Below are 70971 nucleotides of genomic sequence, written 5' to 3' on the forward strand. Positions count from 1 at the left end.
AATTTCACTTCTCAGCATCTACCCCTAAAACACAAAAACATCAACTCAAAAAGATATATAACATCATCTATGTTCATTGCACTGTTAAGCACTATAACCACAATATGAAAACAACCCAAATATCCAGTGACAGGTGACTGGGTAAAAAGATACTGTGGTATGGAATAAGAAAAGTTGGAATTTTGTTGTTGCTAAGATTGGTGGATCTAGACAGGATCCTGTTACACAAAATTAGTAGAGAGGTGAATATCAGATGATCTCATTCATGGGTGATATACAGAAAAACAAAAAACAAGGGAATAGATATTATCAAATGATGACAACCCCTTGGTCTTGAATTACAAAACTGAGATAGCCAAAACTTGGTCTGAGAAGAGAAGGGGAGGAAAGAGATACTACAGCTTACAGGAGGGAAGTGCGGCGGGTCTCAGGCACTTTGGTGGTGGTGAAGCTTCAGTAAACTTATATATCTAAACAATAAGCATTCTCATTATTGTAACCACGCTACTTAAAAACAAATTATAGGGGCTGGAGCGATAGTACAGCGGCTAGGGCGTTTGCCTTGCACGCTGCCGACCCAGGTTCAATTCCCAGCATCCCATATGGTCCCCTGAGCACCGCCAGGAGTCATTCCTAGGTGCAAAGCCAGGAGTAACCTCTGTGCATCACCAGGTGTGACCCCAAAAGCCAAAAAAATTATAAATAAATCAAATACAGTCAACTGGGTTTGATCCCCTGCATCCATATGGTTCTCTGGGCACTTCCAGTAGAAATTTCTGAACGCAGAGCCAGGAGTAATCCCTGAGCATTGCTGGGTGTGACCCAAAAAAGGTGGAAGGAAGGGAAGAAGGAAGGAAGGAAGGAAGGAAGGAAGGAAGGAAGGAAGGATACAAAGATAATACAAATAATACAAGGGGAGAAAGAGAATAAATATGCCTCTTAAAGAGCTGTATTCAATTTTGAACCATGCAACAAAGGACATCCTAAATCCCAAATCTCCTCCCAGTCCAGTAAATTAAATGACCTTCCTTGTTTACAGTGGCATATGGTATAGACAACTGTGAATAAGATTGGGATGAAGAATGATATTGGGCCATTCCCCAAAGCTTCCTCTTGTAGAATACCCCAACTGGTGCTGCCGAGTTTGGTGAAAGAAAACCCTGAAGACACTCGAAGCAAATCACCAACCTCAATGTTAGTTTTTTAATAACACAAACTCTCTGATACTTTTCCATTGAGAATTTGGATCTGTTTCCCCTGCCCTTGAACACAGGTGGGTCTATGAGTGCTTTGTTTTAAAGCATGCAGTACAGATGGCTTTCTGTAACTTCTGAGATGAGGTGGGAAGGGGTATGCAGCTTCAGTCTTTTTTGCTGAAACTCCCTTCCCCTAAGAAGTCAAGAAATTCATTCCTTGCAATGCTGGAACAAAACCAGGTCCCAGAGAGAAGTCAGGCAAAGGCACTCTCACGCATCAGCACATCTGACTTTCAGTTCTTCTCTCTCTCTCTCTCTCTCTCTCTCTCTCTCTCTCTCTCTCCCTCTGAAAAGTGACATTCTTTATTTTTATTTATATTAGATATGAAGCACAAAATATGTTTGTCAACAAATAACTTTTAAATAACATTCAATATGATTAACTTGAAAATAAAAGGTATATTATAATACAGACTACATTCTAGATGTGAAATCTGTTTTTGTGAACTAATGTTTGAGATTTTCTTATTGGAACTTTAAATATCCTATAATTATATATTATCAGAGATCTTACGTCTAAACTATTAGCTAAGAGAGGACTTTTTTCTCATTAAACTTTGTTTTTAATGGGTCTCAATATTCTGTGATAAAAAAATTTTTAAAAATTCTGAAAAATTTTTGGTCAAGTTGTTTCCATTAAAAAGTACTGATTTTAAAAACTAATAACTTAAACTGCCAAACACACACACACAAAAAAAAAAAAACAAATTGTCCACAAAATATTTTCCTTTCCTTTGGAAGGTTTTTATGATGCATTGTTATCATTAAACAGTCTTTTACTTTTAAACTTAAATGGCCAATTGAGACAAACAGTTCTGAGACCATTCTTCCACCACTGATGAAGACTGGAGTGGCAGGTAAAAAGTAAAAGTAAAGGCCCTCCCGTTGATCGTTGATTTGCTCGAGCGGGCCCAGTAACGTCTCCATTGGAGACTTTGTTGTTACTGTGTCTGGCATGGCAGGTATTGGGGATAATATTCATTTAGCCTTCTAAGCCTTCTAGGCAGACTTGGTAACCTTGCCAGCTCCAGCTGCCTTCTTGAAGACAGGACTTCCTATGTAGAAAAAAGTGGCAATTGTTGACGTAATTCTAGGATACAAATTGATTAGGTAATAAAGTTGCAATATTAAAATCAATAAATCTAGAAAATAAATTTATGCAAACGTTATTATATCTGATTTCAGGGTTGGTAAGTCCTTGTCTAATAATTTATTAAGTTTTCTGTTGCTTCGGCAGGTGTAGGTGGGAATGCAGTCTAGACACTTACTTCCTGTTCTATGGTCTGGGCCAGAGTCGACAAAGTGGCAGATGTGGGAGGTGGATGAGCCTGCTGGGGTTTCCGGACTACGGAGTGTGGGGGAGAAGCACATATTCTTTTCACAGGATAGTTGGGGCAATATGACACACCCCAACTGGAAAAAAAATACCACCAGGGTTCTCACCCCAGGCACCAGGTACCTGAAATTATTCAGCGACTGATCGTGTCTCTGCAGAGAATATTCACGAGGTGGTGGAGTTGAGCCCTTGGCATAGCTGTAGTGGTGGGGAGCAGGTGCTGCTGCCAGAACCTTGGATTGGCAGGTGTTTGGCCCGCCTGCCTCCTAGGGGCTAAGCTTTGGTGTTCTTAAAGCAAGCGTTATAATGTTCCAGCTATGGGCAGGGGTGGAAGGATGTGGAGCAGCCCCTTGCTGAATCTGATTTGGGTAACCACTACCAGTCCCAGCCCCACTGGAGAGTGAAAAAGCTTCAGTGCCCTGGGCTCACCTTGAAGAAAGCCACCTGTGAGGAAAGAAGGGTAAAGGAGAGGGGGGTGAGCATCCCCAGCATGACTGCCCAATGCTCTATGGGCACAGCCTGGTTCTCCTGATGAAAGATCAACCCCAATACCTATGCTTCTCACACTCTCATTTCCCCTTCCCAGTTCCTTCACACTCTCATTTCCCCTTCCCGGTCACATCAGGATCCCTCCCCCTTCCCTGCAGCCTCATCAGCTCTCACACCCTCATTTCCCCTTCCCAGTTCCTTCACACTCTCATTTCCCCTTCCCGGTCACATCAGGATCCCTCCCCCTTCCCTGCAGTCTCATCAGCTCTCACACCACCTACCCTGGTATCTCCTGACTGCCCAGTTCCCCCTGCCTGTCCCTTCCCCTGTCCCTCTCACTTGAGTGATCAGCAAGGGGTGATATTTATGTAACTCAAATTCTGTTTCCTGGGGTATCTCAATAATCCAAAACTCTTTCGGATTTGATCAAGACTTTGCTTGCAAGAGAAAATACTCTTCGTGTCTGCCACTTCATGTGGTCCTACAAATTCTACTTCCCCATTATTCTTGATTTCTCTAGGGATGAGTTTTTTTTGGAGGGGTTAGGGTGGAGGATTAAAACTGGGGCCTCATACTCAAGAGACCTCTCCTTCTGGACTATATTCCCAGCTCTCTCCATCCTTTAAATAAGGCACGTCCCTCTTTAATTTCTCAGCAGGAATAATGAGCGAGAGTTGGCGTATATTCTTTTCACAGGATACTTGGGGTTAAATATGACACACGGCCTTGCTATGTGGAATCCACATTTCTCACTTGTGAATATCATCTCTTTTGCAAAGCAGCAACAGGAATTGGGTCGAGGAAGAAGTCAATGGTGGCTTATACCCTTTCCAAGTCTCTGTTATGTTTTGGTTTTTTTGTTGTTGTTGTTGTTTTGTTTTGTTTTGTTTTGGCCCCGTCCGGTTTAAATAGTAAAAATTCACAGATTTTTCCGGGCTCACCCCAGAGCAGCGAATACAATTTTTTCCTCGTTAAGTATCTCTAGTTACCCAAGCACACAAATTGCTTTCTCATTCCTAATTCCCAGCTCCTCGCTTATGTAACGGACCAGTGGGACGCCTTGGGCGGCAGATCCCCCCCGCCCCCCTTTAAGAATGATATGTATAGTCTATGAGCAACGAATGACAGGTAGCGATGACCGCGCGATCAGCTGATTCAAGGGTTTCGCCCGAATTCCAGCTCGTTTTTTCCGGTGACTCAGGTGCCCTGCCCGAGCGCAGTCCACCCTCCGGCCCCGGAGCGGGGCCCGGGTCGCTGCGCGCCGCCGCGTGGGTGCGAGGCCGCGCGCTGATTGGCCCCCACGCCGGCCGGACCCGCCCCCGACCGCAGCCCCGCCCCGCGCGCCGCGGGCGCTCACCCCAGTCGCTGACAGCGCAGCAGCGTGGGGAGCACCGCGTCCCGGAGCGCAGGTAAACATCGAGGCAGCCCCGAGACTCCCCGTGGGGACGTGGGGGGAGCCGGGGCGCCGCGACGCGCGGGGACGCACGGTAGGGGGGGCCCGGGGTGCTTCTCCCCGGCGCGGGGTGCGGGGGGGGGGGTTCGGTCCCCGGGGGCTCGTGCGTTTAGTGGGGGATGCCGCCCCGCACGGCCTGTGTCGGCTGGGAGAACGCCCGGGGTCGGCGCTGGGGCGGGGACCGCCGCTCGGGTCCCGGGGAGGGTCGTCGGGAGCACCCCGCAGTCTGTTCGCTCGCCCCCCCCACCGCCCCGGTAAACAGGCGCGCGCGTGCCCACCGCGGCCTTAGCGGGGGCGCGGGGCGCGTCTGCGACGGGGCTGGAGGGGCCCACCAAGAAGGGGCGCCCGGGCGCGGCGGGGGTCCCGGCTCTCCAGCAGACCAGCGGCCCCTGGGGACAGGCCTGCGCCCCCCGGGGCCCAGCCCGCCTCTCCCAGTGCTCAGGGCAGCCGGCTGTGCGGGGAGGAGGTCCGCGGGGCGAGCGATCGCCACGGCCCCCGGGCCTTGGCCGGCGGAGGAGAGATCACGGGGCTCTAGGGGGTGCGGGGGAGGGGAGAGAGGGGGCCTCCGGGGAGGCTGCCCCGCCCGCCGGCCCCGCGCGCGCCCCGGAGGCCCCAGGGGAGGCCGCCGCCGCCCGCGCCACCCACAGCCCCCGGGGGTACCGCGCGCCCCGGGGGCGGCGGGGGCGTCCAGGCGCAGAGACGTCCCCGCGGGCTGCTGGTGGGGCGGACCCGCAGACTTCCCAGTTTCTTTTCCTTACCTGTCCCTGGCCGGGGGAGCAACTCAGCTCCAAGGAGGAGTGGGAAGGGAGGATTCCGGGGGCATCTTCCGTTTTTTGGACCACCAACAATGGATTAGAAATGCATTTTTTTTTTTACTGTTCTTGTTGGTTGTTCTTTTACATAGTATTTTGTTTGAATTACACTGATCGAGGGAAGTTGACGCTGTGGTCGGTCGTGGGACGGGTTTTGAAATATTCTGTGCCTAAATTTCAGTCATCAGTGACTTTGTCAATCACGGTTCTTTGAATTTCACAGTTTTTTTTTTTTTAAGTAGAATGAAATTGATGGCCTACCCCCCGTCATATCCAGCACTGCCCCGCTTGAAAGGCTCTGTACCTGGTTTTCGGTTTCCTCACCTGCGGGTTTATACCCGACCCAGAGCTTGCTTGCGGTTTCACGCGAGGTGCGGGGCTAGCTTCCCGGTTGCGTGGTTTTCTTGTTCTTTTCTTGCACTTTGAGCTGTCGGGTTTAATGGGAAGTTTCCCACGTGCTCAACCTTTGAGGGGGGTTCCAGAAAAGGCCAGGTGGAGTAGGGTGAAAGACCTTTACAGATCAAATTGAGAGGGGCGGGGGGACACGCACAAAATTGAATTTTAAAAATTCAGACCTCTGAAAAATGAACCTCACTCTCATATTTGTAGAAGAAAGCAAATCATGGACGAGAATGAACCATTTGTGTTTACCTACACAATGAGCAACTCCTAACAATGAAAAAGAACTCAGCAGAAAGGGAAAGAAAGCAAATGGAATTTGTTTATTATTTGTCTCTGACACCAATTTTTCACACTTGTGAAAGAAAAACATCAAGATTATCATAATAGAGGAAGGACTCGTGAAATTATGATGAATCATTAACTTAATAAAATGCCAAGGAGAGCAAGTTTGGATTCCTTTTTTTTTTTTAAGTTTAGATTCTTATTTTACATCTTGTTAAAGTGACCTGCTTTGTGACTCAGTATTGAGGACAGGCCTCACTTGTGTGCGGCCCTGGGTTTGAGCCTTGGCAATTGAAAGAGGAAAAGAATTCAATGAACAAAAGCAACATTTATAGTCCCAGCAACCCCTGTGGGAAGGGGACAGAGCTTTGGGGTTAGAAATAGCTCTGCAACTATTTCTAAATTGGACCTTTCCCCTGATTTGCTAGTCTTCCTTTTGTCCCTTAAAATACAGGAAATACCTATTTCCACAGTGCCGTCTACACCACTGGCCCTTGACATGGATATATACTTTGTTCTTTTCCTGCTTGTACCATTCTGGGGACATTATGCCTCAATCCCAGCTCTTTGTAAAGCCGTACTGCTGATGCATTTGGAAATTCAAAGCTGTGACCCAGAAACCTCACTCCTAGGAATTTACCTGCTACCAAAGAAGCGAGAAAGAGAGATGGAGACCGAGAGCCATATGCAGGCACATATTCAGGGCAGAATGATCTAAAATTAGAATCAACTGGGAAACAACCTAAATGAATAACAGCGGGCACTAGCAAGGAAAACCATGGCATAGCATGACAGAAGCATTATGTAACCATTCCAAGTTATTTGGTGGCCTATGCTATAAACTGACAGGTCGAAATTAAGGTTATCAGATTGTATCTCCATATAACACAATGCATAGATTAAAAACCTGAAAGGAAATGCTTAACAGTGAAAGTTTTCATGCAATGTGTAGGTGGTATAATGTCCTTAAGTAGAGAGAGAGTAAGAGGGAAACTGTCTGCCATAGAGGCTGAAGGAGGGGTGAAAGAGGGCTGGGTAGGGGTGGGTAGGGATACTAGGGGCATTGGTGGTGGAAAATGTACACTGGTGGAGGGATGGATGTTTGATCATCATATGAACCGAAACTCAAACATGAAAGCTTTGTAAGTGTAACTCACGGTGATTCAGTTAAAAAAAAAAAAGTGTAGGTGGTTTTGATCTTGGGTCATACGTTTTCCTAAACATTCTTTAAACTGTTTACAGGGCTCTACTTTTTTTATTTTTTTTTCCCCAATCAATGGGCCCTCCATATTAGGGACTTGAAAGGGAAATTTTCATGTCGAGTCTGCTTTGTCAGCCAAACTTATTTTTCCCAAATATTTTTTTCTTGAATGGGTTTCTTTAAGGGTTTAGCTATTTATATAGTAGATTTTTGTCCTTTTAAGAACCGTTAATTTATTAATTCTCGTGTTGTCTTTCTATTTTATTGCTGCTATTAAGAATTCCTGAATCAGTTTGAAAGCAAAGCCGTTTCTGCCAAGCCAGAGCAGTCTCCCTTTACCGAGGCACAAATCCAGCTTAGCTAAGCCGCCACAGACGTAAGTACCCAGTAGAATTTCTGATCTTGTGGTTGATGCTTCAAAGTCACCAACTGCCACAGTAAGTCGGAGGCTCTCTGGAGGGGTGGTGGTCACAAGCCTTTGCTCTGGGGGCCCTTAGGTCTTGGCATGTCACTCACACCGCATGCGTCGTCCTTTCTTGTATAACACCAGCTGGGTTTTGCAGCAAAAAGACCACAGCTCTTCCTCTCCTCGGGCTAAATTATGTAAGGGAGGAACCATTTTAAAATATGTACAAAAACAACATACAAGCTGTTTCTGCCCCCAGCTTAACCCTGAAAGGGACAGTCCACCAACTGACTGAAGATGCCTGCCCAGGGAAGGGTTTTCTAAACTGAAGTTTTCATTTACCTGTTCCCATCCTCCCTTGGGGGATCTTATTTCCCCTTTGAAGGCTGTGAACTGCTACATATTTAAACATTCGGAATGTGCTGGTGTCTAATCCTTTGAGCATGGTAAGGTAATCCTGTGTGTGTGTGTGTGTGTGTGTGTGTGTGTGTGTGTGTGTGGTGTGTTGGGGGGGGCTCACATCCAGCGATGCTCAGGAATTACCCTTGGCAGTGCTGGGGGGACAATAGGGGATGCGAGGGATGAAACCCGTGTCCGCTGCCTGCAAGGCAAGCGCACTACCCACTGTACTCTCCAGCCCCACCACAGTAATCCTTGAGTGAGTGAATAGTCCCAGTAGCAGTTATAAACAGGAGAATTTTTTTTTTTGTTTTCATTTTTTTCATCCTGGTGTTCTCCTGTTCTTCTTGTGATTATTGCAGTCGTGTGTTTACTGCCAGGGACGTGCAGGCTTTGGGGAAAGTGCTGTTGGTGCTGTGGAGCGCTGCACCTGACGTGTTCTGCAGCTGGGCTTGGGCACAGTTCCTCTGGAAGCTGGTAGGCACACTCAGGAGAGATTGTGCCAATTCAGTCAGCTTAATCAATGGCTGAACAAATAGCAGTACTCCTACGTCATTTTAAAAAAAATAAAAAAAATAAAGAGATTGTGGGGGTGGTTCCGACACAGCAGTAACGGGGATGCGGCCATAAGGGAAGGCTATCCGCAGTGTGCTGCTATGTTTACATGGCGTGGCCTGCTGGTTCCTTCACTACGCTGCTGTCTGGAAAGAACCCCATGCTCACCTTCCAGAAACGGGCTGCAGAGACACCCAGCGAGTGCGTGCCTCGGGGAAAATGGAGCTCACAGACGAGCTTGTGCAGGGTGCCTGGTAAAGGTAAAGGTAAAGGCCCTCCCGTTGATCGTCGATTTGCTCGAGCGGGCCCAGTAACGTCTCCATTGGAGACTTTTGTTGTTACTGTGTCTGGCATATCGAATACTCTCGGTAGCTTGCCGGGCTCTCCGAGAGGGGCGGAGGAATCGAACTCGGGTCGGCCATGTTGGCCGCGTGTAAGGCGAACGCCCTACCCGCTGTGCTATCGCTCCAGCCCTAGGGTGCCTGCAAGCCCTCAATTTGTTAAAAGAATCCTAAGAGAATCCTCAGGGTCTGCCCAGGGCACTCAAACAAAGCGCACCCACCTGTAAAGGTTCTTCTTTAGACGCTCCCAAGCTGTTCTCCTTGGATAGTGTATAGAAGTGTTGCTCTTTTTTTTCTTTTTTTTTTTTTTGGATGGGAGCTCAAGGGGGTTGAATGGCCAGGAGATCATTCCTGGTGGGACTATGGGGGACCCTCCCTATGTGGTACTAGGGATGAAGCCTGGGTCAGCAGCAAGCAAGGCCAGAAAGCAAGTGCCCTGGTCATGTGCTATCCCTCTGGCAATGTTGCTCTTAAGAAGTCCTCCAGTGAGCCAGGAGAGTGGCTCAGAGGAATATCATGTACCTGGTGTATGTGAGCCCTGGGTTATATCCACAAAAATATTATTTCATATTAATAAGTTAAGTAACAACTTTCCAAGTAATACAACCAAATGGCTTAGAGGCCCTTTGCCCTATTAGTTCAGGGGTAGACATGAAAACCAGGAGACCCATGAAAACCACCACCCCAAAATGTTCTTGCAAAATTTTGCATAGTTTGTATCAGATTCTATAAGGGGTAATAACTTCAAAAAGATTGCAGATGATGAGTTCTGCTTAACTCAAGCAAAGGCAAGAAATGTCTTTTAGGAGGTGGAGAAGGACAAGGAAGCTATGTGATGACACTCCCCCAACCCCCTATGACTGGTGATCAAGTTCCTGACAGCTTGGACTCCCAGAATTCATGTATCAATGGGAATAGTTTGGATGGGGTCATCTGTGGATGTTTCCTCCTCTCTACTAGAATAATGCTCTGACCTTCTGCTCATGCATTCAAGCACACGATCTTATTTATTATAACTTTACAGCAGTCCAATAAATGACAGGTCAAATATACCCTGGAATGTCTTTTGAAATTTCTTTTTTGTTGTTGTTTTATTTTGCTTTTGTTTGTTTTTTAAGTTTCTTAAATCACCTTAATTTTTAGGATCATTTCATCATGTTCTTTAAAAATCTTCTTTGAATTATGATTGTAATTCTTTTGACTTTATGAATTTTGGCAGGGGTGGATCATTCAGCATTGATTTTCTCAAAATTGTGTACCTCTTTCTCTTTTTTCTAGTCATCCCTTTCTCCGCAACATTTAACAGTTTTTCTATTTTAGGTTAAATGCTAGATATTTGGGGGTTGGTTTTTTGTTTGTTTCCCTGTTTGAGTAGATTTTTTTTTCCACACCAGATTATCTAAATAATTAAAATTGATTTAGAAACTCATTGGTTTTTTTCATATTATCAATTTAGAAAACAGCCACTCTACTGAGTTTATTTATTTATTCGAAAACTTTTTGAAGGATGATTTTTCTGGCTTTTCCAGGTTGAAAACAAGACCTGACTATTACTTCTAGAACAACCTAAAATGACAGTGATGGCTTACATTCTTGTCTTGTTCACTATATTAATGGGACACCTCGGGCTGGAGAGCTAGTACAGCAAGGTTAGTAGTTAAGGAGTTAAGGTACTTGGCTTACATGCACCTGACCCAGGGTCAATCCCTGGCACCCCTTATCATTCCCCGAACTTCTCCAGCAGTGATTCCTGAGTACAGAGCCAGGAGTAAGTCTTGAGCACCCACCAGCTGTGCCCTCCCTCCCCCTCCACACACACACACACACACACACACACACACACACACACACACACACACACACGGAGATACCTTTCCTTTTTTATTCAAGAGAGGATGGGAAGGATCAGGGAGGTGGCTCAGTGTAGAGCATTATTTTTTGCCTTGCTTGTGTGAAGCCCCTGGTTCCCCACACCTGGGGGGGGGGGTGCTGTCAGGAGAAAGATGTGATAGCAATCTTTTGTGATTGTGATAGCACTGTAGCACTGATCTCCCATTGTTCATCAATTTGCTCAAGTGGGCCCAGTAATGTCTCCATTGTGAGACTTGTTGTTACTGGGTTTAGCTTATCAAATACGCCCTGGGGAGCTTTCCAGGCTTTGCGTGCGGGCGAGATACTCTCAGTAGCTTGCCGGGCTCTCTGAGAGGGGCGGTGGAATTGAACCCTGGTCAGCTGGGCCGGCTGCGTGCAAAGCAAATGCCCTACCACTGTGCTATCGCTCCGGCACATAAAACATAGCAGTCTTTTATCATTTGTGATAGCAATTCTAGTGCTTTAAAAATGAGGAAAGGATGTCTGTTTAATTAAAAAACTTGCCAACCTCTGCCAGGAAGCCTTTTTTTTTATCCCCCTTAATGGTGTTCCTCATTTTTCTTTGCTTCTTTGTCTATTGTTTTGGGACCACACCCAGAGGTGCTTAGCACTTACTCCTGGCTCTGAGCTCAGCAATTACTCCTGGTAGACCCATGGGCACCAGCCTGCTGCACCGTCTCTCTATCCCCATAGAATTCCTGATTTTGAACCATCTTTTTATTTCTTAGCACGTGTTCTTCTTTTACTAACCCACTAGTATTTCCTGTTGGATGTGGGTACCTGAGTTTTGTTGGGTGGCTTCCTTGACCCACACATGAGGATGCCCGAATGTTGCTCTGTTAATGTCCAGATTTATTTGTTTGTTTGACATGTGGGACCCTCCCTGCAATTCTCAGCCAACCCTGCCACTGATTACTGTGAGGGTTTTAAGATGCTGTAGCGGTTCACTCAGTCCCGCAATGCTGTCCATGACCCGGCCACCCTGGCAGTGCTCAAAGTCTCCAGGGCTGCACCCAGCAATACTCGGTAACCATGTGGTGCCAGGGCTTGAACCAGGCTTGGCCACATGCCAGGCATGCGTACTGACTGCTCTGCTCTCTCTCCAGCCCCATACTTGCTTTTTAGGTTTGTTTGCTTTTCAGTTTGGGGTTTTCCGGTTTTGTTTTGTTTTGTTTTTATTTGCTTTCTTTTTGAGGCCACAATTGGAGATTCTCAAGGCTGCTCCCAGCACAACACTCAAGAATCACTCTTTGACAGTGCTTGGGGGACACCAGAAGGGGTGATGAGGATGAAACCCAGTCAGCTCCCTGCCAGGCAAGAGCCTCGCCTCCTGTACTGCCTCTCCAGCCCACTCTTAATTGTTTCATCCTGCAAGATTCCAACCCCCCGGGATAATGGTGGCAGCCCCCACACCATTTTCTTTCAGTCATTTCCTAACTACCATTTGTTCTCCTTGCTTCCTTAAATTTTCCTCTTTACACAAAAGTCAGGAAGAGCTCTGTTTAAAATAAATAAAGCAGGAGGACAGACCAGAGTGGTAGTACAGCAGGTAGCGTGCTTGCCTTGCACATGGCTGGCCTAGGTTCAATCCCCAGCACCCCACAGGGTCCCCTCAGCCCTGCCAGGCGTGGTCTCTGAGCAGAGCGCCAAGAGTAAGCCCTGAGCACCGCCAGTGTGGGCCAAAAACAAAAACAAAAAGGCAGTTTTTTATAAAGTGATTCCCCTATGATCGTGTTCAGAGTGAAATGAAAGCATTCTCTCTGCATGAGCACGCTGCTCTGCCCACTCCAGCCTCATCCTGCCGCTCTTATCTGGCTGCAGACACTCACTCCTGCAGGAGCCCCACCCCGCGCAGCTAAAGATGCACAGCCAGGGCACCTTAGAGACTCAGTTGGGGGTTAAAGGAAGTTGGGGGTTAAAGGAAGCACCATGGGACTGGAGCCATAGCGATAGCACAGCGGATAGGGCGTTTTCCTTGCATGCGGCCAACCTGGGTTCGATTCCCAGCATCCCATTTGGTCCCCCAAGCACTTCCAGGAGTGATTCCGGAGTGCAGAGCCAGGAGTAACCCTTGAGCATCACTGGGTGTGACCCAAAAAGCAAAATAAAATAAAAATAAAGGAAGCACCATGCTGTCTTCTAACTTTTACAGTATCCCATACCATTCTGATCACTCTTTTCTCTGTTTTTTAATGATTTGAGTATTCTGCACATCCTAGTAAATGCCATTAATATTTGCTGGATGAATTTAAAGGTGCACTTGTGTGATTTATATTTTTAATAGGCAGTCTCTGAGAGAACAATTTTTCATTCAGAGGACAAAATAATGTATCCGAAGTTGTTCACCCTGCTAGTGGTTGCTCTTTTTTTCTGGAATTATTCTGCCTTTCTCATTCCGAGTGAGGTCCAGTGAGTTCTGCTTTATATGTGTATGACATTTTCAAATAGATTCTATTTTTTTTCCTATTGTGATTGCAATGTTTTACTGGGAAATTTCTGTTGAATTTAAGAATTGTGTGTCAGGGCAACAGCTATAGTACACTCTCCTATCCCTCTGACCCCTGGTTTTGTTCTTTAGCGGGGGACCAATCTGTTGTCATTTTGTTTTGCCTCATTTTATTTGATTCTTAATTTTTTTCCCATTTTTTATGCTTTCATTGTAATTATCCATTTTTTTCTGCAGTGCCAGGAATTGAACCCCAGGCCTCAGTGGGGGGTCATGCACTCTACCCCTAAGCCACATCCCCAGCCCTTGAGAAGTCTCAGCTTTCATGCCATGAAATTCTTCCATTAATTGCGTCGTGGTCTGGACGTTTTGTTTGAAAAGTCCATCTCTCACTGGGTCAGGGACTTTGGCCGCTGAGGGCGTTCCTTGAACCACCCCATGTTTCAATGGGGAGACATTCCCATGTGTGCTCCGTCCCACTCTTTCCCTGCAGTCACCTTTCACCTTTTGTGCTCAGTTCTTTAATCCTAGTGTGGAGCTCAGGATCCAGATTTATTTTCTCCAGTTTCCCAGAAATGTCTGCTACAGACCTTACTCCTTGCTCATTGCACCACCATTGACTGTCTGACCACACTACAGGCCAGTGCGAATGTGTGGACGTGTGAATTTCTTCCTGAACTTGCCCTCCCCAGCTCTGTTCTGTTGCTCCACCCCAGGGCGTTGCCTCTGGTCTTTGTTGCTCTGCCTTTGCACCTTGCTTTCAGGTCTAATGTGGTAGATTCCACTTTTCTTTTTCAAGGTTGAGTTTCCTGCCTATGACTGTCTTCTCCTCTTGTGACTTTACTCAGCTCCTCAAATAATCTAGCTGGAGCTTGGATTGGCGTGGGATTCTTTGGGGATATTGTGATTCTTTGGGAATATTGACTACCAGGTTGGCCTGATCAAGATAATAGGATCCATTTTTATGTTTTAGAAATAGTCTTCTAGGTTCTTTTTCTTAATTTTTTCATCTTCTGTATAACCAGAGTTTTAAAAACTGTTCTCTCTCGTCTTATTCTTAATTTTCTGGCCAATTTTTGGCCACCTTGCTTATAGAGATAACTTATTTTTTTGTTTAGTTTTGGGTCACACCAGCTGGCTCGACATTCATAGATCACTCCTAGCAGGTTCAGGGGACTAGATGGGGTGCTGAGAATCGAACTCTGTTCACCAGGTGCACGGCAAGCATTGCACCCGCTGTACTATAGCTATTGCCCTGACACACTATTTTATTTTGTATTGTTTTTGTTTTTGGTCCACATCTGGTGGTGCTCAGGGCTTACTCCTGGCTCTGTGCTCAGGGATCACACCTGGCAGTGCTCAGTGGACCATATGTCATCTGCATACAAGACAAATGCCCTATGCATTGTATTATCACTCTGGCTTTAATGTACTATTTTTTTTAGAAATAAACTTTTTTTTCTCTAGTGAGTTTCTGTTTGTGTACAGAAGTGTGTCAGTCTTTGTAAGTCTGTTTCATTTCTCACCACCCTTTCGGCTGCCTCACTGGGGCTCCTGAAATTGCAGTTGATTCTGCTGGATTGTCTCTGTACCTGAGCACATTCTGAACAGAGCGGGGTCTCTTGGCTAGAAGTTTCTTGCCCCGATTACTCCTTGGTGTTAGCAGAGGATGTTGGACAGAACCTCCAGGCCTGTGAGGGGGTGCCCTTGCCTTACCTCTGGTCTCCGAGGGTATCTGTCAAGTATGTCTGCTGCTTTGTTAACATAATTTATCAAGTCAAGGACATTTCCTCTTGTTCCTGGTCAGCTGAGTATTTTAGTTAGTGATAAATAGGTATTGACCTTTAGCAAATACTGATTGGCTCAAAACGTACCAAAGCTCAGGACCAGAATCTGACCACAGAGATTAATGGGGAGACCAGCTGGACAGCCGGACCCCGTTCCCAGCAGTTTGTATGACCACCTGGAGTGGAACTCTGTCCCTCCTCCTTTCTGAATTTGGCCCTCTGGTGTGTAGACTAAAAGTGCCCTCGTTTTGCTCCGAACAGAGATTTGCCAAGGTCTCACCTGACTTTTGAGTCCCTCTCGCCCTTAAAAATGGCACTTTGTTTTCTAAAGCAGCTGTTATTTTTAAGACTTTCAATTTTACAGTGTTCTCAGCTAATTTTTTAATTACCTCAAAAAATTTATTTCTTATTTAGGAGACTATGCATTTTAACAGGGGGAAAGAAGTTTTCTAGACTGCATCCACCACCCTAGTGCCAATAACTCTCCAGTAGCTGACTTTAAAGTGGCCTCGGCTTAATAGTCTCTGATGACCCATAATCCCGTTTTCTTAAGGGTCCCGGTCAACAACACATGCCCTGATGTACAGATTATGCCTTGTTGCCGTTGGTCTTTGTTGCTCTGCCTTTGCACCCGGAATCGAGAGAGACCCAGTCCACGGTCTCTCTCGACTCCAGACTCTGCTCCTGCTGCCTTTTATCTAGCTTGATAAAGGCCTTCCCAAAGTCAAACCCACCTGCAGCTCCTCCACACGTGGTCCACCTCCGTGTTCTGTCCCCTCCGTTCGCCCACTCCAGGAGCTACTTTCTAACTTCCGTGATCCCTTCCTTGCCTGTTGGGCCAAGATCATCATCTCCTCCCATGATCACTCAGGAGCCTTCTAGTAGCTTCTCCACACATGCGCGCGCGCGCGCGCGCGCACACACACACACACACACACACACACACGACACAAGTGCAACCCCCAGCACAGTGTTCCAGTGTCCTTTCTAAAAGAGAATTCGCAGGGGGAAACACCCCGTTCCGACCCCTGAGCCCCCAGCTTGAGTCCCCACCACCAACCATGCCTTGGAGTTAGCCTTTTTTTTTTTTTTTGATTTTCTTTTTTTTTTTTTTTTTTTTTTATATATATATTTTTTTTATTAGTGAAAAACCATGAGGTACAGTTATAGGCTTACAAATTTTGTGCTTGGGTTTCAGTTATACAATGATCAAGTCCCCATACCTCCACCAGTGCCCGTCATCCATCCCCATGGGTCCCAGCATCCCCCCCCCTCATCCCCCCCCCCCCCCCGTCCCATCCTGCCTCTGTGGCAGGGTATTCCCCCTTGTTCTCTCTCTCTTCTTTTGGGTACTGTGTTTTGCAAGAGAGGCTTTGAGTGGCAATCATGTTTGGTCTATCGACTACTTTTAGCATGCTTCTCCCACCCTGGGAGGGCCCTCACAACACCCTTCATTTGGTAATCTCTTCTCTATCTGAGCTTCCTTTTCACCTAGAGCCTGTGGCTGGCCTTCCATTCATGGGGCAAAATTCCTGGTACTAATCTCAGCCATTCCTGTGTGTCACTCTCACTTTTTGTTGCTTTATGTTCCCCAGATGAATGCAATCTTTCTGTGTCTATCCCGCTCTTTCTGACTCATTTCGCTTAACATGATACTTTCCATGTAGTACCACTTGTATGTAAATTTCATAACTTCATCTTTTCTAACAGCTACATAGTACTCCATTGTGTAAATGTACCAAAGTTTCTTTAACCTTGGAGTTAGCCTTGCCCATTCCTCCTAACGTCCCACTGGCAGCGGTCTGAGAGGAGGGGGCACCTCAGCACGCCCTGCTGCAAAGGCCCTTCAGTACCTGCTGCCCACCCTTCGCAGCTGCTCATCACAACCCCGCCTCCCTGAAGCCCACATGCCCCGACACTGCCATGGTTCTGTCGCTCTACCGAGCTCTGCTCTGAGTGTTCTGGGGTACCCCCCACTTCCTGCCCCCAACTCCCCAAGGCTCAAGCCCCCTCGGTGCCTCCTTTAGGTTGGGCTTCCCGTGGCTGTTCACGTGTCTCTGGAGCCTTAGAGCCGTAGCGCTCACACCCTTGAAACAAGGTGTGTTCGACCGCTGGACTCCACCTCTTCTGCCCTCCTTGGCCATCTCTGGTCACTCTGCACCCAGCTAGCCTCAGCCAGGGTGTCTAGCATGGGGCGTCCATGTCTCTGTCCCTGCACTCAAGGTGCTAGAGAGCTGGCCACTGCACAAAATGTGTGTTTTTGGAAAGTCACAAGTACAGTTCACTTTAGAAGTCCATTGTACCTATTTCATTTTTAGGTTATTTCTTTCCAGGATGGCGGGGGGGGGGGGGGGACGGAGGCGGAGGGCACACTCCCAGCAGTGCTGGGGTGAGCGTGCAGTGTCAGGGATTAAGCCCAGGGCTCTCACATGCAAAGCGTGCCCTCCAGCCCTCTGAGCCCCCTCCCCAGCCCTAGCTTGTTTATTTCCTATGCTCCATGATCTGAGCTTGCACCCTGGTCCCTTCATCCCATATTCATTTTGCATGTCTGTCCGTCAGGCAGCAGGCTGTGAGCCAGCAAAACTCCTGCCCCAGAGGCACTTAGCCTGTCCTGGTGTGAGCAGTTCATCAGAGGCAGAGGAGTCAGTGCCCTGGAGGAACCTGGGAGAGCAGAGTGAGGGGAGTGGAGACGGAACTGTTTCACCTAGAAGGGCATGAACAATACCCCCGAGGTGGTAGTCGAGCAGAATGGAGCCCTCTGAGTAGTAGCAGGGAGAAGAGTTTCCCAGTGCGGGGCCCCGAGATAGGAAAGCATTTGTGGAGGGAGCCGGGGATGCCAGCAGGCAGACCCAGATCAAGGTGGTGGGGGTGGGCCGCGCCAGCACTGTTGGGTCTCTGGGGTGCCCCCGGGTGCAAGGGAAGTGGCACAGTGTGGCTTCATGGGCACAGAGGCATGGCCCAGGCCAGTTGGGGAGCCGGACAGCCACAGGGCAAGTGTCCACAAGGAGCACGTTGCGGGAAAGTGTGAGCAGCTGCGGGCTGTGGGGCTTGTCTTCAGGACAGGGCTGGGGTGACACCCTGAGAAGGAGACAAGTTTGAGAGTCGCTCCAGGGAGGTCACGCTCTTCGGCCTAGCGCAGTGGGTAGGAGAGATAACAGGCATCATCGTCCTGCCACTGGCAGGGCCTGGCCGACGGAAGCCCGTGTTCTGTTCCCCCAGGTGCCTTTGATCTCTGCCCCGGGAACCCAGCCCTCAGGATAGAGGAGATCTCTCACCTGAAGGAAGGTTGGCACAAAGCATTGTAAATTACCCAGATGAGTTTGTGTCTTCAAATCTGTTCAGCCCCTTTGTGTTGGATGGGGTTTTGTATCGAAACACCAGAAAGTAAGTCGCTCAGAGGCCACGGAATGCTGAACTCTGGTTGCAGAGCTTGTGACCACAGGCCCCCCGTGTGGTCTTCAGAGAAGGCACTTACGATGAGAGGCGGCCTGGTGCAACCCCTGTATGTCTCCTTTCTCCAAGAAAAAAGTTGTTGAGAGGTCCCAGAAGACTTCTCGGGGTTCCTGGGCTCGGGGTGTGTGAAGGCTCCCCTTTACAGAAGCCCATTGTTGCCTGCACTGTGCCAGGCGCTGCTCTGGCCTCTAGAGCTCACGGGCGACAAAGAGACTAGTTCCCTGTTTACAGCCAGATCCGATGGGCAGAGAAGACATGAGGCAGCAGTTTTCAGGGCTCTGTAATTACGGCAGCGCCCTGGTGGGGGGTCTTTCTAACTGGGAATTAGACTCTCAAACCACCCAGAGGCCACTCCAGGGTGCTTATGACTGTACACACAGCAACCAGGGACTGGTCAGCAGCAAGGGGGTTGGATGCATGTTGGGTAAAGGCGCTGGGGGAGAAACCCCAGCCCCACAGGAGGCAACAGCCTTTCCCACAGATGCACACAGCTCCCATCACTGCTCTAAAGAGGCTCAGAATCCTAGCTGACCCAGCCGCTACTTAGAGTTTCTCCCAAGCCAGAAGCAATTTTTCAGTCCAAGGTGGTTTTTACTGTGGCCAGCTTTGCTGACGTTCCACCTTTATCAAGTTCCCTGGAAACAGAAGTAATCTTAAGGTTTGATTTGTCTTTGAAGGTGAAAGAAGGTCTGGGTTTTTTTTTAACCCTCCTTTTTTATGTGTGGGGGTGGGATGGAGGTGGGCTACACCCAGTGGTACTTGGCTATTCCTTGTTATGTGCTCAGGAGTGACCCCTGGCAGTGCTCAGGGGACCAAGTGTGGTGCCAGGGATCCAACCTGGGTTGATTGCATGCAAGGCAAGCACCTAACCTCCTGTGCTCTCTCTCCAGCCTCTGTCTTTCTTCTTGTTGGAGTTTGTCTTTTTTTTAAATTTTATTTTAGTCACTGAAATTATAAAGGTATTCATAATTGGGCTTTGGCATATAATGTTTCAATACTGATTCCTTCACCAGTGTCCACTCCCCTTTCCAGATGCTCCCCCTACCCCTATTTTTTACCTCCCACCGAGCAGTCTACTTCCATGAGAGGCACTTTATACACACATACATACCTTCCCCCTGTGGTTACAGTACTTTGCTGAGAGGGTTTTACACACAAAACTTGACACCTTTCAGCACCACCTCCTCCTCCCCAGTGGACGCTTCCCTCTACCATAAGCGTCGCCTCCTCCCTGTCCAAAAATCTCAGCCCCCTCAAATGTCATGTTCCTCCTGAAGGCCAGTTCTCACGTGCTTTATTTCCGTGGTCTTTGGGTATTCATTATTCCCTCATTATGTTTCTTTGTATCCTGCACATGAGAGAGATCATTCAGTGTCGGTCTCTCTTCCTCTCCCCAATACTCAGCCTGACACTCTCCAGGTCCCTCTCTGAGCAGCAAATTGCATGGCTTCATCTTTTCTTATGGCCACGTAATATCACACTGTGTAGAGGTACCCCAGTTTCTTTATCCAGACATCTATTCTTAGACACTTGGGTTGTTTCCAGATTTTGGCTGTTGTCAATATTGCTACAGGAACATCGGGATGCAAATTCCGCCCCTGTTTTGTTTTGTTTTGTTTTATTTCACAGAGAAGAAACATCGGGCATGGGTAGGCATGCGGACGACTGCAGGCCAGGACTGCAGCTGTGCGTTCGCCCACTGGGCAGTAGGCATTGGGTCAGTTCACCACTCACGTACACCCTCTTCCCTTTGCAGCTCCGTCGTCATGGTGAAGGGCCACCTAGGATGCTGGCTCCTGGTCCTCTTCATGGCCGCCTGGAGTGATGTGGGCCTGTGCAAGAAGCGGCCGAAACCCGGCGGAAACTGGAACACTGGGGGGAGTCGGTACCCGGGCCAGGGCGGTCACGGGGGCAACCGCTACCCACCCCAGGGAGGCGGAGGCTGGGGTCAGCCCCATGGGGGCGGAGGCTGGGGTCAGCCCCATGCCGGTGGAGGCTGGGGTCAGCCCCACGGCGGAGGCTGGGGTCAGCCCCACGGTGGAGGCTGGGGCCAAGGTTCCCACAACCAGTGGAATAAGCCCAGTAAGCCCAAGACCAACATGAAGCACGTGGCCGGGGCGGCGGCGGCTGGGGCGGTCGTGGGGGGCCTGGGTGGCTACATGCTGGGAAGCGCCATGAGCCGGCCCCTCATGCACTTCGGCAACGACTACGAGGACCGGTACTACCGCGAGAACATGTACCGCTACCCCAACCAGGTGTACTACAAGCCGGTCGACCAGTACAGCAACCAGAACAACTTCGTGCACGACTGCGTGAACATGACCGTTAAGCAGCATACGGTCACCACCACCAGCAAGGGCGAGAACTTCACTGAGACCGACGTCAAGATCATGGAGCGCGTGGTGGAGCAGATGTGCATCACCCAGTACCGCGAGGCCGCCCAGGCCTCCTACATGCAGGGGTACAATGCGGCGGCCCTCTTCTCTTCCCCGCCCTTCCTCCTGCTCATCTCCTTCCTCATCTTCCTGATTGTGGGATGAGGATGGCCCTCCTGCCCGCACCGACTTCAGCTTTTCTTCTCGCCAGGTTGGGGAGGGGGGGTCTACCTGCGGCCCTTGTAGTGATGGTGTCTCATTCTTGCTTCTCTCTTTGTCACCCGTAGGCTAATATCCTGGGGCCCCCAGTGGAGACTGGAAAAGGTAGAGTAGACCAGAAGGCCAGTTGTTCAAGCCCGCCATTGGCTCTAGTCATTGTCACACTGCGCCTGACTGGGCTGGGAAGGGTGTCACTGCAAAATCGGTCGACCTAGGTCTAGGCTGATCTATATATACGTATACATAAATATATATATAAAATTTTGTTCTTTGTCTAGTGCAATGGATTGAGGTTTAAACCATTCTCAGAACAGTGGTTGAGTCCCTTTGCCTAAATCTCTCCAGCTCCTTCCCCAGCTAGAGCCTCACACACTTAACCCCCCACCTTAGCAGTCATTCCAGAACCCTTTGGAGACATTTTCTCATGCATTTGAAGAGAAGCGAATGGCGTTTCCCTGTTCAAGCCACAGTTTCCGCCAAAGTTGGAAGGAGGCCACATGATACTCACTCAGAAACTCAGTTTACCTTAGCTTGGTGGCACCAGGCTGTCCTGGGACTACCGGAGAGGGGAGGGGGGGGGGTGTCTGCAGAGAACTGCGGCGGCGTCTTGCAGCTTCTCTGCAGACTTCGCAGCAGCCACTGTATCAAGGGCCATGCGTCCTGCAACCCAGACCTGTGGTCAGAGAATATTTCACAGGGAATAAACATAGCTCTGTATAATCTGGAAGCTTCCGGCAACCTACAACCCCACGTTTGGGAGTAGTGTCTGGAAGGCTAGCTCCTGTTTGGGATCTGTAAAAATCCCTCCATGTGGCATTCCTTTCTGGAGTCCTCTGAGTGATAGAACTTCAAGGAGTAAACATTCAAAAATTAAACCACCAGCTGGATACCAGGAGCAGCTTTCCTGCGTTCATTTTCCTGGAAGCAGGGGCTGTGTGGATGGGGTTCAGGAGAGGCTTAGCTGAGCTTAACTCAGGAGGCAGCAGCTATGGAAACACCATCACCAAAGGAGAATTCTGTCCTAAAGGGAATGATTGATGCACAAAGAAAAGCACGGCTTGCGTTTCTCCATGGACAGTGTCATGATTGGCAAGAGTCAGATTTGAATTTGGGGTCAGGCCTCATCCTTCAGTTCTGTAATCGACCTTGGAATCAACCAATAGAGAGTCCATCTCCTGTCCTCACTCCCCCCCAGAAAAGAGCATAGGTTGGAGATGACCGAAATAGGTTCCATTCTGAGTAAGAAAAGAAATTTCGTTCAGTTAGGCACAGTTATTTTCTGGATCATTCAATAGTGTCACCTAGCAGATACCTATTCCTCTTCTGCAATGTTAATTGGCTTCTACTGTGTGGGTATTCTCTGTAAAATATACATACATGTATATATACGTACATATTTGCCTCTGACAAATTTAGAAGTGTTGGTTCGCGCAGTCAACATCTGACATAGCTGCCGCATTACCTGTTTTTGTAAGGTACTAATATTTAATGGGAGAATTCTGTTCTGTCCTTAGGCTTACAACGTGCACTGAATAATTTTGTATAAGGAGCCAAAGTGGTCTTGGAACTACGCATGTACTTTATATTTTCTATATTTGTAACTTTGCATGTCCTGGTCTCATTGTATACACATTTCTAGATGTTTAATATCTGACTAAAATTAAATAGGCGCTAAGGTGAGCATCTCCTGTGGCATTTACGGTCGTGTTTGCTCCTGTGCGCCTCAAGTCGGCCGACTCATGGGGGAGTCGTTCAGGCAAAGTGGCATGTCCCCTGGTCAGCCGTCTGTGATGGTCCTTGTGTCCTGCATCCACTCCTGGTCCTTCCCTTGGCCCAACAACCATATACCAGCTGCTGCTCTTTGGTAGACCCACTGGTATCTGAGCAAGCCTGGGGGAAGGCCCTGCCTTGCAGAGGAAGATGGGCCTGGCTCTTATTTCCTTGATTCAAATGCAGCCATCTCTCGGGTGCCTGCTCAGCCTCTCGCCCTCCCCAGCAAAGCTGTCAGAGCCATGGGCAGTGCACATAGCTCCTTTTGAACAGAAATTGAACCCACAGGCTGCTTTGATCCATCCCAGCCCTGCAACACTTTCTGCACCTGCTTCCGGCCTTCTTGCCCAGTGTGAGCACCAGCGGCCTGGACTCAGGTTTGCCTGCACAGAGGGTTTTTGTTCTCATTTCATTTGGGGGGCCTCAGCAGGGGATCCTCAGGGATTCCTCCTGACTTGGGAGACCATGTGGTGCTGGGGATGGAGCCTGGACATCCTGTCTGCGGAACCTGTGTTTAGAACCATCTCCCAGGTCCAGTAGAGGTGCTCAGTTCCTGTAACTTGCTAGCAAACTGCACCAGGGGATGGACGACGATTGAAATCACCAAAATCTTTGTCCCTGTCAATACCTTGGTTGATACTGACACCCCGCCATAATCAAAGGATCAACCTATGCTGTAAATGGAAAGAAAAGTTGCTGTGATACTCCATCTTTCACAAAACTTCTGCAAATGACACAGTTAAACGTAAGATTTAGAAAGGAACTTTGGGGCTGGAGTGATAGTACAGTGGCAGGGCACCTTGCATAAGGCCAGCCCAGGTTTGATCTCCACACTGCACAGGGTCCCCTGAACCCACCAGGAGTGATTCCTGAATATAGAGCAAGAAGTAAGCTCTGAGCACCACCTGGTGTGACCAGAAACCAAAATGAAAAAGAAGGAAAAGAAAGGAAAGAGTCTCAGAGTGAATTCTTACCATAAAAATTATCTTTTCTCACCACATTCCCTTTTTGGCCATTTTTTCTAATGGTTTAAAACTAACTACATTATCCACAATCATACTTCCAAAAATAGTTCCCTGGATATCAGAGGTGCTTGGAGAGCCAGCATGAATACTCTGGTCTCAATGTTTTCTTCTTGCTCTGTTATGAGTTACCAATAAAAGCAAATATGTATTCATACATACACTACTTGGGGGGGTCTCCCAGGATACCCTAGGGGTATTCCTAACAATTCTCAGTTAACTGGGAGGCCAGATGGTTGAATTCAGGATGTGGCACTGTTCAGACTCTGGGGTCCTTGACAACACAGGACCGTCTGATAATGGTCAAGGGCCACCAAGGCTAACCAGAGATGCTTGGGGACCTCCACGGTGCACCTGGCAGTGTTCAGGGGGCCGTGCGCTGCCTGGGTTATGGGGTCCCACACATAAAATACTTCCCTCTCAACCCTTATGTCTCCCTGTACCCCACCCACCATGCAGACTCTTTGGGACAAAACAGCCTAAACCTCATTGAGTCTAAGCTCTGGAGAGGATTCTTCCAGAGGCCTGTCAAGGCTCCTTTTGTGGCCCCTCCTTTCCCAGTGACATGCCTCCTGCCTTTGGAGGGAAACTGGGGGATCTGCACTGGCTGGCACCCCTGCAGATGCCTTAATCCCAACCCTAACCAGAGCTTCCTGCAGATTCGGGGTCTGGCCCAGCTGGTGGGCCTGAGTCTGTCCCCTGGGCTCTATCCCCCCTCTCCCAAAGGAGCCCTGAGGCTGACATAGCCTGACCCCCAACAGCCCTGCCTGTGCCCATGCCTGCCCATCTCCAGGGTCCTTCCACTCTCCTGGGTACAGCTGCCCCTCCCCAGAGCCTTCCCCAGAGACAGTGCTTACCCGGAATGCATAGACTTGCAGACCTGCCCACAGACGCAGCGTGAGCACAAGACACACTCAAACTCCAAAAGGATGTTGTCTCAGTTTGCGAACCACTCCCTGAGCGTGCACACACACGCACATGCACACACGCGCACACAAACACAAACATACACAAACACAAGCACACACATGCACAAACACACATACACAAACACCAAGGCCCCTGAGACCCCCACTGGAGGCCTTATCCCACCTGACTTGCCGGCCCCACTCTCTCCCCAAGGTCTAAGTCCAGAGTGCCGGCTTGGCTCCCCCAAAAACTGCATTCCTCCTGGTTGCCCCATGTGCCAGGCGAAGCCACTGGTGTGGTGGTTACATGTGCCAATGAACTGCTTCCAGGAAGACGGGAAAGGCAGGGACAAGTCCAGTCCTGAAAGGCTCAAAGCTCTTGGGTAAATAAGAACCCAGGAGGTTTCCCTGGAACGAAGAGCAAGCTGAGCGCCCGGGGGCAGGAGGCCATGAAACTTCGAGGAGGTGGTTAATGCCACCACAGTGGGGAAAATGGAGCTCAACTGAGACCTGCCCACCTGCCTCACCCCCTCAAGAGATGCTGCTCCATCTGGGGTGGTACCCAGCCTGAGAAATGCACTTCTTCAGCACAGAGGGACCCACGGACCACCGCAGGGTCTTGCCAAAGAGCTTTGAGCTGCTGAGTCTGAGGTGGGCTTAGAGCTTTCCACCCTTGTGCCAGGTCCCAGAGTTGTGTCCCAGCTGGTGGAGCACCACACACAGGGGCGCGAGGGCCTCAAGGCCCAGACCTTCTCTCCTGAGGCTGGTCCAAGAGCATGCAGCATGGAGAAGGCGAGCTGCCCTCTGTCTCTCTTCACCTCTGAGTTCTGATGGTATTTGTGGGGGACCCCTCCAGCCTGGCCCAGGCAGCGGAACCAAACTGAACAGGCAGCCTCAGGCCGGCTTGGGGCTGACCTCAGAGCCCAGCACTGACTGTGGCTGCTCCTAGTAATGCCCTCAGAGCCCTCTGAAGGGATCTTAGGGCCCCTGACAGCATCTTTAGCCCTGCCCCCGCTATCCTTAAACCTTCAATAACCTGGCTGTAGGCAGTGCCCTGCATTTGTAGGAGGTGAGAAAAGAGTGACCTCTATTCTCCAAGATGAAGTGACCCTATTCCCCAAATGCCCAGGAGAGGGGTACAGACTTATTTGCTGTCTCGACTGAGAATTAGAAATCAGTCCCCAAACAAGTCAACAGCAGCCCTGCCAGACCTGAAGCGAGCACCTCCCCCACTCCATGAGGCTTTGCTGCTTCCTATGAAACAGTTTCTGGGTCCAGCCTGTTCTGATGCTCAGACAGGGCAAGAGTCAGACCACTGAGCCCCACTGAGGTCTGTGCAACCCGCCACCACTCTGTCACCTCTGGCTTACCCCCATGGCCCTGAGACTCAGGCACTGAGGCCTGACCTTCACTGTGTGCTACAGAGTCACCTCTAACCCCCCACTCAGAGCCTCTCTCCTCCTCTTCCTCGACCACTTTCCCAGATGAGGATGTGGGCGCTCTCTGCCACATGCCTCTCACCATCCCAGCCAACTTCTCAGACCTCAGGCTTCTATTCTTCCTGACCCTCCACCTCAATGGCCCATACCCCTGCTCCACACCCAATGTCTGACAGGCAGTCAATGGGTGGGCTTTGTGGGGAAGGGGTCCAAAGCAAGACATCCTAGAGACATGGGCCCGGGTGTCTGCATCCATGAGCATGAAGCCCCCCAGGAGCTGAGGGGAGCAGTGGGGGGAGGGGAGGGGGAAGACGAGGCAGGCAGGGGCCAGAGACATCTTCCTCCCAGGCCTGCAGAGACCAGAGACAGCTCTGGCGGCAGCTGCCAGGAGAAGGGACAGGCTTGGCAGTGGAGTGGTGGTTTATCTGCCAGTGTCCCCGAGTCCTGGAGGTGTTTCTGAGTTTTCAGGCAAGCCTGGGCTGCTCTGTGGGGGCTGTGTCAGCGGTTTGGGGTGCCTTCAGGTGAGTAGCCAGTTGGCTTTCACGCCACTGCCTTCAGCCAAGACTCCACCAGGGCAGCGTCTTCTTCCCGGGTCCCACGTGCAGCTTTAAGCAGGCTGGGGGATGGGGTGGAGGGGAGAGGGACAACAGGAAGGCATTTGCCTTGCACACAGCCCGCCAGCTTCAATCCCAGACATCTGCTGTCCCCTGAATATCATCTGGAGTGATCCTAGAGCTCAGAGTCAGGAGTATGCCCTGAGCAACATCGGATAAGGTCTAAAACACCCCCGAATACTAAATAAATAAACACATTGAGGCCTCCAAATTCCTTTTCAATAAGATTCTCAAAGGTGATTGGTACCACAGAAATTTCTTATCATGTGTTCAAATTTGTAGAATCCTCCTATGAAATGATAGCAGGTTTTTTTTGTTTGTTTGTTTGTATTTTGCTTCTACCAAAAACAGCATTAGCAGTCCTAAGATTCTCGAACCGCTGGTGGCTCATCAATGCGATTTAAAATTTGCAGAGAATCAAAATCACATTCCTTCCTTCCTCCCTTTCTCTGCCCTCCCATCCTTCCTTTATTCCTCCTTCCTTCTGATCTTTTCTTTCTGTCTTCCTTTCTTTTATTTTTTTTCTTCCTGTCTTTCTTTTTTTCCTTTTTGGGTCACACCCAGCAATGCTCAGGGGTTACCCCTGATTCTGCACTCAGAAATTACTCCTGAGGGGTACTATATGGGATGTCAGAGATTGTACCCAGATCAATCGCATGCAAAGCAAATGCCCTACCCACTGTACTATAGCTCCAGCCCCTCCTGTGTTTCTTTCTTTCTTTCTTTCTTTCTTTCTTTCTTTCTTTCTTTCCTTCTTTCTTTTTTGCTTTTGACCTCACCTTCCAGTCCTCAATGACAAGGCCTAACTTGGTGCTTGGGAACAATGTGATGCCAAACTCAGGCTTCCCACATGCCAAGTGTGCATGAACTCTCTCCCTATTCCTAACCATCATTTTTTAAAATTACAGTATTTAGTGCATAGAAGCACTAAATACTGCACTGCAACTCTAAATGACATCTTAGAAGAACTGTTCATTACATGGCTAAAATGCATAGTATCAGTCTAGGTGAAAATCAGAGTATGACCCTAAAAGGGAAGTGCATGAATTTTTTTATGAAACAGAGGAGTAAACTATAGAAATTAAAAAATATATAAACAGAAGCATACAGGTCTTGGGTATGAACATCTGCCTTTTGTTAGCTACATCTCTGCCAACACTTGAAGCTTTCCTAATTTCATAACGAATGTGCAAGATGAGGTCTCGTTGTGAAAAGGGGTGAAATTCAAGGCATGTTGCATAACATCCAAGATGTGTTGCTTAATGAACAGGATAGAAAAAGCCACCCACCTTGTAACTGGTTTCTTCAACCAATCATTGGAGACTGAACTCCAAAGAGAAGTGTGGGCCAGAGAGATAGCAGAAGGGCTAAGGAATTAGTTGTCTTGCCTGCGACCAACCCCCTTTCAATCTTTGGCACCATATATGGTCCCTCAAGCACCACCAGAAGTGATCCCTGAACAGAGAGCCAAGAGTAATCCTGGACCTCGGAGTCAGGAGTATGCCCTAAGCAACATGGATGTAGCCTAAAAGTTTCATTTAAGTGTTACAAGTTAAGTAGGTAAAGGGATATATCTGATAACTTTTCAGCATCTGTATTGCAAACCATAATGCCAGAGAGAGAGAGAGAGAGAGAGAGAGAGAGAGGAAAAGTCCCTGCCATTGCGGCAATTGAGGGCGGGGAGGGAAACTGGGGACGTTTGTGGTGGAAAAAAATGTATACTGGTGAAGGGAAGGGTGTTGACAACTTTGTAACCATGTATCTCACTGTGATTCATTTAAAAAGTAACTAATTTAAATTTAAAAAATAAGAAGTAGTCTAGATTCTCATTTGCTTCTATAAATGTCTTTGCTTTGGTGCTCAGTTAAAGGACAGAGAATAGGGACCAGAGACATAGAACAGCAGGTAAGGCACTTGCCTTCTCATGGCTGGTCTGAGTTTGATCCCGTACTCCACATATGCCCTGAGCACCGCCAGGAGTGGTCTTTGAGTGCAGATCCAGGAGTAAGTCCTGAGCATCATTGGGCCTTACAGTATGGCCCCAATCCTGCCTTCCCCAAATAAACTGTCTAGTTATAGAGCCTGGGGGTTCCAGACAGACACTAGGGTACAAGACCCTGACTGTGGACTCGGTCACATCTGTGTCAAGAAAACTTTTCTGTCAAGAAGCTGGAAAGATAGCCCAAAGCCTGCTCATTCAGAAGGGCCAACTTGGATCCTAAGCACTTACGTAGCCCCTAAGTACAGTAGATTGTGACCCCAAAGCTAAAATCAAAACATTTCTGTAAAGAGATGTGGGACCATCCCAAAAGATCAGACAGCTGGACGTCTGTCTTAAAAAGTACAGAGACTTCGTTAGGGAAAGAAATTCTCAGTCAGCATGCAGGGGTCCCTGAGACCATTCTTTGTAACAGCTTGACCACGGGCACACAGTTCAATGTCAGCATTTGGTGATGCAGTGATGCCTGGGCCGAGGAGTGCTGAGAATCACCAAGTAATGCTTAGGGGTCCCAGAAGTGCTGGGGACTCAAGCCAGTTCCTCAAGCCTATAAGACATACATCTCTCACCCCTTAGCTATCGTCCCAGCCTGGTATAAATGTTTTGAGGTCAGTTTGCTAAACAAGATTTTTATTTTGTTGGGGCTAGAGAGATAGCACGAGGCGTTTGCCTTGCACGTGGCCAACCGGGGATCGATTCCCAGCATCCCATATGGTCCCCTGAGCACAGCCAGGAGTAACTCCTGAGTGCAGAGCCAGGAGTAAACCCTGTGCATCGCCAGGTGTGACCCAAAAAGCAAAAAAAAAAAAGATTTTTATTTTGTTTTGAGGTGCCAGCGATCAGACCCAGGGCTTCACCCATGCAAGAATAGTGCTTGACTGCAGAGTTATGTTCCCAGATAAATAATGAATATCTTTTAATAAGAAAAAGAATAAAAATATGTTAAAGTTAACAGGGGCGCTAGAGAGAAGGCTCAAAGGGCTGAGCGCAGGCCTGGCACACAGGAGGTCTGGGCTCCATACCCTGCAACGCATGTCCCTCAAGCACTGCCTGGAGCAGAGCTGGGAGTAACCCCTAAGCATCATCAGGTGACCCCAAACCCCAAAACATTAACAACAGTCCTGGCTGGGCAGTGGGTAACAAGCTGCCTATTATTGTCCTCTGTATTATTTTCCTATTTTTCAAAAATGTTACCAAATATTGCTTTCTTATAAAGGTAAAGGTAAAGGCCCTCCCGTTGATCGTCGATTTGCTCGAGCGGGCCCAGTAACGTCTCCATTGGAGACTTTGTTGTTATTGTGTCTGGCATATCGAATACTCTCGGTAGCTTGCCGGGCTCTCCGAGAGGGGCGGAGGAATCGAACTCGGGTCGGCCATTGCTTTCTTATAAAACATTTAATAGGGAAAGATAAGAGACTTTTGTCTTCAGTTCTTCTCAGGGCACGCTCTGGTCTGGTCAGTGTCTGTAGCATTTTCCCAGACCCAAGGACTGACTGGGGCTGGGGAGGGGGGGGGCATGGGGGAGGATGTTGGGAGGATCACGGACAGGGCTCACGCCTTGTCTTTGCCATATAGGGCCATATCTGATCTTCCTAAGAGCCCCATTTAGGAGCCTGACTCACAGAGACATTTGTCCCTTATCCAAGGTCACACAGATAGCGGCTGCCCGAAGCACACTGTGGAGACTGTCCTTTGGTCTATGAACCTATTGGAAGGGTTTGGCGCGGAGCTCTTATTCCTGGGGGTCTGTGCCTAAACTCCTGCTCATGCCAGGGCTCAGCCAGCTTCAGGGTACTCCATGGACTCCAAACAGCACCGCAACAAAGGGTCAGCAACCCTGAAAATGAGCTTAGCCGAAAGGGCTGCCTACCCTGGACAAGCCCTGCCTAGCTTGCTGGCTCCCCTCCACCTCCACCCCAACCTCCACCTGATTCCAGAAGGATCTTCCCAGAGGCTGCTCACAGCTGATGGGCCCTCTCTGAAGACCCTGCACCTCAGGGCCTGAGGGCACCGGCATCTCCTGCAGGGTCCCCCTGGGCTTGTGGGGCTTGAGGGCCTTTTCCCCACATCTGTCCTGGCCAAACTGTCCCTTTCCTGCTTTCTGCTCTCAAAACAAACTGCAGCACAGGCCCTGCCTTGGTGCTGAGAGATAGGACATTGGGGGGCGGGGCTGGAGAGGGGGCTGGAGAGGCCGTACAAGGACACAGCACTCGCCTTGCGGGACTCTCTAGCACAGATGCAGGAATAGCCCCTGAGCACGGTTGGGTGTGGAGCCCAAACAAAGCAAACAAGATATTTCTTGAGGTAAAGCGGCCGTTCTCCACCTCCCTCCTTAGTCCCCCCTACACCGGTAATCATTTTTTAATTTCTTTTGTCTTAATTGAATCACCATGAGAGACACAGTTATAAAGTAGTTCATGACTGGGTTTCAGTCATACAATGTTCCAACACCGTCCCTCACCAGTGTACATTTCCTACCACCAGTGACCCCATCTTCCCTCCCACCTCCCCTCACCATCTCTATAGTGGGCACTTGCTCTCTGTCTCTGTCTCTGTGTCTGTCTATCAGTCTGTCTGTCTGCCTGTCTCTCTCTCTCTCTCTCTCTCTCTCTCTCTCTCTCTCTCTCTCCTCTTTTGTGCATTATGGTGTGCAATACAGGTACGGAAAGGTTATCAGGTATATCCCGGTGCTTATTTTCAACACTCAGTTCTTTGACCAGAGTGATCATTTTCAACTATCATTGTCATACAGGTCCCTTCCTATCCAGTGATTTGTAATCCTGTTCCTACCTTCCAACCTTAACTCTTTTCTGGCACTTTACCTGGTTTTGCCGAACTCATGTCATGTGTGGCCCCTTGGGATATCCTGGGGCCTTCCCTACCCAGAGGCCATACAAGTGCCCAGTTGAGAAACATTGCCATCCACAACCCAGTCACCTCAGAAAATCTAATGGAGCCTCATTCACATTGCCTGACCAGCTTAGACCACCAATGCCAGCTTGTTCAGGGCCTCACAGAGAGGCCACAAATACAAGAGAAATTTAGGCTCTTGGTTCTGGAGGCTGAGGAGAAGGCTGCTGAGACTGAGGGTCTGGCGGCTGAAGGTAGCCACTTAAGAGACCAGAACTGATTGGAGAGAAAAAAAAAAAAAAAGGTTGATTCCGGTGTCAGTAACCTGAGGAAAGGGTGGGTTTGCTGGCCCCAAACCATCAGACTCTCAGGCAGAGACTGGGGTTGATAAGGGCTGTGTAGAACACAAAAGCAGAAAGGGTGGTGGGCTGGCGGGGGGAGAAGAGTCATCACACAGCATCCTGCTGAGGCCAGTGTTTGACAAAGTCACTTATTCACGCCGAGTTGTTCTTAGGAAACCTCCAGGTAAAAACACAGAGCAGCACCGCCTGAGGCGATCTCTGAGAGGAACCCAGAGACCATTGGTTCTTTTCCTCTCCTGTGTGACTGGCTCTTTGTTTAACATACCACACAGTTTAGAGAGGCATGTCTTAACAGCAGCAGAAGGGCAGAGCAAGGGCTGGAAGAGCTAAGAATTGTGTGGAGAACGTGCCCGAGTCCCTAGGGCCCACTCACTCACAAACAAGTTGAGTGCTTCTGAGGTGTCTCTCCTGGGCCTGCTTGGTGGCCATCTTCTTCCTGTGTCTTCATCTGGTCTTCACCCTCTGTGGCCCTGTCCTAATCTCTTTCTAGGACACTGCCAATACTGAATTAAGACCCAACCCCACCCCCGGCAGCCTCATTTTAACTTAGTTACCTCTTTAAAAATCCCTCTCTCCAAATATAGTCATTCTAAGTACAGGGCACTCATTTGGCCTACGAATTTTATAGTTACCCACTTCCGCCTCTAATGCCCATCTTTCTGGAAAAGTCACAGCAGTGACTAAATGTCATTCTCAGCACTTGTTGAAAGGGCTTCCCAATATCATGGGATGGGAGTTGGAGAGAGACACATTCACACACCTCCCCTAGGCTTCTCCTAATAAAAATGCCGTGACCTGGACCCCCTCAGCAGACCACTCCACTGCCCACCACTCGTCTTGGTGCTGTGGGCGCCTGCCTCCTTGAGCCCTAAACACAACTTCTGCCATCCAGTTACCATGACACCCCCGCCCCCACCCCCACCCCGGGCTGGCACAAGCGAGGAGTTGCATGATCAACTAAATGTGTTTAGTTTGGCTCGTATTGCAGAAGATCTAACGCTCTTGGGCAGATAATATTCCTCCCACACACAAATACACAGAAAACACACCTGGCTCTGAGGTAGGCTGATGATGAGTTAATTAACATAAAACTGAGCGTGAGCCATAATTCAGTGGATGCCACGGAGAAACTGGCAAGGCGCTCTTCCCTCACGCTGCCAAATTCCAAAGGCCTGGCGCGCCCATTGCCCATTCATGGCAGCTGCCCACATAAGGAATGTGTCCGCTCAGGTTCTTTATGACCCCAGCTCACCTGCCCAACAGCTCACCTCCAAGGGTTCTGAGCCCTCACAGACCTCTCATGGGCCATTCTGGACTCACAGACCAGGAAACCAGCAGGAAGGAGCCAGAATTCTTTTCTTCACCTGGCCTTGTTTTCCCCCATTAGCCCTGAATGTCTCTTCATCTTCTGTCATTCCAGCATTCTGAGGTATTTTCCTTTCAACCACCATGAAGACCTTCTTCCTTCTAGGAGCTGCCTGACTCCCACTGTGTTTACTGCTTCCTGGGGTCACACAGATATTGAGACCATTGTTTTAGGCCTGGAGCGATAGCACAGCAGTAGGGTGTTTGCCTTGCACGCAGCCAACATGGCCGACCCGAGTTCGATTCCTCCGCCCCTCTCGGAGAGCCCGGCAAGCTACCGAGAGTATCTCGCCCGCACGGCAGAGCCTGGCAAGCTCCCCGTGACCTATTCGATATGCCAGACACAGTAACCACAAAGTCTCCAATGGAGACGTTACTGGGCCCGCTCGAGCAAATCGATGATCAACGGGAGGGCCTTTACCTTTACCTTTACCTGTTTTAGGCCAAATCAACTCACAAGGCAGATTACTGCCTCCAGTGAGGACCATCAGGCAGGATTAATGTTTCCTCCAGAAATACCTCAGGCCCTTCATAGAGGGGGGAGAATAAACAAGTACAAGAGAGAATATACAAGTACCAAATCTATCAAGCCCAGCTTCCTCTCCGTAAAATCTGTTGGATACCACTTTTAGTGTTGAGAATTTGAACAGCAAAATTTTGTTGTTGTTGTTGTTGTTGCTACTCCATAAAGAGACCCATGGTGATCATGTAGCACATCTGATCTCCACACATGGAGCTGCCGCGTTCCCCAGAACCTGCCAGAAGGTGAACCCAGTGAGTGAACTGTCTGGCTGTCTGGCTCAGTTATGGGGAATCCTGCCAAGTTATGGGAAATGCCTACAGAGAGCCACCATCTTTCTTTTGATAGAATCAGCAGAAGAGTAACCAGACACCACAAACATCTTATTCAACATCTCCTTTGCTATCTAGTAAACCTGTAATATCAACTGTGATATTTGTGCTCTTTAGGATAAAGGGCAATATTATTCAGTCATAAAAAAGATTGAATGGCCCGCGTCCCTCAGCTGCTGCTATGCTGACTCACTCACGGGCCCTGATCTACAAATACCCGAAGTAATCTCCGAGAAGATGCACACCAAGCAGCTAAAATTCATGGAAAGGCTGGTCCCTGGGTCTGAAAACTCCAGGGAGCCCTCAGGAGGCTGGTGGGGGCTGAGTGCCTGCCTAGCTGAAATCCCCAGTAGCCACCCCACACCTCACTGCTGCAGCCATGCCAAGGGCTCAATTCCACTGCTTCATGAATATTCTCTTCAGAGACTCCAAACTTCAAATAATTTTGGGTGCCAAACACAGTACCAAGTCTCACAATGTTACTGGGCCCGCTCTAGCAAATTGATGAACAACAGGAGGACAGTGACAGTGACAGTGACCCAGTGTCCAGGGTGAGAACTCTGGTGTCTTCTTGGGGGGTGGGGTGGGCAGCCTCTCCCCAATCACCCACACTTCCGGTAAGCCCAGTGGCCACACCCACCTCCCACAACTGCCACCATCTTGACTCATTGGCCCAGACCATAGATACTGAAGTCACTGGACACCTCCTAATTCCTCAATACTGAAGTTCCAGGAGCACACTGAATCACAGAGCAAAATAACACAGAAGCCAGCTAAAGCCAACCAACAAAAGCAACACTGCAGAAGGCTCAACTAGCAACAAACAGCTTAGGAAATTCATAGACAAGGACTTAATAACCCCATAATCAGGTCTAACAATTTTCACATGAAAATCTGATTTTTTAAGACATTGATTTGAATATTGGAGCTTTGTTATCTAACCAATTTCATCTCCAGAATTATATCAACGGTTGTGGCTTTTGTCTACATTAAAATAAATTCTTTAAACTTTTGAATAATAAAATATAGTTTTTCTGTTCCAGCTAAAAGATTTAAAATCCATTGTTTGCTTTTCCCTTTCTCTGTTACAGCGAAGGAAATGATGACCACTTATGTTCATTAACTAAAACCTGAGAAAACTAATTAAGTTTCCAGTCTCTTACCGTTATCTGGCAATGCAGACAAGCTCCAAACAACTCGACAGGCACTTCTGAAAATGCAGCCTTGTTTTATTGTATATTGTGGGAAGAGGACTGTTGGCTCTCTGACCGCAACTGAACTTCCAAGTTCCCTTTTATAAACTTGGATAATGAAGCAGACAGACCACAGTTACTACTGAGCACTAATGCAGTAGGAATGAAATGAAAACAAACAAACAAAAAGTTTGAATGAATGTCTGATTTGTGCTATAATGCAGATGAGCTTTTAAAATATGAAGCCAAACACTAAAGGATAAATATTATATTGTTCTATTTATATGAGGTATCCAGAATAACAACAGTCCATAGAAACAGAAAATAGCACCAAAGCTTTCTCTTTTTTTAATACAAAAATGATCTATTAACATAGAAGTTAATGAGAGAGATGAGGAAGGTTAGGCATTTGATTAAGATTTACTCTGACCTAGGAAGCGATAGCACAGCGGGTAGGGTGTTCGCCTTACAAGCGGCCAACTATGGCCGACCCGAGTTCGATTCCTCCGCCCCTCTCGGAGAGCCCGGCAAGCTACCGAGAGTATTCGATATGCCAAACACAGTAACAACAAAGTCTCCAATGGAGACGTTACTGGGCCCGCTCGAGCAAATCGACGATCAACGGGAGGGCCTTTACCTTTAGGAAGATTTCTGTCCTCCTGGTTTTCTCTTAGATCTTCCAGAAAGCAGATGTTCTGCACAAAAACACCAATAGCCTTGGGTTTGCCATGTTTATAAACATTTGGCCCAAAGCCTTCTATAGCCGTGGAATCAAAGCTCAACGAAAGTGGGGAAATGTAATGACATTCTTTTTTTTTACATGTGCTATGTAGTTTATTTATTTTTTTTTAGAATTACAAATTTTTGTGCTTGGGTTTCAGTTATACAATGATCAAGTACCCATCCCTCCACCAGAGCCCATCCTCCCCCATCACGGGTCCTAGCATCCCTCCCACCCCCCATCCTCCCTGTCCCACCCTGCGCTGTGGCAGGGCATTCCCCCTTGTTCTCTCTCTCTTCTTTTGGGTACTGTGTTTTGCAAGAGAGGCATGTAATGACATTCTTGGCCTTTATAAAGGTGAGCATAGGGATTGGAGAGAGAGTACAGCAGACAAGATGTTTGTCTTGCACACAGCCAACAAGGGTTTGACCCCGGGTGCTCCATATATCTTCTTTGTCCCACCCTAAGCACTGTCAGGAGTGATCCTTGAGTGCAGAGGCAGGAGTAAACCCTGAACACTGCTGACGAAGAGAAAAATAATAAATAAATGTAAAAAAAATAATCAGAGGGGCCAGAAATATAATTACTGGTACAAACATTCCTTATGTGTGTGAGGCTCTGGAAGAAGAAAATTAAGAACATGAGATGAGTGAACACAACATTATTTAATCAGAACGTCAAGTTTAAAGGCTGCTTGACTCTCCTGTGATATGTTGACCAAGAAGATCTGGTGCTATCAAGAGTTGACAGAGGAGCCAGAGAGACAGAATTGCAGGTAGGACATTTGCCTTTCATACAACAGACCTGGGTTCCATCTCTGTATCCCATATGGTCCCCCTGAGCTCTCCAGGAGGGATCTCTGAGTGCAGAACCAGAAGTAACCCCTGAGAACTGCCAGGTGTGACCCAAATCTCATCACCCCCAAATTTCTGATAGAATATTACCAGTTGAATAGACCAGTTCATTATCTACGTATGGCAGAAATTCGATCCCATTTACTCCGTGTTAAATGCCGAAGTTTCCTCAAGAAAAAGCCGTAGATATTAGATGAATGGAGAGAAGGTCAGAGAGGTGGGTAGGTGGCTAGGTGGCTAGATGAATTGGTGGATGGGTGGATAGAAAGGCAGATTGATGGGTAGATAATGGGGACAGATAGGTGGCTGGGTGGATAAATGGACGGAGGGTCTGGATTCATGAGGAACCTGAGATGTTATATTATACATGAGATTTTATATCAAGTTTAGACTGTCTATTCTATTAGTCTGCAAGACACTCCTCATAAAGACTATTCCAACAACTGTCATCCACTTGGTGCAAACTAGTCTGTTTCCCCAGGATGGTGTTTCTCCTGATCTCTCAACCTCCACAGTAGCTGTAACCCTCACTCTTCCTTCTGTGTGGGACAGGGAAGTGACAGAGGTGAGAGAGGGCACACCCTGCGTGCTGAGCTAAGTGTTTAGCAAGACGAAGCATTGCACGCACCAGGCCTTGAGAATGGAGACCTTCATTTGCCCTCGCCTTCGCTTCTGAAATTCCCACATTGCAGATGTGGTCCCAACCAAAAAAAAGTTTTTTTAATTTTTTTTAATTAAAAAAAAAACAAGGTTCAGAGCAATAGCAATAGTCCAGTGGGTAGGACACACAGAAAGAAAGAAAGAAAGAAAGAAAGAAAGAAAGAAAGAAAGAAAGAAAGAAAGAAAGAAAGAAAGAGGGAGGGAGGGAGGGGAGGGAGGGAGGGAAGGAAGGAAGGAAGGAAGGAAGGAAGGAAGGAAGGAAGGAGAAAAAAGAGAGAGAGAAAGAGAGAGAAAGAAAGAAAGAAGAAATAAAGATAGAAAGAAGAAGAAAGAAAGAAAGAAAGAAAGAAAGAAAGAAAGGAAGGAAGGAAGGAAGGAAGGAAGGGAGAGAGAGAAGCACTGTGCTGTATTCTTAGGATGTTTCATTTTCTCATGTATATTACTTTCATCTATTGTTTTTTCAGTTTGAGGTTTGTGCCCTACCACTGAATCACATCCCTTTCTATCAGAGTGAAAAGAAAAAAATTAAGCTTGGTTGGTCGGTAAGACCATTGCACAGTTATATAATCAGCATTCTTTTCCAAAACTGCTTTCAATTATTTCTCTACCATTAAACCACCAGCTCCTTAGCTGCTTTACCCAATTGTATGTTCCACCTTCCTAGGTTCATGTGGTCCCAAGCACCTAACAGACATGAAAGGAATCTTCAAAGAGTGCTCGCTTTGGCAGCACTTATACTAAAATTGGAACAATGCAGAGAAGATTAGCATGTCCCCTGCGCAAAGAATCTTCAAAGAGCCAAGATTCATTGGGTGACCTTCCTCTAAACCCAAGAGCTGATCAGACTAGGAATCCTAAAGGTGCACTGTTCTAGGACTCAACCTGCCACCAGGCTTCTTCCCACAAACTCTTAATTCTCTGAGAAGCAGAAGATTCCTCAGTGAGATGCTAGGAAAAGGGGAATGTGAGAAGCAGCTAGCCCACCTCTTCTTACTCTGGTCATAAAAGTTGTAAGGGACAGCTCTGGCCAAGAGGAATAAATGATTTAACTGAGTTAACTAGTTTACAGCAGCTGACCCAGAGAAGCTCCTGCAAGAACATAAGGCCAGGAAAGGAATTTCGAAGACCATCACCATTCCCAAGCCCCCTGGTAACTGCCTTAGCAACCGCACTTTTATCTAGGTAGAAGCCCACGTGGGGGCAGGTTGGAGGATCCCTATAAAGGCCACCTTGACAAAGGAAGGGTGCGCATATGCTGCCCGAGCCCATGTGCTGCTTGTGCCCACATGGCCAAGCACAAGTGCCCAAGCACATGTGTTGCCCGCATGTCCCCTTTTCAGATGTGTACTTTCATGCTTTTGTGTCTAGCTGATAAGATGCTTTCTTGATGTATGGGAAATGGGAATGTCATCTTAATTGGGAATGTTTATTTTCTTGATAATTTGCTTTCGTATGCCTTTGTTCGCTTTGGACTCTTTGTAAGTTACTTTTGCCTTTGGCGTTGTTTTTTTGTTTTGTTTTGTTTTGTTTTTAATTTTTATTAGTGAAACACCATGAGGTACAGTTGTAGACTTACAAATTTTTGTGCTTGGGTTTCAATTATACAATGATCAAATACCCATCCCTCCACCAGTGCCCATTTTCCTCCACCATGGATCCCAGTATCCCTCCCACCCCCCATTCCCCTCATCCCGCTCTGCCTCTGTGGCAGGGCATTCCCTTTTGTTCTCTCTCTTCTTTTGGGTGTTGTAGTTTGCAAAAGGGGCATTGAGTGGCAATCACTTTTGGTCTATAGTTTACTTTCAGCATGCTTCTCATCAAGCTCCCGCCTTAGTCAGGATGTCTTGGCCCCAGCTAGCTGGTAAAATAAAATCTTGATGTGTGGTTTGTATTCCCGCTGGATTCTTTGTCTTTCTGAATACTGAGGAGTGGTCTCGGTCCTAACATTCTCTATTCTTAACACATTCCAGAGACCTTGGACATAATCCCTAGCACAGTGGGGCAAGGGCTTTGGGTGAGTTAATCCCATTCGTCCTGTTTTTAACTTTGGGTGGCTCATGCCTTAGCTGTCTGTTCCTCTGCAGCAGGAAGCCCAGTGCCAGAGGGCTGGGCTAGCCCCGGCTCTGACCCTGCTAAGCACTTTCGCCTCATCGCCAGCCTCCAGAGCGCCTCTCATCTTCTGGAACATTCCCCGTTGTCTCCACTCTATGCCTTTCAGAAAAGGCCATTTGTGCTCAGACTAGAGGAATCTAAAGCCTCAGCAACCTCCCACCGCCTTCTAGGAAAGTCCTTCTCCAAAAGGGACTAAAATAATTGTGGGGGGGGGGGAATGAAAGGGGGGCGGTGGACCCTCCAGCTGTGGGCAGGCCGACAGTGAGTGAGCACACAGGAGTACACAGAGTTCAGAACCCAGCGGGCCCGTGGGGGCGCCTGCACGCCCGGCGAGCTGACCTTGAGCGTTTCTGCTTCCCATGACCTCATCAGGAGCTGGATTAGGTTGCTTCTGAGTATCCCCTAGCCCCAATCCACACCACAAGCCTGCTTGGTGACCTCAGTATCCACCTAACTGGCACTTGTCTTCAGCAATAAGAAATTAAACTTTTTTTCTTTTGATTTTCTGTATTTTGCAAGCACTTGCTACTGTTTAAACTGTTGGCACTGTGTGATGTGGTGTGGTGTGGTGTGGTGTGGTGTGGTGTGTGTGTGTGTGTGTGTGTGTGTGTGTGTGTGTGTACGTGCACCAGAACCCCTCTCCTCCTCCCCAGTCTATAGTTGGGGAGGAAAACTTAGAGAAGAAAACTTTTTTTTTAAAAAAAAAGAGGGATGTTGGGGCCAGAGCATTAGAACACAGGGATGGCATTTGCCTTGCACACTACTCGGGTTCAATCCCCAGCATCCCGCATTGTCCCCTGACTCGGTCAGGAGTGATTCCTGAATGCAGAGCTAGTAGTAAGCCCCGAGAAATGTCGATGTAACCCCAAACACAAACAAACAAAAATTTAAGTGGGTGGTATATAAAATAAGAATTTTAGTAGCCGCAAAGGAGAAAGCAAAGTCCTCTGGAGGCTGAATCCTTCCAGAGCACGGAGGTCCCACTGGGTTACCTCGGCCTGCTGGTCTTTGCAAACTTCTGGCGCCATCTGCTGGGCACCCCAGAAACAACCGCCCCTTTAGGTTGCCAAATGACTTGGCCAGGCTGATGAGAACGCCAGCCAGACGCAGGTTTCAGGATAAACATCGGGTTCTCTTGCGTCTGGAGCCAGCGATAGTACAGCGGGTAGAGCGTTTGCCTACCCGGCTTCGATCCTCAGCATCCCATGGGGTCTCCCGAACACCACCAGGAGTAATTCCTGAGTGCAGAGTCAGGAGTAACCCGAGTCAGATGTTCTTCCCACCTTCTGCAAAATACATATATTTTAAATCATGTCCACTTTACTCGCAGTTGAAGACTCCACCGTGGATATTCTTTGCAGTTGGGTATTCATAGACAAGCACCTTCTGACCAAGGGAGGGACCCCCAGTCACCAGGCGCTGTCCCTCCTGCAAGAAGACACGACACTCCTGCTCCCCTTTCCAGCGAGGTACCCCTGTCACTCCCAGCTCTCACCCTCTCTGAACAGGGTTGGTTTACTTCCTCCCTCCATATAGCTCTCTCTCCCCCTCCCTCCCTTTCTTCCTCCCTTTCTTCCTCCCTTTCTCTCTCTCTCTCTCTCTCTCTCTCTCTCTCTCTCTCTCTCTCTCTCTCTCTCTCTCTTCTCTCTTTCTCTCAAACTTACCCCCCCCTTCCTTGGGACTCCAGATAGCTTCAGCTTGGTGACCTTTGGACTAAGTGGCTCAAGAATTCCCACATGGTCCAGAGCAGCCGAAGTTCTAGAATATCTTCTAAGGGGCTGGAAAGATAGTGTAGGGCGCTTGTCTCATACATGGCTGACCCGGGTTCGATCCCTGGAACCCTATATGGTCCCCTGAGCACGACCAGGAGTGATCCCTGAGCACAGAACCAAAAGTAAGCAAACCCTGAACACTGCCACTGTGGTCCCACCCTCTTCTCACCCCCAATAAAAATGGTAAATAAGAAAAAAAGAAATCCTCTCATTTATCTTTCCGCCTGATTAGAGTCTGGTGGCTCTGCCTGCCAGGGCACTTGTCATTCCCAGTAGGCCCCAGACTTGGGGGCATGTTGCCCAGCTCCCCACTTTCCCCCTAGAAGCACCCTCAAAGTCCCTTTGCTCTTGAAGCTGGCTTTGAGGCTCATGAATAGAGAATACCCTACATACTCCCTAAACTGCCCCCATTGGAGGTGCTGGTGGGATAGGAATTTCTTTCTGACACTGTCATCTACTTTGCAAACAGCTGTCTCGAAACAACAGGCTTCAAAGCAGTGCTGCCCAGACTCTTCGGAGAGACCCCCCCCCCCAAAAAAAATTCCCACAGTTGGAACCTTGATAAGAAAAGACACAGAGGGACCAGAGATAGTCCAACAGGTAGGGCACTTGCCAGTTGAACCCCAGAATCCCCTAGGGCCTCCTGAGCCCCATCAGGAGTGGTCCCTGAGTGCAGATTCAGGAATCAGCCCTGAGCATCACCCAGTAAGACCCAAAACGACAACACATGGTGCTTGCCAGCTTCTTCAGAGAGATATACCCTCCCATCTGCCCAAAGCTGGCGCCGTGGTATCAGACACACAGACCTGAACTTCTCCCCCAGTGCCTGGCGTAGAGCTCCTAAGTCCTTGGGACCTCCCACATGGCAAGGCTCCAAAGGTCTCCCTTCCCTTGTAATACTTATATTCTGTCCTCAGGGCCTGTCACAGAGCGGTTCCGAGAGATTCAGGGCTGATGAATGCCCCGTGTCTGGGAGGGAGGATGAGGGTGCACCCCAAATTTGATGGAGACAGACCAGTGGTCCTGCACTTGCCTTTCAAACCTCACCCCCTTCACTTGATCTCAGCTACTCCTTGGAGTCCTTTTGTGACAAGCTCATGGAAGTTTGTTTATTTTTTTTATTAAGTTATGAATTCATTAACTCATTAGTTTAATTACAGACACCACTCAAGTCCTTTCGAACTTCTTCCCCATCTTCACAGGGTTATTTCATAGGATGGAGGGAGAAGGTCCTTCTCAAGACAAAGGAGTGTGGGAACCCCTGATTGGTCCCCCGGGAGGGGGGTGTGCTGCCATATTTGGAGGCGGGCAGGAAGGCCACCTCCCCCTGTGGCTCCTACTTAGCTGGCCAGCGGGCAGCCAGAGGATATGCTGTAGATCAGCGGCCCGGCCAGACGCTCCTGAGGCTCCTGCGCAGACCAGCCCAGGTAGGTGGGAGGCAGAGTCCTCTCTACAGGGTTCTGCCCGCTCTAACCCAGCTGCAGAGAGGTGGGGGTCTTATTCCTGCCACTTCCAACACTGGCACCCAAATGGGGGGACACTGGGGAGAATGCTGGGGTGACACCAGTGTTCACGGCTATGTCTGGGGTTTCGTGAGGGCTGGTGATGGGCTGTTCTTTTATTTGGAAGCCCTGGGTGGTGCCGATAACTCCTTCCTCAAGATCTCTGTGCTTTTGGGGCTGGAGTGATAGCACAGCGGGTAGGGTGCTTGCCTTGCACGCGGCCAACCCTGGTTTGATTCCTAGCATCCCGTGTGGTCCCCCAAGCACCGCCAGGAGTGATTCCTGAGTGCAGAGCCAGGAGTAACCTTTGTGCATTGCCGGGTGTGACCCAAAAAGGAAAAAAAGAAAAAGATCTCTGTGCTTTCATCATCAATTCCTGCGAACTGCCTGTCATTTATGTTATCATTTTCTTATTGTATTGATTGGGAGGGCCCACCTGGCAGTGCTCAGGGCTTACTCCTGGCTTTGTGCTCAGGACTCTCTCCTGGTGGTGCTCAGAGAACCCTGTGTGGTACTGGAAATGGGACCCGGGTTGACAGTGGTGCAGGATAAGTCCCTTACACCCTCTATCACTCCGGCCCCACTCAAGTCATCGTTTTTTTTTTTTTTTTAAGATTTTGCCTACCAAGGTGTCTGGATAGGGGCTGGGGGAGATAGTACGGCTATATCCGCCAGGATTAAAGTTACACCTCGCAGGAGCAGCCACCTCAAGTGAGCACCTTGAGGGCCACTCAGCACCAGGAGGGGTGGCTGAGAAACCCCTACCCACCCAGGGCGGGAGCCGCATCCGTGGGCCATACCATGGAACTTGCAGCCCACGTGGCAGAAAATCAAAGGGAGGGCGCCCCACCCCCCAAAAGGGAGTGCCTGGTCAAATGACGTGGGTATGGGACCTACTCTGAAGATGATCACTATGCGCTCGCGATCTCTTTCAACAAAGCCAGCCGGAGCTCCCTGGGTTGGGAGGGCGGGATAGGGGCTGCTGCAGGTCTCGGGCGCCGCCTCTGCCCGCACGCACCCGCGCCCCCTGGGGGAGTGGCGAGATATTGCATCTGCCCGTTTTCTCTCCGTCACAACCAGGGTTCACCCAGAGCGGGCTGTTCTCGCAGACAGGCTCTGGTCCCTTTACGGAGCCCTGCGGGGGACTGTATGTGAGTGTGTGTTTGGGTGGGGGCGGGGGTTGACGAAGGGCGTGGGGGTCAGCAGCTGATTGTCCTGCCTCGTCCCGCCCAGGGACTCACAGTCCATCCTCTAGGCCCGGGGCTGCGCAGGCTCAGCTTTAGTAACTTTTCCTGACTCCCTGATGGATACAAAGTTGCAGGAGAAAAAGGCCTTGGCTGGCAGCTATTGTCCTTTCAGACTTGCAGACTACTGGAGTGGGAGCGGAGCGGTGTTCCCTGGTGCCCTGGGACGCTTAGCACCCAGTGCCTCTCCCCTCCCACCGCACCCGGCCCTCAGAAATACTCATGCAGGGGCTGGAGCAATAGTCCGGCACATGGGCACCAGAGTTCTATACCACCCCCCCCCCGCCCCGCATCCTGTATGGTCACCTGAGCAGCAGCTAGGAGTAACCCCTGAAACATTCCCCTGGGGGTAGCCCAAAATCAAAAAGAAGAGAAAAGGACAGTACTGTCAGGTACCCGGCTCTAGGCTCAGCCAAGGAGCTTCAGGGTAGCTCTCCCCACATTTCCAGCATTCTCTCTACTGCCTCCCAGCAGCTCAGAAAGGGGGGAGTTGAGTGGGGGGGACACTGGAGACGGCATCAGACAGAGCGGGATCTGACACCTCCTATTGTGAGGGGAATACCTCCCTTCTCTGGATCCTCGCATCGATTTCCAAAACGGAATCATCCGGCACTGGCAGGTCGTGTGGCTTAAATGAGCCATGCCAGGGGCTGGCACAGGGGAACTTGGCAATAAAAAGCTCCGGGAGAGAGACCTGAGCGATAGTAGAGGGGAAGGCGCTTGCCTGGCACACAGCTGAACCCAACTCCATCTCTGGAACCAGATAGGATCCCCAAGGTCCCTCCAGGAGTGATATCTGAGTTCAGAGCCAGGACTGAGCACAGCGGTGTGCTCCCCCCACCAAAAAAAAATTAAAATAACAATACATTAAATAAACAAGTAAATGCAGCCTCTGTCCCGAGCTCCCAGCTCATCCTCCTTCTATTTGATTTGAAAGACTTGGGAGGATCAAAGAAAATTCAACTGTACCAAGTCACTACTTATTTATCTTCCCATGCACTGTCAAAGGTTTTCTTTAATTACCAGTTGCAGCTTCCTACTTGTCTGAGAAAATCCAGAATCCCTGTTAGCCACCGCCCCCCCCCCCCATTGGTGGAAGTTGAGGGAAAAGCCAGCTCAATATTGTCTGAAGGCGGGGGGGGGGGGGGGGGGGGGGGGGGGGGGGGGGGGGGGGGGGGGGAGGGTCTAAGCCTGGGGAAGTATTTATGCTTTATTTATGCCCTCTGAAAAGGCGGGTGGCTGGAACAGAGCTTAAAGTAAAGGTAGACAGATGTGCAGTTTCTTGCTCAAAAGCTGTTGCAGGGGCCGGAGCAATAGCACAGTGGGTAGGGCGTTTGCCTTGCACACGGCTGACCCTGGTTCAATCCCCGACAACCCATATGGTTCCCCGAGCACTGCCAGGAGTAACTCCTGAGTGTAGAGCCAGGAGTTGTTACCCATGAGCACGGCTGGGTGTGACCCAAAAAGCAAAAAAAAAAAGCTGTTGCAGGCTGAACCCAGCATGCAGCTAAGTCGTCTGATCCCTGCCTCGGCCACCAGGGGCCCCTCTGGAGTCCAGAACCCAGAATAACCTGAGCACTGCTGGGTGAGCATCCCACCCCACCCCACCCCACCCAAAAAAAAACCCCCTGAAGCTAAACCCCCTCCCCTGCACCCAGGAAGGGGTTCGGGGTGGCGCCTCAGGGCAGCTAACAGCGGGCCTCTCCCCTCGCAGATTCTGCCACGATGAGGAAGCACCTCGGCTGGTGTTTGGCCCTCGCCTGCGTCCTGGTCCTCTGCCAAGTCCCCGCCGTGGAGCCGAGGGGCATCAAGCACCGGATCAAGTGGGGCCGCAAGGCGCCGCCCAGCACCCCGCAGGTCACCGAGGCCCGCGTGGCCGAGATCCGGCCGGGCGCCTTCATCCGCCAGGGCCGCAAGCTGAACCTCAACCTGGGCGGGGAGGACAAGCGCTACTACGACGCCAACTACTGGCAGTTCCCCGACGGCATCCACTACAACGGCTGCGCCAACGCCAACGTGACCAAGGAGAAGTTCATCAGCGGCTGCATCAACGCCACCAAGGCGGCCAACCAGGAGGAGCTGAGCCGCGAGAAGGACAAGCTGCACCAGCGCGTGCTGTGGCGCCTGGTGCGCGAGCTCTGCGCCGTCAAGCACTGCGACTTCTGGGCGGAGCGCGGGGCCAGCCGCGGCCACCCGCTGGTCCCAGAGCCCTGCGTGCCGCTCGGCCTGCCGCTGCTGCTGCTGGTGTGGCTCCTGGGGAAATAGCCCCGCCCGCGCCCCCTGCCCCGAGCAGAACGCGCGCGCAGCCCCCCTGGGGCCCGTGTCCCCAGCAGCCTCCTCCCGCCTCGCACCCACATTTGTCCTGAAGGTACCCCCCCTCCCCCCAAAGCAGCTATCCCTGCGCGCTGGGCGGCTGCGCACTCTGGTTGTCTCCACCAGAGACTCTTGTGTAGATGACTGTTTGAGTGTCGGTACCCTGCTGGGCTCTGTACGGAGGCGGGGGTGGGGGGGTCCCCTCCTGGACCCTGGTCTCTCTGCTCTGGGTGGAGTCTCACACACACACACACACACACACACACACACACACACACACACACACACCATTTCAGGTGAACAGGTCAGGTAAAGGAAGGTGCCAGCGCCTCCCCATGAGTCTTTTTGAGGTGATACTTGGAGATGAGAAAGGGGCGTCTAAAAAGCTGGCCAATCCCAGCACTGTCTCTGGACGCTCAGATATGCTAAATCTAAACACACGCATCTCTAAGTGGGAGTGTGGGGGGTTGGATGTGGCACACAGGCCACACACATGCCTGCAGGCGTGCGCTCTGGCCCTGAGCTACTGGTACACACCCCACCGTGCCCAGTGTTTTCACAAAACTGGAAGCTCTACTTTGAAAGGTAAGATCAGAGTGGGTTATGAGTTCATTTGGGTACCTAGTTATGTAGGAGTTTCCTCTCATTTATCTTGTTAAGCTAAGGCATAAAGAGGAAAGAGTTCTCAACCGAAAGCCAGAGAGCCTGTGGGAAGGAATTATTGCCAAGTGCCAAGCCAGGCACAGCCAGAACAGAGTAGCGTGGGTCTGGAGTAACCAGTGGCTGCTGGAAGCTGGTCTTTCCATGTGGCTAGGATGGGTGGTTCCCTCCCGGAACAAGGGCGGGGCTTTGAGACAACCTTCCAGAAGGACACATTTGCTTTCTGGAGCTCCACGGAGCCCGCATGCTTGGGCTTTCAGGTCTAAGAGGTTGAACATCTTTAATCTACACTCTTGTTACAGCCCCATCACCCTTCTCTCTTTTTACAGCCAGCTTCTGTAAGGAACTGTTTCTGATGCCCTAGAATAATAACCAAAAATTAATTCCCTCTAAAAAGCTTTCTTAAAAAGTCATTTTCTTTAGGGAGATCTAATAAAGAATTCATTCATGCCCTAAGTAGGAGTAAACGGACCATTTACTGATTATTAGCTGAAGTACTTGTTATAAAATATGATTATTTGAACTCAAAATTATGACTTGAATGCTCCAAGTCATGGCCCCCATGAGACTCTCTGAGACCCTCAGAGATGCCCAGGAATTACTAAGCCCTACTTGAAAATAATCGCTGCGAGGATCCATTCTCCTTTGAAAAGTCTGTGCAAGGGAAGTGCTGAGCAAGACCCCCACATCAGTATTTTGAAAAATGAGTGTTGCTAATGGTACCTCAAATTCTGACCTCCCTACTATCAGCTTTCTTCTTCACAGTCCATGAAAAGGTTTTGCCATGGGAAGTAGTGCAGGAAATAGGGGCAGAACACCCCTTTGGAGGAACCTGACTGGGTCCCGGGGAGGACACACCTGCTCTATCACCTTGGGGGTGACACCTAGCACCCCGGTTTCCATGCCACCAACTCTGTGCTCACCGGGCACAGTCCTGATAAACCCCATCAGAGAGAAGACAGAAGTACAGAACTCAAGTGATTCCTTGCACATCGTATCTTAAAGCTAAAAGAATATCAGTAAAAGTGATTTCTTGCACATCCGTATCTTATGTCTAAAAGAACATCAGTAGCCTTAAAGGTAGAAAGAACAGGACGTCTCGCCTCCAGGCTGCTGACGACATTTCAAGATCTCACTCTCTCATGTGTAATTGTGAGGGCCTGCACGGCCAAGTCAGCAAAATGACTTCACTTCTCTCATGGAAAGAACTTCGGTCATGGTGTGCATGCTCTGTAATTGCTCCCTTTCCTCATTTCGTTAACAGTTGCAGAAACAAGGTTAAGTGGGGCATACCGTGGATTTCTACACGATGAGGCAAAGCACAAAATGCCTCTGATTGAATCTCTGCGAGCTGACATCTCCTTGCTCAGGTTGACAAACTCCAAGGTCAAGCAAAGGTTTGGAGAGTCTTGGTTTTGGGTCTTTTGTGTTTCCCCCCCCCCCCCCCCCACTGGAACAAGGAGCTGCCAGGTGCAGGACTTTGTCAGGGCATGTGAACTGTGCTTGCTCTGATCCTTTTTCAATATGAATCCTGTCACCCACCACCACCTCTGAGTGCCGACTTTTTCCAAATGAAAGTTGAGTGACATTAAAATGACAACAGAACTCTGAAACAAAACTTGGACCACCTTCTCTGCCTCTGATTCAGTCTTTGTTTTTGATTTACCCAAAACCAGTCACCTTGTCCTTACCCATCAACACATGCACATTTGCAAGAGTCATATGGGTGAGCACATCGAGTTTCATGCCAACACATTCAACTCTGCTTTCCCATCTTCCCAGGGTGTTTGTGTTTGGGCCTCTCCACCTACCTTCCCCAGCTCATCCCCTCCTTCCTGTCTTCTGCAGCCTCTGAAGCTCCACGGAGTTCAGATGGAAGAGGGAGAGTTTTTTTGGGGAAGTGGCAACTCCTTTTAGAAATTCTTCCATTCTGCATAGCATCTGTACTCCTTGGCAAGTTGGCTCTCTAACTTAGCCCTGCATCCTGAATCTCTCCTATTCCCCAGTGAGCCGGCAAACGTGGCCTTTTCCATTTCAGCAACCAGACCCATAAGAGGTGGGGGGTGATCATTGAGTCAACTGATCTAATCATTTCCTTGTTGGACGTTCTGAGTGTTTCCAGATTTTTACAATTGCAAACAAATAAAGCATCCTTGCACAAGACATTGGGTACTTTTATTCCTGTGGGAGAGATTTGTAGAGACAAGATTTCTGCAGCAGGACTATATGCAATTTCATTGTTCTAGGTATGGCCACATGGTTCATCAGAGCAACTGCTGCCTGCCTGCAGCCTAGGTAGCACCTCATACATGATTCCCATCATATGAGGATGAGATGACTTTCTTGGGGTGGGGGTTGCCCACCTGGCAATGCTCAGGGGTTACTGTTGGCTCTGCACTCAGGAATCACTCCTGGCAGTGCTCAGGGTTCCTATGGAATACAGAGGACCAAATTTGGATCAGCTGCATGCCAGGCAAGTACCCTACCCACTGTCCTATCTCTCTGCTCAGGATCTCACTTGCAATTCTTTCACTTTTTTTTTTGGACCACATTTGGAGGTACTCAGAACTTTCTCCTGGTTCTGCACCAAGGGATCATTCTCAGCAGGATCGAGGGGACTTCATGAGTGCCAGGGATCAAACTTGAGTTGCCTCATGCCAGGCAAGCTCTTTACCCACAGTACAATCACTCTGGCCCTCCACTTGCAACTTGCTTTTGTGTGGGACTACATCTTGTGGTACTTAAGGTTTACTCCGGGCTCTAAGCTCAAGGATCAGTCCTGACAGGCTTAGGGGACCATTTCAGGGATGTTGGGTATCTATCTCAGGTCAGCCACATGCAAGACAAATGCCTACCTGCCATACTATTATTGCTCCTGCCCTTCCAGTTGCAATTCTTCCCCGTCCCTGCCCCCCACCTGCCGCCTTGGTCTATGGGCCACTCTTGGCGGTGCTCAGGGGTTACTCCTGGCTCTGCACTCAGGAATGACTCCTGGCAGACTCAGGGGACCATATGGATCAAACCCAGGTTGACCACGTGCAAGGCAAGTGCCTTCCCTGCTGTGCTATCTCCGCAGCACCCTCACGTGCTCTTCTTGACTAGCCAGGTGAGGCTCAGTGTGCAGGTCCCAGCTGCAATGTCCCTCAGTCCTGTGGGTCCAGAGCTGCCCCCACATCGTTCCTGGGCTTCCTGGGCTGCTGCAGCCTGCAGCGCTCGGGGTACCATGTGGTGCCCAGGATCCAGCTGGGACCTGCCAAACCTGAGCCTGTACCTTAGCCCCTGTCCTCTCTTTCTCTCTCTCCAGCCCCCTTGAAGCTTCCCTCTTTACGTGCACCTGGGCCACCTAATTGGGCCGCGTTCTTCCTTGCAGCCAGCACCCACCATTCTTCCGAGTCATTTCCAACCAGAAGGAGCGCCTGCCAATCAGCAGTTCCCATCCCGTATCAGGTCCTTGGCCCCATGTCGGTGGTTGAAGACATCGAGCTGGATTCAAATGGCCCCTGTTCATTCTACCACAGCCTGCAGACACCAGCTCCGCCTGAGGAGCACGGCGCCCCCTAGTGGCCAAGGGCTTGTCTTGCATGGCCACGCCCCCTGCTCTCCCCCAAACTTGACAACCGCAAGGTGGGGCGGGAGGGGGGCGAGGGGGGGGTACCTGGAGGTGGTAGCCCCATGGTCAAGCACCCCTGGCTCTCCTGTGGTTGGTTGTATGTGGCATCGCCACCCAACACTCTTTAAAGTGCTGTATATGGCTGGACAGGGACACCCCACGTCCTGCGGGTCCTGTGGCCCATTCTGGCATCCGCCAGGCTCTCCCAGGTGGTCACAGGCAGCAGTGACCCTGGCGGGGCTGACATAGTGGCAAAGCACTCCTACCCGCTGCGTGGTAGAGAAGACTCATGACGTGTTTCCATATCCCCCACTGAAAGCTCAGACACGCCCCGCCCCCCTCCCCACCAGCATGGGCTGGTGGTCTCAGGCATTCTGGGTGCCCAGGACTCACTTGCCCCTGTCCTCACTGGGGCCATGGACCCTGTCCCACGCAGCCACCTCCCTGCCCAGTAGGAGAGAGCCATACTCCTAGGCCCTAGGGACTGACCCCAAATCAAGCGCCTGCTCTTTGCATAAAGGGAATGAAGGCCAAGTGCTTGAGACAGAGCCCCGCCCAGGCAGCCAAACACTGACCCCACGGGCCCTGCTGCTCCCTTTAGTAAAAGGGGGCTTTCGCCTGGATCCGTGACTTATCGGACCCTCCGTGTAAGCAAGAAGTGGGGAGAGGGAAGCAGAGATTGCACCTCCGAGAACACTTATCCGGGTCTTCTACCAGGGAATCCCAGACAGAGGGAGGAAAAGGGTTACTCTGGCCTAAGGGTGTGGGGTTGGGGCTCAGGAATAAGGCCCAGGTGCTGGCCACCTCCCTCCTAGCTCAGGCCAGGAAGACTGGTCAATGGGTTGGAATCTACCACAAGAGTGTATGAGGCAGAGAGTAGGTAAGATAGAGAAGGGAGCTGTATGACAATAATAGCTGGGAATGATCACGCTGGACAAGAACCAAGTGTTAAAAGGAGGTCAAGGAATATACACGATAACTTTTCAGTATCTGTATTGCAAATTGCTATGCTTTGGGCAAAACATGCCCGAAAGAGAGACAGAGAGAGAGAGAGAGAGAGAGAGAGAGAGAGAGAGAGAGAGAGAGAGAGAGACACAGAGACACAGAGACAGAGAGATGGAGAGACGGAGACAGAGAGGCAGAGAAGTGCCTATCATAGAGGCAGGCTGGGGATGGCAAGGGGTTGGGTGATGGGAGGAAACCTGGGACACTGGTGCTGGGAAATGTACACTGGGGAAGAGCTGGGTATTGGAATACTGTATGACTGAAACCTAATCATGAATAGCTTTGTAAGAGTCTATCTCTCAGGGATTCAAAAAATAATAGAAAAAAAAAAGAGGGCCTACCCTAGAGCTGGCACTCCAGCACTTTCCCCGCACCACATACACACACAGACGCGTGTGTGTGCGCGCACACACACACACACACACACACATCTTTCCCCTTCTTTCTGCTTGGGTCCATGTAGTCATCTCCATCCGCTCCCCCCAGCTCTGTCCAGGGGATTCCCAGACCTTATTTTAACAACAGTCCTTTTGTGGGGGAGCATTCCCAAAACAATCCAGATTGTTCCACACCAGCGGGCCTGAGGCTGCTCTGGGAGAGAAGGAAACTGGCGGGAGGCCAGGGAGGAACTGGGAGGAAGCGAGGAAGTGGGCCAAGGCGACGGTCAAGGTGGCAGCTGGGACCCTGAAGAGGCAGGTGGGCGAGGGAAGGGTGGGGGGCCCTGAACCCTCCATGGATGTCAGGGGGAGATATCAGTCCTCTAACCCACCCACCCCCAGGAGTCCACAGTCAAAAGCCAGCCCTCAGGAGCTGGGAGTGGGCTTTTCAAGGCTGAAACAGGGCCCAGGGCCTGGCTTGGCGCAATCCTATCAGCTGGGCTGCTCTTGAATTTCTAAACTCAGAGTTAAGGTTTCTGGTTATTTCTACCAGCTTGTTTTGCATTGAGTCAAATTATTATAACCAAATTATTCATTGTCACTGTCCTCCCGTTGTTCATCAATTTGCTCGAGCGGGCCCAGTAACATTGTGAGACTTGTTACTGTGTTTGGCATATCGAATACGCCACCGGTAGCTTGCCAGGCTTTGCCGTGCGGGCGAGATACTCTCGGTAGCTTGCCGGACTCTCCAAGAGGGGCAGAGGAATAGAACTCGGGTCGGCCTTGTCAGCCGCATGCAAGACAAACGCCCTACCCGCTGTACTATAGCTCCGGCCCATCAAATTATTATAACCAATTATTATAACCAATTACTGTAACCAAATTATAGCCAAGCCCAAAATAATGATTGCTCATGGCCTTTGTTTTTTTCCTTTTTAGTTTTTGGACAACATCCCATGGTGCTCTGGGCTTACTCCTGGCTTTGGTTCTGGGGTCATTCCTAGTGAGGCTCAGGGGTGGTGCCGGGTTGGTCCACTGCACATAAGACAAGGCCTTTAGCTGCTGCATGGCCCTTGAATGATATTTCTTTTCTTTTCTGTTTTGTTTTGTTTTGTTTTGTTTTGTTTTTTTGCGGGAATCACACCTGGCGATTCTCAGGACTTACTCCTGGCTCTCCACTCAGTGACTCATTCATGGCAGGGGTTCGGGAACCATAGATGGTGCTGGGGATTGCGCCCAGGTCAATCATGTGCAAGGAGGCCAGCTCTTTAACTGCTGTACTCTCTGTTGCTCCCACGACCTAGTCCCACTTAGAGCTGTCCAGTTCGGCCAACAGCACGAGGGAATGCAGGAGGCAGGCAGTGATAAGCCCCAAAGCGACATCCATGGTCCTCCTAATGGACCCTATGGTGGCCTTGAAAGACCAGCAGGAGCCGCTGAGCTGTCCAGGCCGGGCCCCTTCCCAGAAGCAGCAGCGTCTGTCCTGACCACTCACAGACAGACAGACAGATACCAGTGCAAGCCCAAGGTCAGTAGTCCCAGTCTGCATTTTTATTGTTGTTTGGGGCACATCTGGAGCGGCTCAGGAATGCCTCTGAACCCAGGAGTCACTCCCAGCAGTGCTCGGAGGGCCCTGTGGGAGGCAGGCGCAGGTGAGCTGGAGCAGTGGTGGTTGGTCTCCTTGTTCACTTGCAATTCCCAGGTTCTTTATTATTGGTCACAGTCCTCCCGTTGTTCATCAATTTGCTCGAGCAGGCCCAGTAACATTGTGAGACTTGTTAGTGTTTGGCATATCGAATACGTCACAGGTAGCTTGCCAGGCTTTGCCATGGGAGGTGGGGGGGGAGATACTCTCGGTAGCTTGCCAGGCTCTCCGAGCAGGGCGGAGAAATTGAACCTGGCTTGGCCACGTGCAATGCAAACACCATACCGCTGTGCTATCACTTCAGCCCTCTTTATTATTGATATAATAATAATATTCAAGAATGAAAATGTTGACTAATACAGATGCTCAGACTCAGAGTTGGAAAGTAGAAAAGTTTATTGAAAAGTAGAAGAGAAAAGAAAAGACAAGTGAGGAGGAACTTAGTACAGGACTCAGTTAAAAGGGAGTTTTGTGTGCGCCCCTTTAAAGGCTCCCGGCATTCCACATATGTTGATTTACAAAAGATGCTGGAGAATCGCAGGGCTGTCTAGCTGGTCTGAATCTCTCTGGGCATTTCTGCACCTTACCTTAGTCTCCCTGTCAGCCAAGGCTCAAAGACAGAGTTTTATGGTCCTGGAAGTCTCTGGCTGCTGAGACAGGACTTTGTTAATGAAATGTGTCAGACCAGTGGGGGACAGGTGGTGAGGGGAAACTAGCTTCCTTCCTCACTGACCAGGGAAAGCAAATCTTCCAGTCCTAATGGCCAATAACCTCAGTTTCCCCACCAGCCTAGACTCCAGGATTGCCCATTGCCTTAGTGTTCCTGTTAGCTTAGAGTCCAAGGAGGAGTTGTGTGTTCCTGGGAAGCCCGGGAATGCTGAGACCGAACCTTGGGGGTGGAATGTGTGCCAGGTTGATGGGGGAGAGATGGAACATCTGGAGAGAGAAAACTGTGGCTTCCTCTCTCACTGTCGAGGAGAAACTGAGGTTTCCGCTTTCAGTGCCAGGGATAGGACCCAAGTCGGCTGCGTGCAAGGCAAGCACCCTGCCCACTCTACTAACGCTCTGAGCCCGCAACCTCTGCATTGTTAAGGAATAATGTAGACATGCTTCAGCATGTGTTTCTAGGAGAATGTCAGACTTTCAACAACACTTTGTAGATCATCAGGAAGAAGAACCGAACCAGTTCTGGGCCAAGGGCTTCCCCAAGCTTGCAGAAACCCTGCCCTGAGCACAGAACCTCCACACACTGGCTGTACCTTGACCCCCTTTTTCCACAGTGACTGAGGCCTTTTTGGTCAACATTTCGCTAGCTGACAAGGCTGTTTTCCATGGGGGTGTAGGCTAACCATTCCTATACACATGAGCTAAAAGTGAGCAATACATCAAATGGTGGATGTTGGTACCAGGGAATTCTTCAAACTTTGGAGTAAAAAATGTAGAGAAGCAAGGAGAAAGGGGATTTGAACTAGAGGATGATGGAGCACAGTTGAAGATGTCAGTCTCACAGCTATGGAAACACATCTATACATCGACATATTTGCAGATACACAAATGTGTACCAGTGAGTGCCCGCTCACATGTTCTTATTTCATCTGCACAGGGACACAGAAGAAGCAACTTGGGGACTGGAACCAGTGGGGTAGATTTGCCTGGCATGCAGCCCACCTGGTTTGATCGCTGGCATCCCATATGGTCCCACAAGTCCCACTAGGAGTGATTCTCGAACACAGAGCCAGAAAGGAGTAAGCCCTGACCGTTGTTGGGTGTGACCCAAAACTTAATAAATAAATAAATCACGGTCAGGGTCCTCCCGTTGTTCATCGATTTGCTCGAGCGGGCCCAGTAACATCTCCATCATGAGACTTGTTGTTACTGTGTTTGGCACATCCAATATGTCACGGATAGCTTGCCAGGCTCTGCCGTGCGGGCAAGATACTCTCGGTAGCTTGCTGGGCTCTCCGAGAGGGGCGGAGGAATCGAAGTAAAGTAGCTCCAAATAGGCCCAGCACCAAATCTGGACATCTAACACCATTCTGCAGAAAAGGATCCATGATCGTATAGAAATCACTGACTCAGGGCCAGAGCGATAGTACAATGAGTAGGGTATTTGCCACGCATGCAGCCAACCCAGTTTCGATCCCCGGCATCCCATAGGGTCACCTGAGCATTGCCAGCAGTAGTTCCCGAGAGAAGAGCCAGGAGTAGCCCCTGAGCGTCACTAGGTGTGACCCAGAAAGGAAAAATAATAAATCACTGACTCTGCCTTCCGGAGATATTTAAAATGACACTGGGGCAACTTGGGAGCACCAGAAAAGTAAGTACTCAAAAAATAAATAAATAAATAAATAAGGAAATTCCTATTCATGGGGGATGTCAAAGGGACACAGAGTTCCCCATAGAGCCATCAGACAAACCCAATGAAGGAGGAAAGGATTGTAACCCAAGTAAAATAAAATAAACACCCACAAGTTTGTGTTGATATAAAAGAAGGAAAAGAGACCAATCTTCTGGACAAAAGACTTACAAATAAAAATTCTGACTTGGGGGAATGGATGTTAACTTCTGTGTGGCTGTGGCGTGATTTTATTTATTTATTTATTTATTTTTGGCTTTTGGGGTCACACCCACCAATGTTCAGGAGTTACTCCTGGCTCTGTACTCAGGGATTACTCTTGATGGTGGTAGGTGGGGACCATATGGGATGCCAATGATTAAATCTGGGTTTATGTATTTATTTTTGGCAAAGGACAGTGTGGAAAGGGGAGAAGAACAGTGTTGCCGTGAAGAATGGTGGCAAACATTCCCAAGGTCAAAGCCGTGGTGAACTCTGTTGATAAGATGTGACTGCCTTACCTCTGTGGTCCTCCTCCCCCAGCTCATCCCGTTCTAATCTCAAAACAAGCGTCGGACCAGCCAAAGAGGGGAACATTCTCCAAAACTCCTGCCCACGACTCAACACTCTCTAGGCTGTTCAGATCAAGGACCACAGAGAAGCAGTTATAATTAACTTTAAGCAAGTATAATTGACTTTCATAATCAGTGAGGAAAAGATAGAAAACCGTACAGTGAATGTGAAAAGTCTATTCTTAGAAATGTAAATAGCTAAAAACAAAAAAGATTTATTTCAAGGTCCTGGATGAGGACTCCAAGGAATAGTGTTTGCCTTGCATGTGTGTGGAGATGGGTTCAATCTCACATGCATGAGTGCAAGTCACACACACACACACACACATATACACACAAGTGCGCGCGCGTGCGCGCGCGCTTAATTTCACTAAGGACAACAAAACAGCCTCACATTAATGTATCAATACGATTGTTCTTTCTTCCACCATTTTAAAAGACTGCAATAAGTAATCTTAGCAATATGAAAAACAAAACAAAAAAATCAGGGCTAGAGAGATAGTCCCAGGAGTAAGGTCCTTGTCTTGCACACAGTCAATCCAGGTTTAATCCCAGTACACCCAGATGGGTCCCCAAGCATCGCCAGCAGTGCTCCCTGAGCACGGTGTGCTGGCTGTTGGGCTTTCACCCATTTCCCTTCTGAATAAACACTACCCAGAAACTGATGGGAAGCACTTCATCTGTAGGGAGCACTTCCCCTTCTCTTCAGACTGATGTAAACCACCTCCCAGGCAGTACCACATGCCCTCTCTCCAAGGAAACTGCTGTCCTCAAGTCTGTCAGCTGAGATTCCTTGATCTTCAGAGAAACAAGCTTTGCTTATCTCTGATGTCATGTCAGGCTCACTCCTACTCTAGGAGGCAATTGTTGGTTTTCTTTGGGACACAGGGCTCTCCTACCATTTTCCTGTTCTACCATCCACTCCACAGCTACCCAGGCTGCTTCTAGCCTGTAGCCCTTGTGAATACAATGGATGTGAGCATTGTGTGTGTGTGTGTGTGTGTGTGTGTGTGTGTGTGTGTGTGTGTGTTTGGTGACACACCTAGTGATGCTCAGGGGTTACTCCTGGCTCTGCACTCAGGAATCACTCCTAGCAGTGCTTAGGAGACCAAATGGGATGCTGGGGATGGAACCCAGTCTGCCATATGCGAGACAAATGCCCTCCCCTCTATGCTATTGCTCTGGCTCTTCTGTGAGCATTTTTGTACACGTCTTTCTGAGGTTAGACACCCTCTCTGCCTGAGAAGCATTTACTGAGAAGTGGATTTTAGGGGCCTGACCATAAAGGTGTGCCTAGTCAGTGGGTACTGGCCAGCATTTTTCCAAATGGACCTTGCCAATCCCATCAACAAAGTAGAGTTCTCATTGCTCTGATGCTCATCGATATTGGGCCACACCACTCACTCTAGTCCTTGGGGAATTTCCTGGCAGCTTTAAGTTTGCATTTTCCTGATGCTAAAGGTGCCTGGACACGTTCTCTGGTGTGCACGGGCCACGTGGCCCTCCCCTCGGTCCTTGCATCAAATTTTCCACAGGAGTCTAGGGAAAAGATAACACCTATATTTTCCTCTGAATTTTTTTTAAATGCCCTCACGTTCATTTATGTCTAATCACACAAGTGTCATGCAAACCCATTTTCATTTCTTTTCCAGTGTTTCCATGTTTACTTATTTCCTTTCCCATTTGCTGTGGTTGCTGTTGCAGCCGAGTTCATTCAAACTCTGCAGAAGACACCGGGGCCAAATAGAAGAGATGCACGAGAAGCGTTATCCATCCGCCCCAGGCACTGAACAACAGGCCAGGGCTTTGGGCTTCGAAGCCTCAACCCAGAACTTTAAGCTATTACACTTATGCCTGAAAACTACATTTCATACTATGCAGCAGTTAGGGAAAAATGAAGTCATGAAATTTGCGGGGGGCGGAAAAGGGACCAGTATGACAACAAAGGTTGGAAATGACCACGCTGGACAAGAACTGAGTGTTAAAAGTAGGTAAAAGGGATATGCACGACAGTCTTTCAGTATCAGTATTGCAAACCACAGTGACCAACAGAGAGAGAGAGAGAGAGAGAGAGAGAGAGAAATGCCTGTCATAGAGGCAGCCTGAGGAGGAGGTGGGGGGTGATGGGAGGGAACCTGGGGACATTGGTGCTGGGAAATGTACACTGGTGGAGGGATGGGTGTTGGAAAGCTGTGAGACTGAAACCTAATCATGAACAGCTTTGTAAGAGTCTGTCTCACAGTGATACAATTATAAATAAATAATTTATAAATAAACAAATCTCAATGGAAAATAAAATCACTGTCACTGTCCTGCCTTTGTTCATCGATTTGCTCGAGCGGGCCCAGTAACGTCTCCATCGTGAGACTTGTTGTTACTGTGTTTGGCATATCGAATACATCACCGGGAGCTTGCCAGGCTCTGCTGTGCGGGCGAGATACTCTCGGTAGCTTCCAGGCTCTCCAAGAGGGGCAGAGGAATCGAACTTGGGTCGACCGTGTTGGCCGCTTGCAAGGCAAACGTCCTACCCTCTGTGCTATCGCTCCAGCCCGGAAAATAAAATAAAATAAAATAAAATAAAATAATATTACATTCCAACCTACAGTAAAACCCAGCGTCAATGAAAGCATGCAGGAGTCACAGCAACCCGCAGTCACAGGAAGTTCAGCCCCTACTCGAGGGTCTGGGCACAGACACGTGCCCGAGTGCGGAGGAGACAACTCTGCCACTGCTCAGGCTGCCAGCACACTTTTTACCAAAGAGCCCGTCAAAGGGGCTGCAGGCAATGTCCAGGTGCCAGCCAGGAGTTAGAGCCAGCACAGAATTTCAGAGTGAGCACAGGTGGGAGCCCACAAGTCTCAGGGGCGCGTTTTTAAGCCCAGTGGGGCCCAGCAGTGCGCAGTGTGTGGCTGAAATTCCCTCCTCCACTTCAGTGTTATAACAGTCGCTGTCGAGTGGGGTGTAACATCACAGTGGCCCGAGGCTGCATGGACCTGGTCATGGTGCTCACATGAGCTCGCCAGGGCTCGTGGGCTTGACTGTGGTGTGTGCACCCCCTGGGCTGTGGCCACACGGGGCAATGCAGATTCATGGTGGCCCTGGGACCCCGGGGAATAAAGTCACTGAGGTCGCACTTGGGAAAGCAGGACAGTGCTCGGGACAGAGCCTTCGGCTTCACTAGTCTCAGGCTTGCAAGGAAAGTGCTTTGCCACTGAAAAGCTCTGGGCAGCCGACATTTATTGCTTTTTTTGATGTTTGTTGTTGTTGTTGTTTGTGTGTTTGTTGGCTTTTTGGCAATGCTCAGGGGTTACTCCTGGCTCTGCACTCAGAAATTACACCTGGCAGTGCTTGGGCGACCATATGGGATGACAGGGATTGAATTCCGGGTCGGCCATGTACAAGGCAAACCCCTCCCCTCTGTAACTATGGCTCTGGCACCCATTTATTGATTTTCATTAGATTTTTGCTTATGTTGGGGTGTGGAAAGGCACACTCAGCAGTGCTCAGGGTTTACTCAGAGCTCAGCCCAGCTCTGTGCTCGGGAATCACCCCTGGAGGTGCTCCAGGAACCCGAAGCAGTGCCGGGTTCCAAGCAGGGCTGGCCACACCCAAAGCAAGCACTGCAACTATGTATCTCTCCAGCCCTGGGAGTAGAGGTTTTTAAAATGAAAAATAAGGGACTGGAGTGATAGTGCAGTGGGTAGGGTGCTTTCTTGGCACATAGCCAGCCCAAGTTCGATCCTCAACATCCCCTACGGTCCCCTGAGCCCTGTCAGCAATGATCTCTGAGTGCAGAGCCAGGAGTAAGCCCTGTTCATCGCTAGGAGTGCCTCTCCACCCCTGAAGGAAGAAAGAAGGAAGGAAAGAAAGAAAGAAAGAAAGAAAGAAAGAAAGAAAGAAAGAAAGAAAGAAAGAGGGAGGAGGGAGGGATGGAGGAAGGGAAAGAAAGAAAGAGAGAGAGAAAGAAAGAAAGAAAGAAAGAAAGAAAGAAAGAAAGAAAGAGAGGGAGAGAAGGAAGGAGGGAGGGAGGGAAGGGGGAAGGAGGGATGGAGGAAGGGAATGAAAGAAAGAGAGAAAGAAAGAAAAGAAAGAGAGAGAAAGAGGGAGGGAGGGAGGGAAAGAAAGGAAGGAAGGAAGGAAGAAAGAAAGAAAGAAAGAAAGAAAGAAAGAAAGAAAGAAAGAAAGAAAGAAAGAAAGAAAGAAAGATTCAATAGCTAGAAATGTCTGAAGAACTAGAAATGATGGTGACTCTTTGCGAAGTTATGGTTGTAAAGTGCTCTGAGGTTGCTGATCGCCAGAAGTCACCTCTGCGCATGTTTCGCCCCCGCCCCCGGCGCTGGCCTTGAGCAGGGCCCCAGGCAGATGGTCTGGCTCCAAGGCGGCTCTCGGAACCATAAGCTGCTTCCTTCCGGTCATAGACATTCATGTTTGGCTGGACTTTCAGCAGCATGACCGGAAGGTCACTATTTTGCGTTCTTTTCTTTTGAGGCCACACCTGAAGATGCTGGGGTGGAGGGTGGGGAGGTTCTAGATTTGATTTATAGTTTGGGGGGTCGCTCCTGGCAGTACTCAGGGGGGCCCAGGCAGTGCAGGGGCTGGCTCCGGTGCGCCCCACCTGCAAAGCCCACACTCTGTTTTTGGAGCCTTCTCTGGGTGCTCCAGGCAGCCTTTTCTTGCCAGGGGCTGTCAAACTGAAGGTGGAGTAGGGACCAGGAGGAGAGATGTCCGTCCACCAGCTCCAGGTTGTCACTCAGACACCCCGGGGGTCCGAGTCAGACTGGTAGAAGAGCCCTGCCCAAGGTTCAAGCATCTGAGGGAGGTGGGGAGGCGGGAGGACATGCAGCCCCACTCCCAGCCGGCCCCCTGACCTTCCTCTCTCTATCCTTCTCCCACCCAGAGCTCCTGCTCTCATTTGAGCATTGCCAGTTTCCCTGGCACCTGGCCAGTCCCCCTGCGGGCCCGCAGGGCTCGTTTCTCACTGCACAGGACTGGCTGCCCTCAAAAGCTCTCTGCTCCTGGTTGTCACCCACAGACGATGATGAGCAGGAGGAACCGGAGCTGCGGAGAATTTTTTTTTTTTAATTTTATCGAATCACCATGAGATTCAATAAAATTTCATGCTTGGGTTACAATCACACAATGATCAAACGCCCATCCCTCCACCAGTGCACATTCCCCACCACCAATATCCCTGGTGTACCCCCCCTTTCCCACCCTCCCCCTGCCTCCATGGCAGATTGATTCCCCATAATCTCTCTCTACTTTCGGGCATTAGGGTTTGCAATACAGACCCTGAGAGGTTATCACATTTGGTCCTTTATCTACTTTCTGCACACATCTCCCATCCCAGTCAAGTCCTCCAGCCATCTTTTTCTTAGTGATCCATTCTCTATTCCAGCTGCCTTCTCCCCTCCGCTCATGTGACAGGCTTCCAGCTATGGAGCAATCTATCTGTCCCATGTATCTACTATCCTTAGGTGTCAGCCTCATGTTGTGTTGTTTTGTACTCCACAAATGAGTGCAGTCCTTCTATGTCTGTCCCTCTATTTCTGACTCATTTCACTTAGCATGTCTATCCTTACCATGTCTATCCATTTATAAGCGAAGTTCATGATTTCATCTCTCCTGACAGCTGCATAGTATTCCACTGTGTAGATGTACCAAAGTTTCTTTAACAAGTCATCTGTTCTAGAGCACTTGGGTTGTTTCCAGATTTTGGCTATTAGAACAGTGCTGCAATGAACATATAGGTGCAGGTGTCATTTCTACTGTGATTTTTTGCATCCTTCTGATATAGTCCCAGAAGTGGTATTGCGGGGTCAAATGGAAGCTCAATTTCTAGTTTTTGAAGGACTGTCCATATTGTTTTCCAGAAAGGCTGGACTAGTGGGCATTCCCACCAACAGTTAAAGAATGTCCCTTTTTCCCCACATTCACACCAGCATTGGTTGCTTTTGTTCTTTTGGATGTGGGCCAGTCTCTGTGGTGTGAGATGATATCTCATTGTTCTTTTGATTTGCGTCTCCCTGATGGCTAACGATGTGGAGCATTTTTTCATGTGCCTTTTGGCCATTTGTATTTCTTTTTTTTAATGTAGGAGTACTGCTATTTATTCAGCCACTGATTAGCTGATTGAATTGGGCATGAACTCCATCTTACTTTGTTTTTCATAATTTTATTTATTTATTATTTTTTCTTCTTATATTTATTTATTGAATCACTGTGGGAAAAGTTACTAAGCTTTCAGGCTTAAGTCTCAGTCACACAATGATCAAACACCTCTCCATTCACCAGTACTCATTTTTCACCACCAAAAACCCCAATATACCCCCCTCGCACCCCTCTCAATGCCTGAGACAGATGATTTCCACTTAACTATTCTCTACATTGATTGCATTCATTATTTCAACAAAAGATGCACCATTATTGTTTAGAATTCCACCCCCCAACAATCAGAATTGCTGAAAAGGCATTGTGAAATACTTTGTTTTCTGGTTATGAGAATCATATAATCTCACGTGGCCTCAATAGCAGCCTCACGATTTTGGATTTCTGCAAAGAGCCAGATAATTACGAGATTGGTTTCTGTGCATCTGGTGTTATGGCTGTGCCGGAGAGCCGCTCGTGGGGGCAACTCATGACCTCAGTAGGGCATGAAGGATGAGTTGGTACTGCCCCCCTTCCCATGAGACTGCAGTTGCCCCATCACCGCCGGCTCATACCTGGCTTTCCAAGAAGCTCTGAGGCGGCAGCCACCTTGTATGCAATCCAGATGCATTTCTGCCAAAAGCCACTGGGATTCAAGATTTGTTTCTGAGTCTCTGGGATAATGACCATTAATTAGCTTGATCAGGAGCCAGAGAGGCCATTTGTAGGTGGCGACTCGGGGTCTCACTGGGATGGGGAGGAAAGGGCTGGTTCCACCCCAATCTGGTGAGGCCCCACCTGTCTCATCACTGCAGGCCCAAACCTGACTGTCCAGTGGCCTCTGGAGGATGGTGGTCACTGGGCTGCCAAGGGGAACAGGCCAAGGGACAAAATCCTATTCCCACCTGGAGTGGCCCAGCACCAGTAACCTACTGCAGGAACAGGATGCAATTCTGCCAAAAGCCTTTGGGTTCCGAGATTCGTTTCTGAGTCTCTGGGATCATGGCCGTTAAGCAGTTCAATCAGGAACCAGAGAGGCCTTGTCTCCAATTATATAGCTGAGCCGGAGGTGGTTTGTGGGTGTGTCTCCCACATACCTAACTTTTGGCCGTTTACTCTCTTGGTAAACTTTGCCCCAAGTTTTTGGGGTCTGGCCAAAGGCACAGCAGCAATTTTGAGGTATCTGAAAGCCTGGCGGTGCCATCAGGCTGCTGATGCACTCACCTCACAAGTACAAATTGACCTGCTGATGGCACCATACCCCCTGTATTTCTTTTTTGAGGAAACTTCTGTTCATTTCTTCTCCCCATTTTTTAAAAATTTTTATTAGTGAGACATTATGAGGTACAGTTGTAGACTTACAAAATTTGGGCTTGGGTTTCAATTATACAATGATCAAATACCCATCCCTCCACCAGTGGAGAATTAAAGAGAAGCAGCACGTGCAGACACCCGCCCAGTCTCCACGCTGCCATGGAACCCAGGGAGGCTGAGGCGGGAGCCCAGAGAGGCTTGGACAGATGCAGGGGAGAGACAGGAGGGGAACCACCCACCGCAACTGCAGCTCTGCTATTCCCAGAGGGGCCTGGGAAGTCAAGTTGCCAGACTTGCCCTTTCTTTCTGCAGGGGGTGGGGGCTTCCCCAAGGCAGCCCTTCTGTGGGGATGTCCCCGGGGCGGGGAGAAAGCTGGTCCCTCAGGCGGCAGAGCCCAGCGGCGTGCTTTGTTGTCTGGGCGGCTAGAAGAACTTGGCTCCGGTTTTTGTCCCCTCTTCCTGCAGGTGGCCAGAGTGGGAGCCGGCAGGAAGGGAAACCAAGCGAACAAAGAGCCAGAGGACAATCAGAGACCCCTGGAGGACAGGGGGGCAGTCAGAGCTAGCCAGGAGCTCGCTGTATCGGGGCATGCGGGAACCCAGGTGACAGCAGCCGGCTGAGGAGTGGCCCTACAGCTCCAAGAGAGCTGGGAACAGGCACCAGCCCAGGACTGCATGTCTCCGACCTCGGAAGGGACTGAAACTAGACTTTGAAACATGCCTTCCATACTTGATTCTTGTTCAAAAGCATGGGCCCAGCGCGACAGTACAGCTGATAGGGTGTTTGCCTTGCATGCGGCCAACCAGGGTTCGATCCCTGGCATCCCATATGGTCCCCCAGCACCCCAGGATTGATTTCAGAGTGCAGAGCCAGGAGTGAGCCCTGAGCACAGCTGAGTGTGGCCCCAAAACAAAACGAAGCAAACATTCTCTCAGTACATGAGAGAGAGAGAGAGAGAGAGAGAGAGAGAGAGAGAGAGAGAGAGAGAGATGTGCCGGTACATCTGCCCATTAAGTGAATTGGACTGGCAGAGGAAGAGTGGCCAAGCGGCTGAGCCAGGCCCAGAGATATAGGAGAGGACCTGGGTAAGCATTTATACCCCCACAGGCATCCCCAGGGCCCTCTGGAAGGTTTTTTGCCCTAAGAAGATGTGCTGGCCATGGACAAGAACGAGTGTTGAAAGCAGGTAAAGGGACATACATGATAACCTGTCAGTACCTGTACTGCAAATCATAATGCCCAAAAGGGGAGAGGGAGAGGGAGAAAGAGAGGAGAGAGGAGGGGGGGAGGAGGAGGAGGAGGAGGAGGAGGAGGAGGAGGAGGAGGAGGAGGAGGAAGAGGAGGAGGAGAAGGAGAAGAAAAGAAGAAGAAGAAGAAGAAGAAGAAGAAGAAGAAGAAGAAGAAGAAGAAGAAGAAGAAGAAGAAGAAGAAGAAGAAGAAGAAGAAGAAGAAAGAAAAATAAAGAGAAAGAAAGAAAGAAAGAAAGAAAGAAAGAAAGAAAGAAAGAAAGAAAGAAAGAAAGAAGTGCCAGGGAAGAAGCCTAAAGGGACCCCAAGCGCCCCAGCAGGTCATCGGAGGAGTGAGAGACAGGACAGGGTTCTCAGGTGCCGCTGAAGGATAACGGGAGCTTTGCAGAGTCAAGCCCCGTTTCCCGGGATCAGCCTGCAGACGGTCTCCTCCGCCGACTGTGTGTGCCGGGAGCTGGAGGCCCATGATGACCTGCACCTCTGTTTGCTCTTCTGTGCAGTGGAGTGCTGGGCAACCTGTGGGGGTCTGGCAGGGAAGTGAGCGTGCGCGCTCGTCCGCGCTCGTCCTCTCCTTCCCTTCTCTCCTTATCATCTTCGGGGCCTGGGGTGGAGAGGAGAATGTGTAGCTGGTGGTTGTATTCCGTCGGCTCCAAACCTTGGTCCTGGGATTCTCTGAAGCTCCACCAGCCGCTTGTGACTCAGAGCAGCCGCCTCTGCTGCCACCCCGTGGTCAAGACGTGTTATTGCACCCGAGTGTCTGCACTGGCTACCCAAGGGCGGCTTGTTAAAAAATACAAATTTCGAGCAACTGGCTGAGGAAATGCAGTAGTTTAAGGGGGAGGGGGGGGACAACTAGATCACCCTTGGTCCCCGAGTATAGCGAGGATAATGAAATAGAGTGAAGGAGAAGGGAAGAAGAGATAGCTGAGAAGCAATGGGAGGGGGTAAGGGGGGTATTGGTTGGGGCAGTTAAGAAATGATGGAGCTAAATTTTCAAACCAGAGTCAATGACACTGAAATCGCGTGACCCAAATTTGAATAACGAAATTTTGAAGGTGCCGTTCAAGATGGCAGGCTGAGCTGGGGTGGGGATAGGAGGGGGAACCCGGGAGCACTGGTGGAGGGAAGCTGACGCTGGTGGAGGGGTTGGTGATGGAATATTGTATGTCAAAAACCCTACCCGGTCCTTTAACAAAATACAGCTTTGCAAAAAAACATAAACCTTCTCTGCTTTCCCTTCCATCTTCTCTCTTCTCTTCCTTTTCCCTCCTTCTCATCCCCCATCCTTGTTTCTCTCTCAAGGACAGTAAAAACAGGGGCCAGGCAGACTGGGCCATGGTTGGAAGCTTGCCACAAAAAGGTAGAAGGCAGTTAGGACAGAGAAGGGACCACTAGGACAATAATAGTTGGAAAAGATCACTCCAGGCAAGAACTGAGTGATGAAAGGAGGTAAAGGAGTGTGCGGGATAGTCTCCAGTATCTGTATTGGAAACCATAATGCCCAAAAGGAGTAAGAGAGAGAGAGAGAGAGAGAGAGAGAGAAAGAGAGAAAGTGCCTGCAACAGAGGCAGGTCAGAAGGTGACAGGAGAAAACTGGGGACATTGGTGGTGGGAAATGTACACTGATAAAAGGATGGGTGTTGGAAAATTGTTTGACTGGAACCCAATCATGAACAATTTTGTAACTATGTGGTGATTCAATTGAAAAATAAGTAAACAAAAAATAAACATTTTTTTAATAATAAAATAGATAAATAAATAAAATGGAATCCTGGTGAACTGAAGAGATAGTACGGAAGTGAAGGCACTTGCATTGCATGTGGCTGACCTGGGTATAACCCTCCAGCACTGCATAGGGTTGGCTGAGTACTGCTAGAAGTGATTCGTGAGCACAGTGCCAGGAGTAAGACCAAAGTACAGCTGGGTGTGGTCCAAAGCTAAATAAATAAATAAATCACTTGATCACTTGACATCCCGTTACTCATCAATTTGCTTGAGCGGGCACCAGTAACGTCTCCATTCGTCCCTGTCGCGTGCTAGTGTAGCCTAATGGTGTCTGCTCGCTCCAGGAACACGAAGACCCTCACACTGATCATTCAGTGTCTTGACAAAGAAGTCTGACCATCTCATAGGTGGGCGACCACGCGATCTTTTGACATCCCGTGGAATCCAGTCGGCAATGGCTCTAGTCCAGCGGTCATCTCCAAATCACATTAAGTGTCCAGCCCATCTGATTTTCCATGCCTTGGCAAACGAGACAGCATCCCTGATTCTTGATTATCGACAGAGGTCGGAACTCCAGATTCTTTCTCTCACTTGAATGAAGAGTGATGATCCAAGAATAGCCCTTTTGATTCCTCTTTGGGAGACCCGTAAAACGTTCTCATCCTGTTTTCGTAGGGCCCAGGTCTCTGAGGCATATGTTAATGCAGGAAGAATAGTGGAATCGAAGAGATGTGCCCAGAGCTGGAGGTTCTTCATCCTCTTAGCTATTTCTTCAACGCTCTTGAAGGCATTCCATGCCGCTCTCTTCCTCCTGCGCAACTCAGGTGCCAGGTCATTTGTCATGTTGACTTCTCAACCTAGGTACACATAACTGTTGCATTCGGAGATGAGAGCCAATGGGATGTCAGGAAGGAGACCATTTCTCATAAACATTGTCTTCGTGAAATTCAGCTGTAGTTCGACCTTTCCACACTCCTGGTCGAAGTTGGCCAGCATTTGTGCCGTTTGGCTAATGTTTGATGTTATTAGAATGATGTCATCAGCGAAGCAGAGGTGGTGTAGTTTCCAACCGTCTATCTTCACTTCCATTCCTTCCCATTCCAGTCATTGCATGACATTCTCGAGGGTGGCACTGAAGAGTTTTGGTGAAATGGTATCACCCTGCCTAACTCCTCTTTTGACACGGATGATCACTTCCTTGTAGAATTGTGAGATCCTGGTAGTGAATCCGTAATACAGCTCACAGAGGATCCTGAGGTATTGAGTTTGAATAATAAATAAATAAATAAATAAATAATAAATGGAATCTTGAGAAAGTTTTTCCATGACCCAGCAATTCCACTTCTTGGCAAATACTCCCAACATTAATTTAAAAGCATGTATGAATACCTACGTGCTTTGCAGTGATTTGCAGAGCTCAGTACAGTAGGCAAGACATGGAAACAACCCAAGTATCCAATGACAGAGAAGTGGATAAAGAGGTGTGGTATATATACACAATGGAATACTATGCAGCTCTAGAAAAGATAGGATCTTGCACTTAGTTTCAACTTGGCTGAAACTGAAGAATGTCGTGTTAAGTGAAATAAATCAGAGGGAAAAGGATATATATCATAGAATCTCACTCACCTGGGATGTAGGGAAACAGAAGAAAGGAACGTACAGTATCAAACAAGGACCAAACCCTTAACTCTGGATTAAAATCACCAAGGACGGGAGGCGCCAGTAGGTATGGGGAGAGGAAGAGGAGGACTAGAAGTGACCTGAGGACAGTGAAGGGTCTCAGGGACTTTGGTGGTGGGGGTGGGAGTGCAGTAACTTCATGCTTCAAAACCCTAACCCTACACTATTGTAGCCACGTTAACCAAAGTGCCCTTTGCCCCTCTGGTAATGACGCACAGACCAAGCAAGAGCCCCAAACCAAAATACCAAGGTATTAAATCATATTTTTGTTTTGTTTTGGTTCTGTCTGTCTGGTTGGTTTGGACTTTTTTGTTTATTCTTTGCGGGGCCACACCTTGCTGTTCTGGGGAGATGTTCCTCCGGGTCCGTGTGAAGCCAGGTTCCGACCATATGCGCCTGCCCTTAGAGCCATCACCCCAGCCCTATTTTAATAAATCAATTGTGTTGATTAAAATCGCCCTTATAATTGCTCCCACCCCTCTCCGTTTAAGGGGCCGCAGTTCCCAAGTTAGAGGAGTAGGAGTAGTACCGCGCCTTAACCACGAGGAGGCGCCCTAAAACCACCCACGGAGCGTTACCTGCTGCGGCGTTCCATTCTGCATCCTCTGAACCACCAAGTCCCAGAGTCCCAGGTCTGGGTACCTCTGAACTAACGTCGGCGTGGGGCCGACACTGAGACCGAAGGTGCCACCAGGGGGCGCAGCCCTCGCCCTCTCCTCCATCGCCCCTTCAACCATACACTTGATGGTTATTTGGGCAGTGGTGAGGTGTGGCAACTGTACAGCAAAGCCACAAACCTTCCATCAGTGCAAACATAGACCTAAACTAATGATTTTTATTGGCTTATTTGGGGGTGTCACACCCGGCAGTTCTTTGGGCTGACTCCTGGCTCTGCAGGAATCACTCCTGCCGGATCTCAGGGGACCATATGGGATGCTGGGAATCGAACCCTGGTTGGTCACATGTAAGACAAGCTTCCAATCTGCTGTACTATCACTCCAATCCCATATTGTGATGAGTCGGGGGAAGGCTTAGAACCACATCCGGCGATGCTCAGGGGTTACTCCTGGCTCTGAGCCCAGGAATTAACTCCTGGTGGGTTGGCGGGGGACTATATGGGGTGCCAAGGGTTGAACCCAGATTGCCCACTTGGAAGGCAACCTGGCACTGCTATTGCAGCCCCTGAAAGACATTCCAAAGCCTCAAGGAGCTAACACACAGCTTTACGCAGGGGGACCAGGATCAGCCTCTAACCTCATGGTCCCCAGAGAACTGCTGATCTGGAGAAGACTCCTGAGCACCACGGGCATGGCCCCAAAATAAAAACAAAGAATAAGAAAAAAAAGAAAAAGAAGGGAGGGAAGGGGCCTCAGTACAGTGGGTACTATGCCGCCCACCTGGGCTCCATCCCCAGAATCTCATACTGTTCCCTGAGCACTGCCAGGAGTGATTCCTGAGCACAGAGCCAGAAGTAAGCCCTAAACACTGCCAGCTGTGGCCCTTCACCAAAAGAAAAATAAAAGAAGAAATAGAGAGGGGGAGAGAGAGAGAGAGAGAGACATTTAGTGATGTCAAGAGGGAATAATGAGACATTCACCCTAAAGTGAAAATGATTTGGCAAAACAACAGTGAGAGATAATCTTCTGTCAGTGACGATATGTATACATGGAATGATATAAAATATATATCCAAAAGACTGGAAACAACCAGTATTGGTGAAAATAAAACCCTCTTTTGCTGTTGGGGGTCCCTCCAAGCAGTCAGAGTGGGGCTTCCATGCAGTCCAGTGGTTCCACTTCTTCACATCTATCCCCAGGAAAGATGTCTGCACACCTATGTCCACAGCAGTGCAGAGCCAGGAGTAAGCCCTGAGTACTGACGGGTATGACCCAAAAATGTAAATAAAAAGAGTGAATGAAGAAGTTGAAGAAGCCTCACCACAGCTGAGGGAGCCAATCCTACAGGCAGGAAGCAAGAAAGGGAGGCAGTTTCAGCCGGTGGTAGGGGGACACAGGGGT

The 70971-nt window shown here is 49.4% G+C and overlaps 2 protein-coding genes and 1 non-coding gene across 3 annotated transcripts; all 3 read left to right on the forward strand.

Annotated features, from left to right (window-relative positions):
• The first annotated feature begins 7589 nt into the window (after positions 1 to 7589).
• PRNP (prion protein) lies at positions 7590 to 22765 on the forward strand. Its single transcript, XM_056121827.1, has 2 exons — positions 7590 to 7607; positions 20247 to 22765. The coding sequence occupies exon 2, from the start codon at positions 20257 to 20259 to the stop codon at positions 21028 to 21030; it is 774 nt and encodes a 257-aa protein (XP_055977802.1). The 5' UTR covers positions 7590 to 7607; positions 20247 to 20256; the 3' UTR covers positions 21031 to 22765.
• Positions 22766 to 38406: 15641 nt separating this feature from the next.
• On the forward strand, positions 38407 to 38513 carry LOC130030831 (U6 spliceosomal RNA). Its single transcript, XR_008793510.1, has one exon. It is a non-coding gene; the product is annotated as a U6 spliceosomal RNA (small nuclear RNA).
• Positions 38514 to 46048: 7535 nt separating this feature from the next.
• Positions 46049 to 46588, forward strand: PRND (prion like protein doppel). The gene has a single exon (XM_056121587.1). The coding sequence runs from the start codon at positions 46049 to 46051 to the stop codon at positions 46586 to 46588; it is 540 nt and encodes a 179-aa protein (XP_055977562.1).
• The last annotated feature ends 24383 nt before the right edge of the window (positions 46589 to 70971 follow it).

This window comes from Sorex fumeus, unplaced genomic scaffold, assembly GCF_029834395.1.
Source record: "Sorex fumeus unplaced genomic scaffold, SorFum_2.1 ptg000044l, whole genome shotgun sequence".
Lineage (NCBI taxonomy): Eukaryota > Metazoa > Chordata > Mammalia > Eulipotyphla > Soricidae > Sorex > Sorex fumeus.

Bases quoted from the DNA above. Each gene is read 5' to 3' on its own strand.
- PRNP (XM_056121827.1), top strand. From the start codon at position 20,257: ATGGTGAAGGGCCACCTAGGATGCTGGCTCCTGGTCCTCTTCATGGCC.
- PRND (XM_056121587.1), top strand. From the start codon at position 46,049: ATGAGGAAGCACCTCGGCTGGTGTTTGGCCCTCGCCTGCGTCCTGGTC.